The sequence below is a fragment of the Silurus meridionalis genome, chromosome 24, assembly GCF_014805685.1.
Source record: "Silurus meridionalis isolate SWU-2019-XX chromosome 24, ASM1480568v1, whole genome shotgun sequence".
In the NCBI taxonomy this organism is placed as follows: Eukaryota; Metazoa; Chordata; class Actinopteri; order Siluriformes; family Siluridae; genus Silurus; species Silurus meridionalis.
The window spans coordinates 14298828-14365415 of NC_060907.1; the positions used below are offsets into that span (position 1 = coordinate 14298828).

Sequence of the window (66588 nt, forward strand, 5' to 3'; positions counted from 1 at the left end):
TTTAAAGAAATGCATTTCATGCAATTCAAAGTTGAACTCATGAAGCTGTTCAATTCCAGAACTTGCAATAGATCTGAGGAAGGGTAAGTCTAGGTTTTCCTTGTGTAATCATAATTGAGGAGGTATCATAATCACCTCTCCCAAAGTCTGTCTGTTCAATATCTGCTCTAATGTCTGAAGTAAAGCAGAGCACCGACAAGATGAGTCAGGCTTCTTCTCCAATGGAAATGACCAATGATTACAAAGATATGTGAAAAGATTACATTCTAGATTCTGCACACACTTTTTCAGCATGCAAGCTACTTATAAAATGACTAAGTCAAAATGATCTACCCTCTAAAATGCATAAATAAATTTATATTTTTTTTATGTTATGCAATCTATCCACACTACCTTTGCAATCGACCGGTAGATCACAATCGACGTATTGGGCACCCCTGCTCTAAACCATTTATGTGAATGATAGGGATCTAAATTAGGAACTGTTACATATTGTATGTCCTTGGTTTTAATTAATTTGTTTTATTTGCAGAAGCATTGTCAAATGCCATTGAAAATGAGTGTAGGTCAAAACACATAAAAAGTTGAAAAACAAAGTTTTATTTATTATGATGGGATTTGTGTTGGGATGGTTAAGTTCACTCTTGTTAAGCACAATTTATATATATATATATATATATATATATATATATATATATATATATATATATATATATATATATATATATATATATATATATATACATATACACATACACTGTAAATCAGATATGTCTCAAGCTAGTTATGATTAATAAATATTTTCGAATGAATTACAGTTTATGACCCAAATCAGTAAATAGGGAAGTAATGTACAAATAATTCGTTACTGTACTTAAGGAGATTTTTCGGGTATTAGTACTTTACTTCACTATTTATTTTTGGACAACTTTTTACTTTCACTCATTACATTCTTTAAACAAATATCTGTACTTTCTGCTTCTTACATTTTCAAGACAGGCTCATTACTTTAGTTTTAATATATTTGGTGAAATGTCAATATTTTTTAACCTTGTGGTGGATGGGCTACATCAGAACAAAAAGATTCACACTGGGTGTCACTCCTGTCAAAAATAATCTTTAATCAAAGGATGACTAGAAAAACATAGGGCATTTCGAGAATAACATTAAAAAAAGATTAGGTCAGTGTATTCCTTCTCTCATTTTCTCAGTTATTTCTACAACTGCAATAACAATCTACAAATGTCCAGGATACATGACAATCCAGATATCTCACCACCAGCCAAATAATTGAGCATAATTACATAGGGATGGCATAATATAATCTATTTTTATACCATCAGTCATAGAAAAGATTGAAATCAAGTTGCATTAACCTGTAGACCTACCTTTACTTTTTAGAAGAGACATTTGAGATATGATGCCAAATCTTACAGACAGATGACATTTTATGACATTTCTGGCAGCAGGTGTACCTGAAGGAATCCTATTATGGAAGGGGAAATGTTTCCTGTGCCTCACCTTTACTTATTTGTGTGTGTGTGTGTGTGTGTGTGTGTGTGTGTGTGTGTGTGTGTGTGTGTGTGTAAGGGAGAGAGAGAAACATGCAGTAAGTGAGCTCTAAGATAAAATATACCTTTATTTGCCCCACAGTGGGGAAATTTCTCAATTGCTCAATTTCTCTGCTCTCCACCCTGTTTCAACTTCAGCTCTATAATGCTATTGGACTGTAGTTAATATCAACAGTCTGCTACACTGACTCAGGACTACAGTTTGCTTATGATCTTTATCACTGCACCCTGCAACATCGTATATCTGCAATAACTGGACATTCGGTGCAACCCAGATGAGGATGGGTTCCCTCTTGAGTCTGGTTCCTCTCAAGGTTTCTTCCTTATGCCATCTCGGGGAGTTTTTTCTTGACACAGTTGCCACCTGCTTGCTCATCAGGGACAAACTTACGCTTATAAAGAACATCTTTTTTCATTTTTATCACTACATTATCTGTGTAAAGCTGCTTTTAGATAAAACTTAATTGAATTGAATTGAATTGAATTGAATTAATGTAAACTAAAACATAGTTTCTGGCAGTTACTCAAAAGATATTCAACAATAATTGTTACTAATATAATACTTTATTACACCGACCATAGAGTTGGTCCCCCATACTTTGTTACTGTACATAAGTAGATTTATCTGGTTTTAGTATTTTACTTCACTATTTATTTTTGGACCACTTATTACTTTCACTCATTAAATTTTTTAAACAAATATCTGTACTTTCTGCTTCTTACATTTTCAAGACAGGCCCATTACTTTAGTTTTAATCTATTTGGTGAAATGTCAATATCGTTTCTTAGTTTTTAGCCCATCAATTTATTTCATTGCATTGCTTTTTCAATCTACCACTGGTGTATCGTTTCCTGGCTATCACACACCAAAGACATAGTATAGTTAACAAAGCTAACAATGAGCAAAGCAGAAGGCAATAAGAAATATGGCTAACGTGGATGAGATGTCATGATGTGATGTCTGATTGATATATAATACTCGTTATAGTAAGCCACAGTATGTCAGACAGTTGTTGGAGTCTACAACAGAACCTAAAGGTGGGCTCTACAACTCCCAATTTACTTAAGACTTAGTGAAACTGCTGTTCGACAAGCCGAGATTGTATGCTGGGGCAATGGAAAAAAAACAGCCTATAAGAATTCATTAGTAAAGAAAAACTGCACACATTGACCTCAATGGAAAGACCTCTTGTCAGAAATGAAAGTGGTCTTGGCTTTTTTTCTGCACAGCCTTGGTATTGTCTGTCTAAAATTATCCATGGGTTTTTTATTTGTACTTATTCCATTCAAAGGTTGTATCATTATTTTCAGGTTCCATATATTTGACCTGTAGGCCTTATGCTTCCATTTAGCTGACAATTTTATGAGTGCAAGTGAAAAGAGACATTTAAATTGAGTTAAGTTCAGGAAATGAACCATTTTAAAGAAATATATAATTTTCATATAAATATATATAAAAATGAATTATAATTTACTAGCTGCAACAAATCTCAAACTTGGGACAAGGCCATGTTTACCACTGTGTAGAATCCCTCAACAATCTGTAAATATCTGGAAAGCGCCGAAACCCGTTTTGGAAGAATAATGTTGTCCCATTTGGGTCTGATACAGGATTCTAGCTGTTCAACAGTCTTGAGTCTTTTTGTCATATTTTTCTTTCCATGATGCACCAAATGTTTTTGATTGGTAAAAGGTTCAGCACCCAAAACTCATTCTTCTACGAGTCCATGCTGCTGTAAAATATATTCCTCCTTATTTCATGAAAAATAAAATAAAAATCTAAAGTGCATTCTAAGTGTTTAATTTGGTACATGGTAGCTGTTCATGGGAACTTGCTTTGCAGCCTAAAGAGGTGTTGATGCATTTGAAGAAAACCATTGGGCTAAAAAACAAAACAGTCAAATTAGAGAGAGCAGAAATGTGGCATTTGAAAAAAAAAGTTTAACATGTTCAAAAAAGAAAACAACAAAGTTGTTAAAGTGGGATAAGTCTACCCTTAACCAATTTTACTAAGATCTGAGTCTAAAACAGTGTGCCATGAATCATTTGCAAAAAAACTTTAAAATGAAGAAATCTTCATGGGTAAAAAAATAGTTTGTTGTTATGGATCAAAGCAACTTTCGCAATAAAGAAAAGAAGGATGTCAGAAAAAATATATATTTTGGTAACTTTATTTTAACCAAGTAGACTGGTTGCCCATCAATGTTCATTCAATTAAATTCATTTTTATTTGTATATCGCTTTTAAAAATGGACATTGTCTCAAAATAGCTTTACACAAATAAGATGTTGGTAAGGTGGTAAGAAAAGATTAATAAGATGTTCTTTATAAGTGTAAGTTTGTCCCTAATGAGCAAGCCAGTGGCTAATCTGGCAAGGAAAAACTTCCTGAAATAACATAAGAAAGAAACCTTGAGAGGAACCAGATTCAAGAGGAAATCCAATCTCATCTGGGTGGCACAGAAGCAACGTTCAAAAGTGCTTTGACTCTCTAGCAATTAAAAAATATTCACTGGTACGATAGATTGTAAACCAAAGATAAATCAGCCTACAACTTTGTTAAGAGGTTTTTTGTTTGTTTGTTTGTTTTTAACTAGGCAAAATAAGAAAGTATTAAGTGTTTCAGGAAGAGGAGGGTCCACTCCCATCACATTAAGATAGCCAGGAATGCTGTTCGGACATCTAGGGGAAGTTGTGAGGTGTGATGAGGTCTCTGAGGTAAGAGGGTGCTGGTTCAACCTTACGTTAATCTTGAATTACCCCTGGTTTAACTTTTGCAACAGAGATGTTGCTGCATATCCTTCTTTGTAAACCAGACACAGTCACCAGGTTGTTAATACCAATGTTTGCTTCTCTGCTGGTTAGTTTGTCCTTGGTCATTTTAAGAAACTCTTTCAAAATACCAGTGTATGTGCTCCCAGACCTGGCCACCTGGCCCCCCAGACCTGGATGACATTTCAGGGGATCAGTATTTTATAACCCAGCACAACGTAAAACCTGGGCAGACATGTAGCAAAGTGACTTTTGAGTCTAGTCTTCAGAGTTAGCAGCACAAAAGTGGCTAATTTCCTCGTTTAGTTTTTTTTTTTCCACTTGTTTGTCTCAACAGCACAAGCTCTGGACTCTCACTCATACTTAATGAAAAAGACATGACCATTGGTTGTGTGTCTATATGGACCACTAGGTCAATGAGTGCTTTTATCTACACCTGGTCAAATCAAATCAAATCAAATCAAATTTTATTTGTCACATACACATACATACAGGGTACGACATGCAGTGAAATGCTTTTAACGACGGTCCGGCATGAGGGAATAAAAAAAAAAGGGTAAAAAAAAGGGGGATAAAAATATAAATATAATAACAAAATTTAAAGAAAAATATAGTAAGAAAAGGCAGATAAATAAAGATATCAGGAAACCTTGCAGAAGAAACACCTTGCATTGTAATACATCAATGGAATATTGTCTGGTGTGGTCATAGGTGGGCTGACTGCATGTGCAGATGAGAGCTCACTGTAAAGGATTGGCATGTTGACTTAACCATCCCGGTCAGTGAGGTGCCACTGCTAAACTTTCATTATTTGCACAGTAAGCAATGAAGGTTTTACATTTTGCAACTTTTAATAAGTTCACAATCAATGCAAAAGAGACAAGACCAGCAAAGACAAGATCAAGGTCAAAAACAGACAAGTCAGGGGAATCACATACAGAATAGAATAGGCAAAGCAATTCTGCCATCCTCAAATGAAATACATGAAGAAACTACAGTAAACTTTCTTTCAGCTTCTCCCATTAGGGGTCGCCACAGCGGATCCTCCGCATGTTTGATTTGGCACATGTTTTTATGCTGGATGCCCTTCCTAACGCAACCCTCCCCATTTATCCGAGATTGGGACCGGCGCTAAGAGTGCACTGGCTTGTGCAACCCTAATAGCTGGGGTTGGTTTTCTGACCGGGGATCGAACCCGGGCCACAGCGTTGAGAGCGCTACATCCTAACCACTAGACCACCAGGGAACCTATTTGTCTAATAACATAATAACAAAATAATAATTTAAATAAAATACAACCTACTCACCGGAGATGCATACTCATAATTTGCACCGCTCATCAGTTAGTGTTCTGGAAGTGGCGAACAAACTCTTTCCCGGGTTTAGACAAGCTAGCTAGCTTCAGGGTTGGCCGAACTCTTCTCACAATGTCTAGCTTTTCTTGAAAATGGACTTTTAAATATTTCTGAGACCAAATCAATTATCTTCCTCCGTAGGCATAAAAAAGTCTAACTCAGATGTATTAATATGTGCAGAGCATGTGTTTTGCAAGTCGAACTTGGCTGTAACAGTTTTCCTCTGACCAACCAATCAGAGGACGGAAAAATGCTGACGCTATTCTGGGCCAGCCTGCTGCCCTGTGAGGTGAATTTGAAATCGGATTGGTTAAATAAACAAATCCATTGCTAATATTCTCTAAGGTAAAAAAGGCCAGCAGAACTGACTTTGAAGGCCCTGGGCAGATTAGATTGACATGGCAACGCATAGAGACTGACAAAAAAATCTAACATCCACATATACGTACTGGAAGCAGTGCAGCCAAGAGAAACGCTATGAAATGAAGAGAATAGACTGTTGGGAATAAATAAATAAAATATCATGGAAGAAATATTAGAATTTAGTTTGTAAATGTAGGCCAGTGCTTCTGATAGTGTTTAGGCCAGCAGAGAAGGTTTTGCTGGCCCTGACGGCCCACCACTGAGTTATATAAACTGCTTTAGGAGCTTTGGTTAAACCTTAGAGTGAGTATGTGCTGGGTTAGCTGTAATTTATAGACTCAAATCAAACATGAATGAAAACAAACTGTATTAACATTCACATGTTCATTCCTGTAGAGCCAACTCACACATTTGAATCAGACAGACAGACAGACAGACAGACAGATAGATAGATAGATAGATAGATAGATAGATAGATAGATAGATAGATAGATAGATAGATAGATAGATAGATAGATAGATAGATAGATAGATAGATAGATAGATAGATAGATAGTATATTCAACCTGAATCCATTCCACTTTACATTTTAGTCACTCAGTTTTCTGTCTCCCCCTGGGTGTAAACTGTAATTACACACACTGCCAATTATGTTCCAGTGTTAGGAGGAGAGGGGTAGTGATGGGGGTATAATTTAAAGTGAAAAGCAGTGGTGGATGATGTACACCATTTCTGTACCTGAGTTAAAGTGCAAATACCCTTCTTACATATTACATCAGTAAAAGAGAAAGTACTCCTTTTACATTTCTGAATGTGAACTGTATTCTGATAAGGCACAGATTTTGGAACAAAGTTCTTAAGTACAATAAAAAAGTAAAATACTGTTACTGTTACTGTAGAAAAATGCTGAAAATAAGCTTGAGCTGTATTGAGCAGAACATAAGCAAACCCCGCCACCCCTTTCTTGCCTAATCCTACTAGAACTGTGACTATAAGCATTAAGCTGCTAAGAACCTTCCAACAAGTAAGGTAAGAACAGTAAGCAAAAATATACTGCCTAATCCACACAAATATTTCAGTGACCGCAAAATAAACGTTTTGACATAGATATATTCAGGTGTGTATTAATACAGGCCAAATGTTTTACTAAAAACTATATTTTTATTAGAAGGGGTTTTACATCTTTTTTTTAGGAACATACTTTATCAAGACTCTTCTGTTTTGGCAGCAAGGTGGTAGAATAAACATCCCCTGGGTGTCTGAAGAGCTGAGTCACTGGCTATCTTCAAATGAAAGGTGAAGATGTAAATCTTCCTGAAAATTTCCATGTTTGTTTTATTTATTTATGGTTTTCTGAGTGTTCTATGATTTCTCTCAAGAGAGTTTTAGGCTGACTGTATCCTAATTCTGCAACCTGTGTATGGTTTGGCATGTCCATGGTGCCCTTCAATGGTCTGTACAGTAGACTCCAGATCTATAATGACCCTGAACTGAAAAACCAAATAAAGAAAATTAATGCATGTTTTTATATGTATTTTGTGCAGAATTGTCTGCCTACCAACTTTTAAAGCATCACTGGTATTTGAGCGGTTTAGTTTGTTGTAATTATATATTGTAGTGTTTAATAAACAGTTGAAGCATGGCAGGGGAGAAAAAGTTGTTTTTTGCAGTTTTTCACAAAGTTTCTATAGTTGGTTATCAGGGCTGGTTTAAGATTTTATGTACATAGATAAGCCATGATTAATGCAGATTTGTTTGTATTAAAGCTTTTTTAATCTATATTATAAAAATAGAATACTTCATAAGACCAATTAAAAAAAACATTTGTAGTGAATTTTTGGCCTTATGTATGTTAATTTACTGTATATGTACCGTAATTCCCGGACTATAAAGCGCACCCTTATATAAGCCGCACCCACTGAATTTGACAAATATTTTTATTTTTAACATAAATAAGCTGCACCTGTCTATAAGCCGCAGTCTACACTAATGAACTTTACACAGGCTTTAACGAAAGACACGTTACACACGGTGTAACGGGTGAAATATGTTGCGCTTCTATTAGGAGCATAGCGGTATTTTGGGAAAGACCGGCACTGCATACTTCCGGTATTACTGCATCTGTGGGGACCGAGGATTATGTGCTTATTATTTTGTGATGCTCATTTCTACGTTTCTTTGACTAACCCATAACGCTGTTGCAAAGAAAAATAAAAAAGCACGAGTTTTGGAAACCTGTCTGTGCTGATATGATTTCTGTTGTAACTGGAGTTAGCGAGCTCTCCTTTCACCCAGACTCAACGCGTTACAACGGCTTGTATCTAAACAGTAGCTGACCAAGAAAGTCATTGTTCACTGTCTTCCTCCTTCCTTTCACAACTACAGTGGTACCTTGACCTACGAGTGCATTAATGTACTAGGTTTCCGAGGTATGAGGTCACTCGGTCGAATTTTTTTGCTTTGTAACGCGGGCATAAAATTGAGGTACGAGCTCGAGATGCTGCTGCTAGATGGCGAAGCGAAGCCAGAAAGCGAAGATTGTTTGAGGTGCATTTTTTGTTTCCGTTCGGAAATTTCATTGGTCTAATGTTATAGGGTTCAGTTTTTTGGCTTGAAGTTTGTGAAACCGGGAAAAACCCAGGAAATATCCATAAATTAGCCGCTTCATTGTTTAAGCCGCGGGGTTCAAAACGTGGGAAAAAAGTAGCGGCTTATAGTCCGAAAAATACGGTATTTAATACTTCGTAGGGTAGCTTTGGATTTAAAAACTGCCTCAAATCGGCATGGCATGGAGCTGATCAGGCTGTGACACTGCTGAGGTGGTATGAAGCCCAGGTTCTTTGACAGTGGCCTTCAGCTCATTAGCATTTTTTGGTCTCGTTTCTCAATTTCCTCTTGACAATAACATACATTCTCTATTGCGTTTAGGTCTGGTGAGTTTGCTGGCCAGTCAAGAACACCAACACCATGGTCATTTAATCTCCATAAAGCTGGTCAGCATGAGGGAAGCAGGAAGTGCTCCAAATCTTCCTGGTCGATGGCTGTGCTGACCTTGGACTTGATAAAACACAGTAGACCAACACCAGTAGATGACATGACTCCCCAAACCACCGCTGACTGTGCAAAATTTACACTGGACCTCAATCAACTTGGATTATGTGCCTCCCCTCCCTTCTTCCAGACTCTGGGACCTTGATTTCCAAATTAAATGCAAAATCTTCTTTCCTTTCATCTGAAAAGACGACTTTGGCCCACTGAGCAACAGTCCAGTTCCTTTGTCCTTTGCCCAGGTGAGACACCTCTGACATTGCCTCTGGTTCAGGAGTGGCTTGACACAAGGAATATGTCAGTTGTAGCTCATGGATACGTCTGTGCATGGTGGCTCTTGAAGCACTGACTCCAGCTGCAGTCCACTCTTTGTGAATCTCCCCAAATTCTTGAATGGGCTTCGTTTCACCTTTTTCTACAACATTTTTTTCTTCCATTCAACTTTCCATTAATGTGCTTGGATACAGTTCAATTAAATTCAATTCATTTTTATTAGTATAATGCTTTTAACAATGAACATTGTCTCAAAGCAGCTTTACACAGATAATGTGGTGATTAAAAGTAAATATGTTCTTTGTAAGTAAGTTTGTCCCTGATGAGCAACTGTGGCAAGGAAAAAACTCCCCGAGATGGCATAAGGAAGAAATCTTGAGAGGAACCAGACTCAAGAGGGAACCCATCCTCATCTGGGTTGCACCGAATGTCCATTTGAAGCACAATGTTGCGGGGTACAGTGATGGTGATCAGAAGCAAACTGTACTCCTGAGTCAGTGTGCATTACAGCACTCTGTGAACAGCAGCTTCTTTAGCGATGACCTTTTGTGTCTCACCCTCCATGTGCAGGGTGTCAATGATTGTCCTCTGGACAACTGTCAAGTCAGCAGTCTTCCCCCATGATTTTGTAGCCTGAACCAGACTGAGACACCATTTAAAGGCTCAGGAAACCTTTTGTAGGTGTTTGGATTTAATGAGCTGATTATAGTGTGACACCACAAGTTTTAAATATTGAACTTTTTTTGTCATTATCTGTAAGCCATAATCATCACAATTAAAAAAAATAAACACTTGAAATATATCAGTCTGTGTGTGATGAATTTATATAATATACAAGTTTCACTTTTTGTATTGAATTAAAATTAATCCACTTTTTATTGATATTCTAATTTATTGAGACGCACCTGTATATGTCCTAGAAATGTTTAGGTTCTTTGCATCACATATGTGTGACTGGTGCTCTCTACTGGATAAAACATAAAACAGCTATCAGCAATCAAACTGGCTCAATACAGACTACATAATTAAATGTTTTTTATTTGCTTATTTATTTTAATTATAATAATGCTGTTATGATGGTGGCATTACTATTATAATGTGTAATATTGTGTATGGTGTAAGTGTAATATTAAAATCCATAGAGTGACAAAAGCAAGAGGTTCTGCTTGCCGTAACCAAAAAATAAATAAAAGAAATCAAGAAATTGAGGAATCTTTTGTTTTGTGTTCTTTCTGTTAAAAAAATAATAATAAAATAAAATAAATAAATAATGCATTTAGGAATGAAAGGTAAAGCGATTTGTTTAAATCAGTATTTTTATTGTATTTTGCAGATGGCAAATTGACAACCAAAATTTTTAAAATGATTAGAAAATATACAGGTAGTCGACTTACGACCATGATTGGTTCTGACAGACGGGTCGTAACATGGTTGTAAGTTGCATAGGTCGTAAGTCGATGACTACCTGTAATACAACATTGTTTTGACAATTTTTGTTTCAAAATACACAGATATTTTGTTTATTTGTGAAGATTTAAGCATTTTGAATATGATTAATTTAATGCTGTATAATAATTAAATGATATATGCAGAAATGAAATAACCCCGCCATAAGGTTTGTACAAACCAGTGCATTCTTAAAATGGGGAGGTTTGTATTAGCAGGGCATCCTGTGTAAAACATGCCGTCAAATATGTGGATCACAAAACTAAATTCATACCGGATCAGTCGAGGCACTGGTTATCAACGACTGCCACAGGTATTGTTAGCCAACAGGGTACCGGTGGAAATTGAGCTACTTTTGGCAAAAGGAGGAGAAGCAGAGGGGGAAGATGTCTACAGAGACAGCAGGAAAAGGAGCAGTGTAGGAAAGTGGAGGTTTGGGTGGGCACTTTAATATTGGTACTATGACTGGTAAAGGGAGAGAGGTCGCTTATATGATGGAGAGGAGAAAGGTAGATATGTTGTGTGTTCAAGAGACCAATGAGACCAGGTGGAAAGGGAGTAAGGCTAAGAACATTGGATGGGGGTTTAAACTGTTCTATAATGGTGTGGATGGAAAGAGAAATGGTGTAGGGGTGATCCTGAAAGAAGAGTACAGTAAGAGTGTAGTGGAGGTGAAGAGAGTTTCTGATAGAGTGATGAACGTGAAGCTGGAAGTTGAAAAGGTAATGATAAATGTCATCAGTGGCTATGCTCCACAAGTGGGTTGTGAGATGGAGGATAAAGAAAGATTCTGGTGTTAGATGAAGTGGTGGACAGTGTATCATGAAATAAAAGATTGATGATTGGGGCAGACTTTAATGGGCATGTAGATGAAGGGAACAGATGTGATGAGGAGATGATGGGTAGGTATGGTTTTAAGGAGAGGAATGTGGAAGGGCAGATAGTGGTAGATTTTGCTAAAATGATGGAAATGGCAGTGGTGAACACTTACAGTATTTTAAGAAGAAGAAGGAGCATAGGGTGACATAAGAGTGGGTGAAGGTGCACATAGGTGAACTCTGTTCTATGTAGGAGATGCAACCTAAAGGAGACTGGAGACTGCAAGGTGTTGGCAGGGGATAGTTTAGTTTTAGATAGTTAACAGCATCGGATGGTGGTTTGTAGGGTGGCTTAAGATCTGAAGAAGAGGAGGAGAGTGAGGACTGAAAAAAGAATAAGATGGTTGAAACTGAAGGAGGAAGACTGTAGTGTGAGGTTCAGGGAAGAGGTCAGACAGTGGCTCAGAGGTGGTAAAGAGGTGCTGGATGATTGGGCAACTACTGCAGGAGTGATAATGGAGACAGCTAAAAAGGTACTTGGTGTGACATCTGGAAATAGAAAGAAACACAAAGAGACGTGGTGGTGGAATTAGAAAGTGCAGGAAAGCATAAGGAGAACGACGTTGGCGAAACAGAATTGGGATAGACAGAGTGATGTGAAAAGTAGGCAGGAGTACAAGGAGATGCGGTAGCAGGTGAAAAGGGATGTGGCAAAAGCCAAGGAAAAGGCATATGAGGAGCTGTATGAGAAGTTGGACACTAAGGAAGGAGAAAAGGATTTATACCTATTGGCCAGGCAGAGGGACAGAGCTGGGAAGGATGTGCTACAAGTTAGAGCAGTAAAGGATAGAGATGGAAATGTGTTGACTAGTGAGGAGAGTCTGTTGAGAAGATGGAGGGAGTATTTTAAGAAGCTGATTAATGAGGAAAATGAGAGAGAAAGGAGGTTGGATGATGTGAAAATGAAAGACTGGGGTCAGGTTTTAGACTCTGATAGTGAAAAAGGAAGTCACCAAATAAGGAAAAAAAGGAAGGACATAAGGTAATGATGATATTTGATTCTGAAAATACATTTTCAGACACCAAATACAAGAGCTGAAAAGTGATTTTGAGTTGTTCCCTGTGTCCCCTGTAGTTGACTAATGCTCTTTTCAATTTAGAAGCAGATACTGATGTGTAAAATTGCCATATAAATTGACATCATCTATAACTTATTATCTTTTTGAGCAATCTCAACTTTGATGATTGATAGTAAAGCTCAAAGTGTCTTCTTTTCAAAGATATTTAAATTGTGTATGTAGCCCACTTTTATCAGGAACCGTTAACATCTAAATTTAGGTTAATTTGAAAAAAAGCTTTTAGGGATTAAACTGTAAATTCCAAAAGCAGTGGTGAAGTCTAATAGGTTAATACATATTTTCTGTAAATCAACACTAAGGTCTGCAAAATGCTTGGCATAAAAATACGTCTTTGTGCCCCATACCACCCTCAGACCAACGGATTAGTGGAGAGGCACTTTACAGAGGTAAAAAATGCATCCTCAACAGTTAATATCCATAATACAGAAGAACATTTCTATTTGTTTTTAAATACATGATACCTGTTTAAAGTTTGGAAACACCTAGTCTTTCATTTTATTTTTCAGATCAATGCATGTTCCTTTTGCAACAAAAGAGGTGAACGACACAAACACAAAAGAATTGGACAGTGAATCGCTGAAAGCATGTTCTGTGGAAGGAGTCCAAATGTGAGATTTTTGTCTCTAACAGATGTATGTTAGGGTATTTAATTATAGCGGACTGTCTCACTTTCATAGTCAAACATGGAAGTGGAAACTTAATGGATTAGGGTTTGGAACATGTTAGGTTGGGGATACCAAGGTACATTTTCATATTTTAATACCATGCAATTCCATCTGGACTGCGGCTCATTGGAACCGACTTCACCGTACAACATGACGATAAGCCAAAGCGTACGGCCAAGCTCTGTAAGCATTTTTTTAGAGAGCAAACAGTTGGCTGGAATGTTATCTATCATGGCCTGTCTGGTTACCACACCTAAATCCTTTTGAACTGCTCTGGGATGAACTGGATCACACTAAAGAAATTTCCAACTTGTGAAAAACAACACTTTGGCAAGTTTTACAGAAGGCACGGTAAAGTATTTCAGCTGAAGGTTTTTTAGAAACTAATTATCCAGATGCAGAGAGGGTGGAAAGCTTCTTCATGCTAAGAAAAGATTTTTCAATGAAAAAACAATGGAACATTTTCATGGATAATTGAGACAAGAAAAAACAAATTCAGCAACAAAACAAAGACCCCAGTCAGAAATAAAAGACTTAGGTGCAGAATCCAAGGTTGTGATGTCAAAGAATCAGGCATTATTGCTGCAGAAACAAAGACAGTTCTTTCCAGGAAGTGTCCAAAGTCACAGCAAAAATACACTTTTTATATACTTTTCTTACAGTCTGCTGGGCTCTGCAGCGAAAGCTGGCCCATGTGGTCCAATCCAACATATGAAATCCACATGAAAGATGGAGATGGATGATCCGCTGTGGCGACCCCTAATGGGAGCAGCCGAAAGAAGAAGAAGAAGAATGTATTATGCATACTATATTATGCCTGGTAGGTGTACATCATTTATAAAGAATATAGAATATTGTATGGAAATTGGATAAAATAGTTGTCATTATTAAAATGTTTCCAAAGGTTGATGGTTCCTTTGATAATGACTGTGAACAGGAAATGGTGGCTATTGACATTTAGTGCCATAATAAAATTATGGACATTGTTGATATTGATGTGGAAAAAACCACACACCAGAATAAAAGAAGGCTAACAAATAGGGCCTAAAATAGCGGGCAAAAAAGTGTTGATCTTGTGGATTCAGATGGACGGTCTTAGTCTTAGTGAATATTATGAGGCTCTTGTATTTTACACAAGTTTTAAATTTGAAATTTCTTTCCACATGGAAACAGATATTATATACAGGTTTTATACACTATATTGCCAAAGGTTTGTGGACACCTGGTACCATAAGTAGGGTATGTGCATTTTGATTCCAAATGTGGAATTTGTGCTCATTCAGACACAAGGGTGTTAGTAAAGTCAGGTATGTAGGTGAGGTGAGGAGGCCTGTGGTGCAGTCATCATTCACATTCATCCCAAAGTTGTTCAGTAGGTTTGGCTTCCACCTGAACTCTTGCTAAGCATATCTTCACTACATAAGAGAAAAAATTTAATTTTTTGTCACACAAAGGCATACGAGATGAATGGGGAGGCAACAAGTCACATGTCCTTCTTTCAAAAATAGGGCTATATAAACTTTTTTATTGGGACATTGCCAGAACTGCTCCCAATCAAGAGCTTGAGAGTGAGGTGAGCTGAATTTAATGACAGAATTGTATACTTGCGCTAAATCTAAGATTTATCTAAGGTAATGCTATCCTTACTTATTAACATTTATATACTCATTATTTACCTGCCTCAGGTGATCAATTCCTATATGGCCCACACAGTAAAAACAAACAATCAGAGACAAGACAAAAAGTCACTTCCCATCGATTTATTTAAAATGATTTAAGGTAGGCATGGTTATTTCTCTTGTAAAGCTTTTTTAAATGGATTGTATTAAATGGTTTTGTAAATGATTTTTTTTTTAGTATAATCCAACAAAATACAATGTAATATGTAATGGAATCATCCTTGTATATACACTTTTTTTTCTCATATATATCTTTATATGTTTTATGTTTTATATAGTTTATACTCTTTATTTATCTGCCTTTTTTTTTCTTGGTTTATTTTTCACCCCATCCTATTCCCTCATGCCAGACCATCGTAAAAGCATTTGCATGTCGTACTCTGTATGTATGTGTTTGTGACAAATTTGATTTGATTTGATTTGAATATTGGGAGCTGTCTCTGATCCCGGTCACTGGACATTGGCTGTAAGATGACTGCTCTTTTTTTGCTGACCTTTGATAAGAATTTCAATACTACCAATAAAATATATGAATAATCACAATTTCTATAGGCAATATTTCCTTCTGAAAGAAGAAGCCTTCGTTTGGATCCCCTGGGAAATAATTCTGAACAAACTCCAACAATGTTTGGAGTCCACAAGGTAACTGCTGAATCCATATACACAGACCAGGCATAACAATTACATTGTAACATTGTCATCGATGAATGAATTACACTGAATATCTCTTCACTGTGACAATTGTTTGTGGGTGGGATATATTAGGCATAAAATGAAAATTTTTCCACAAAATTGTGATGGCTAGACAACTGAGTCAAAGCATCTCCAAAACTGCAGCTCTTGTGGGGTTTCCTGGTTTGCAGTGGTCGTATCTATCAAAAGTGGTCCAAAGAAGGAACAGTGGTGAACTGGCGACAGGCTCATAGGTGCCCAATTCTCGTTGGCTCCTTGATTAAAGACTGGCCTGTGTGGTCTGATCCATACCGTAGCTCAAATTGCTGAAGAAGTTCATGCTGTTAATGATCGATGGGTCATGACTGTTTCAGCAAAAGGGGGACCAATATGGGGGACCAATATGTGGCCTTCATCAGAAAACAAGGCTGCCAATTATCCAGGTGGACAGCCAGCACAGAGGAACACAGTTTGCAGAAAGATGTCACCTCATGTAGGATATTTGTCCTGAAAGTAATTTTATGTTTTTGTCATTTAATTTGTCGTTTCAGTCATTCTATGCCTACTTTATTATGCATGTAACGTATTTCAAAACGAAATTCTTTGGTTTCTATTGTATTAACAGTTTGGTGGTCTATATTTTAAATATCTTCCAAGCTTCTAATAAATCAGTTACAAACTTGCCATATTAGTATGTATAGAAACTACTAACATTTGCTAACAAGACTGAATCAGTGAATTAGTATTGAAGACAGATTGCCATGACCCTGCTAAATTAAACTGGTATTTTTGTTCAAGACTATGGTTTTAACTTATGTAATGCATTATTTAAATGATTAACACATGCATGCAATTATTGACAAATTGTATTGTTTTGAATGGTGACTAAATGACCTTACTAAGCTTTGGTAAAATGCTGTTAATATAAGGCAGTTCATGACAGTGTTCTGATCATTCTAAACCTCTTGTACATGGCACCTGTTTTAAAATAGAATATTCTGTATGTGGATCCCAGCCCAGATGTTTCAGATATTCACTTCATAATGTTTGCTTTGTTGTTACAGATTCAATGTGACGTGTGTGACTGTTGGTTCCATATGCAGTGGTGAGGAGCATGATCCTATCAAGTCTGACAGCTGTGGCAATATTTTGATTCTTATCCTTTCCCTTGTTATTATTAAATAAAGTTACCATTAAAACAAATAAGTTGTAAAAAAAATTTATTTTTATGATAAACATAATTTTTAGCACATATTAGAAATATATGAAAAACTTAAATTTATTGTATTTATTTCTTTACATGTATATTACAGTATACAATAGTATTAAATGGGATTTATGTTTTACATTTGTGTACTAAATTATTGTTAACAACTTATTGTTGTTAATTATATATATATATATATATATATATATATATATATATATATATATATATATATATATATATATATATATATATATATATATATATATATATATATATATATATATATATATATATATATATATATATATATATGTATATGTATATATATATATATATATATATATATATATATATATATATATATATATATATATATATATATATATATATATACAGTTAAAAGTTTGAAGCATCTGCAAAAGCATTTAAATAGCTTAGTTTTTTTAACTACTGAAAATGACCCTTTTCTGAACAGTTATCCATCTGTTGCTCTGCAGCACGACAGCAGACTGTTCTCCAAGCGCGTTCAAGGTAACGTGCACGGCGCTACTAGGCGCGTTCTCGCGCCAACATTGAATGGGAAGTGAACGATAATATTTGAATTTACGCTGTTTGCGTGGCGAACTTCTCTAGATGGTCTATCTTAAGCTGCATTTTTAGCAACAGCGCCCTCTAGGGTCAAAAGATACGAATGTCACAGAAACGTGTAACACCTGCACTGTTAATTCTGAGTAGTGAGCAGGTTGAGAAGAGCCTGGAGAGGTGGAGATATGCGCTGGAGAAAAGGGGAATGAAAGTCAGTAGGAGTAAGACAGAGCATATGTGTGTGAATGAGATAGAGGGCAGTGGAGTGGTGCAGTTGCAGGGAGAAGAGGTGGAGAAGGTGGAGGAGTTTAGGTACCTGGGGTCAACAGTGTAATGTAATGGAGAGTGTTTTAGAGAAGTAAAGAAAAGAGTGCAGACAGAGTGGAGTGGGTGGAGAAGAGTGATAGTTTATAGGACTGTGGTGAGACCTGCGATGTTGTATGGTTTAGAGACAGTGGCATTGAGTAAAAGACAGAAGGTGGAGCTGGAGGTAGCAGAGCTGAAGATGTTGAGATTTTCTTTGGGAGTGACGACGATAGACAGGATTAGAAATTAGTTTATTTGTGGGACAGTGCATGTAGGACGTTTTGGAGACAAGGTGAGGGAGGCGAGATTGAGATGGTTTGGAAATGTGCAGAGGAAGGACATGGGGTATATTGGTAGGAGAATGCTGAGGATGGAGCCACCATGAAGGAGGAATAAAGGAAGACCAAGGAGGAGGTTTATGGATGTGGTAAGGGAAGACATGCAGGTAGTTAGGTTGAAAGAGGCAGATGTAGAGTACAGGGGGTATGGAGATGGATTATCCGCTGTGGCAACCCCTAATGGTAGCAGCCGAAAGAATAAGAAGATGTAGGAAGTTTGGGAGACAAGGTGAGGGAGGATAGTTTGAGATGGTTTGGACATGTGCAGAGGAGGGACATTGGGTAGAAGAATGCTAAAGATGGAGCCGCCAGGAAGTAGAAAAAGAGGAAGGCCAAGGAGGAGATTTATGGATGTGGTGAGGGAAGACATGTAAATAGTTGGTTTGAAAGAGGACAGGGTTTTAAGGAGACGGATAATCCGCTGTGGGAGCATCCGAAAGAAGAAGAAAAAGAAGAAGAAAGAAGATGAAGAAGAAGAAGAAGAAGAAGAAAAAGAAGAAGAAGAAGATTCATGGGAAAAATATTTAATCGGTGATTCAAATAGAATTTCAAGAACGCCATGTACTCCTACTGTCCTGTAGATGGTGCCAAAGTTCAACTTTCAACTTTCAGATTACCGGAAATATAAAATGCGTTTGAAATCCTGCGCATGCGCATTGTAGACCAGCTCGGTCGTTTCCATTGTAACATTAGACAGGAACAGGAGGCAGATCAATTTGCTTCGGGTTGTATTCCGCGTTAAACTGGTTTGTATTCACCCTCATAGAGTGTAAGTGAAATGGCAAACCGAAACCTCAAACATGTAAACATTCAGAACAGCTCTCCATCCCCGAAGCCCCAAAATCCCACTCGCAGCACGGACTCTCCGTCCACCGAGCGCCCGCAGAAGATGGAGGGAGCGACGCCATCGCCGAAAGTCACAAGCCCTCAGCCAGAGCCAGAAGGTAGCAGCGAGCCTCGGGAAATGACTTTGGACCTGAAGAGCTTCAGGAAACCGGGAGAGAAAACGTTTACGCAGAGGTGCAGACTGTTTGTGGGCAATCTTCCGACTGATATTACCGAGGATGACTTCCGAAAGCTGTTCGCCAAATACGGCGAGGCCAACGAGGTGTTCATTAACCGGGACCGAGGATTCGGGTTCATTCGCCTGGTAAGCATATAACTGTTTATAACCCATATTACCATCTTTATCTCTTTTTGTTTAAAACATTTATCTAATAACTAATTTCCTGCACGAGCATACACCTGTTACAAAAACAAACAATGCATCAGAAGAGTTATATTCATATAACACGTCTATTCACGTTCATATCGCTGTAATAATGTGTTATAATAATCGCAGGCCTACATGGGCACCAAACTCTCTTTGTTTGTCCCTCATAACAACTTTAGTTTTTTTTTATTTTTAATATCATGTTGTATCTGTTTTCTAATCCCTGCTCATCTTTCATTTCTCCATCAACTACCATGTATTTATTTTATTTTTATTATTATTTTTTGATCACTGTTACAATGGGTTGTTTATGCAAATTGACTAGCAACGAGGAACACCTGGGAATCAATATAAATCCTGTATTCGGATTGTATTATTGGAATATAAATGCTAAAACAATCACTGTCCGGGAAAAGGATGGCCAGATTCGGACTTCTGATCAGAAGGTTGTGAGTTCAAATCCCATACACCACTTATCCGGCTCTTGAGCACGGCCCTTAAACATCAACACCTCATTTGGTGTAAAAATAAAGGAGGTCATTGTAGGTGACTCTGGACGATATAAAGGCAAAATGATCTAAATGTTTCTATTGTTCCGGCTTTTATACATCTTTTTATTAAAGATTTGTTTCTGGTCCGATATTCAACAGCTGTTCTTCGCTTATCCGAGTGCTCAAAGATCATAGATGGATACAACTTTATTGCCATTGCATAGGTACACAGCAACCAAATGCAGTTTAACATCCACCAGAGAATAATTATATATAAGATCTATAAGTCAAATTGAACGTTTAGAATATGTGCAAGACGTGTGCGACACATTATATATACAGAAATATGGCATATATGTATTTACATTAAATGTACAGTGGTGCAAAAGTTATACACAGTGTATGTTAAAATGGTATACAGATATAGAAGATAGTCTGCGAATTTACAATTATTTAAAGTTATAATTGTTCAAAAATGGGATTCTCTGGTGCTCTAGTGATTAGGATGCGGCGCTCTCACCGCTGAGGCCCGGGTTCGTTCCTCGGTCAGGGAACCAACCCCAGCCACTCTCAGTGCCGGTCCAAAGCCCGGATAAATTGGGGAGGGTTGCGTTAGGAAAACGGCGTAAAAACGTGTCAAATCAAACATGCGGATGATCCGCTGTGGCGACCCCTAATGGGAGAAGCCGAAAGAAAGGGTTTTTTTTTTATAGTTTTTAATTTTTAGTAGTTTTTTTATAATAGTTTTTTTTATAACAGTTATTCAGGGTAAGAGCTCTATATCTGAGTGTCATAAATTATCTCCAAATAACTATATGAAGAAAAGTTTGTGGACACTTGTGCTTTTTGCACATCCCATTCCACATTTAGTCCCCATTTGTTATTCAGATAACCTCCACTTTTCTGGCAAGATGTTCCACTAAATTTTGGACGGTGCTTGTGGAGATTTGTGCTTAGCCAACAAGAGTGAGAGAAAAGTCAGGTACTGATGTAGGATGGCAAAAGTACACACATCCTTCACTAAAGTAGAAGAACAGATACACACGTTAAAAAACCCCTCTAGTTAAAGCTGAAGTTCTGACTAAAATGTTTTTACTCTGAGATGTACTCAAGTAACAAGTAGCCACTACTACCTGTTTTTAGTCTCACGCTGGTGACTGGACCTCACATTATATTAATATCAATAACAATCATCACTTCTATGAGTTTCATCCATTTTGGATTAAGACTGTAAAATAACATAAAGGGTGGAAAAGTGGTTTTGGACGCAGCCCCTGTTGTATCTTACTGAGTTCATCTAGACATTGTCACTTTATAGATGTAATAGTGTACAGTATTTGCAGAAATTCAGACACAAAATAAATAATGTATCAAACTCATTTAATTAGCAATAATAATAAAAATGAACAGTGTTCTGCCCTGTAATTAATTAAAAAACATTTATACGGGTATTTACTTTGTTATTGGATGTACTGTAGCAGTCAGTACTTGATGAAAGTGAAGGTAAATTGTTAGTGAGAACAGTTTCGAATGATATTCCTAACGTTCCTGAACATTTCGGTCCTGCGAATTTGAACATAATCCTAACATAATCCTGCAGGTGATATATTTCCATGTAAGGTTTTTGAACTTGCTGCGTTGGTATTGCTTTCCCCTGTATGGTTTGGTCATGACCAGTTCTGTCCTTTATGGGTCACCAATTTAAAGCGGAAGCTGTACCTAATCAATTTTACATGTGAAATGTGTTCACAAGCCTGCATTTCATTTCAGAGAAATCCCAAAATGTTGAGGTGGCAGTCGACTGGTATGAGACCTAGTTTACTTGTGCAGCAGTCTGAGGAAACCCCATCAGCTGCAGCCCAATTCTGTCATTAGACAACATTTTGGAACTCTAAGTATATTGATGGAAATAATATCCTCCTGTAGTCTTGCAGCATTATGATTACTGTAAGATGTAGATCTGGGCCAGGATTATTGGACTAAGTTATGGCATAAGTTAGCGACATATTGTGGCAATAAATAAAACAATCTCCCACCTTATGCATCCAGCCAAACCCTACTGTATAGTTTTAATGCATGCACCAAAAAGTGTGTCTCTTCTTTGCGCCCTTAGATTTAAGGTTTGGAGTTAATGCGTTTGGGTGTAGTTGTCATTCACCTGTAGGAGTGTTCCAGGTTATAACTACACAAAGACCCAATAATGCTTACTGCTCGAACTCTGGTTTGCTCAACCAGCCAGTAGTTTGTGTATTCTGTGTTTCCTGCACTGCTCTAAAAACGGAATAGTTGGCATCTTTTTACTTTTGTGTTGGCATGATTGAGCTTATCCCCAACCTTTCAGCAATTTTTTTTTGAAGGTAGGGGTTGCCAGAAAACTTATTTTGCAGGGATTTTTTTAAAAGCTGGTCTCAACTAAACACAAAATTGCAGCTTTTGGAAATCTAAACGAACACAATCTTCCATTAGCAAAGTCAATAACATTACACATTTTGTGCTTTTTTTAAATAATTTAAAATCATTGATTAAAATTTTGTTTACCTTTCCCTTTGGATGAGTCGATGATTTGGTAAGAAAGTCAAAATATTCGAGATAAAATGAGAATGTGGCCTTTCTAAACAGATTGTGCTGATGTGTTTTTACGTGTTTGTTTAATAGCCGTTTTTCCTGCGTGTTTCATTTTTATCGGCCATTTGCTTTATTTGTCATTTATTATTTATTTTTCCAAAGGAAACAAGGACATTAGCAGAGATTGCAAAAGCAGAGCTGGATGGGACAGTGCTGAGGAACAGGCCAATTCGTATCCGCTTTGCCACACATGGAGCTGCCCTCACAGTTCGCAACCTTTCACCAGTTGTTACCAATGAGCTTCTGGAGCAGGCATTTTCACAGTTTGGACCAGTGGAGAGGGCAGTTGTGGTAGTAGATGATCGTGGCAGACCTACAGGTAAAGGTATTTTGGAGTTTGCCAATAAGCCTGCTGCCCGAAAGGCTCTTGACCGTTGTGCTGATGGAGCTCTTTTACTGACTACGTAAGTCCTTTAAGATTCAGATCATTCTTATTTGGTGGTGTCTATCAAAATGACTATCACTATGACGACCTTTCATTTTTCTTTCTGGTTTGGCCTTTCAGGTCTCCACGGCCAGTTATTGTTGAACCAACGGAGCAGTTTGATGATGAAGATGGTCTTTCAGAAAAACTATTGCAAAAGACAGCACAATATCATAAGTATGTTGTTGGTAATATGAACTATTCGATTTGTTCATATATCAAATGTTAGACTATGGAGCAAATGAGAACAAATAAGGATTTTATTTTCTATAAACCGTTCCTTCATCTACTGTGGACTGTAGGGAACGAGAGCAGCCTCCACGCTTTGCCCAGCCAGGCACCTTTGAATTTGAGTACTCTTCACGTTGGAAGGCGCTCGATGAGATGGAGAAACAGCAACGTGGTCAAGTGAGCAGGAATATCCAAGAGGCTAAGGAGAAACTGGAAGCTGAGATGGAGACTGCAAAACATGAGCACCAGCTCATGATGATGAGACAAGGTATTGTTGCAGTAGAATTTTGCCTCTTAAGTAACCGTTGTAATATACCACAGTAATGCATTTTGGTGGATTTCTGCACCAGATCTTATGCGTCGTCAAGAAGAGTTGCGGCGACTGGAGGAACTGAGAAACCAGGAGCTGCAGAAGCGCAAACAGATGGAGATGAGGTACAAATAACAAGCAATTCTAAATGTATTAAGTTACAGTGAAGCTATTCACTCCTTCACTCAAGTCATTATATGCAACGAATAACATTTAAGTGATAATCATTTATATATACAGTATCTCACAAAAGTGAGGAATTTCAATTTCACCATTTTAGTAGATCTTAGTAGTCAATGTGCAGCTTGTATAGAAGTGTAGATTTACTTTCCTCAGAAAATAACTCAACATAGAGCCATTATTGTCTAAATAGCTGGCAGCAAAAGTGGGTACCCCTAAGTGATAACAGCTGTGGATCATTTAACTGTGCAAAAGCCACATGTTTTATTCATCATGTTAATGTTTTCCTCTTACAGGACCATACAAATCTGAGTATCTTGTATTAAAACAGTTACAATGTGGTGCTTTAAGTACAATTCTCTCATACTGACCACTGGATGTTCAACATAGAACCTCATGGTAAAGAGTCTCTGAGGATTTGAAAATAAAATTGTTGCTTTTTGCAAAGATGCCTCGGCTATAAGAAGATCAGGAACACCCTGAAACTGAGTTACAGTACAGTGGTCAGGGTCATACAGAGCTTTTCCAAGACTGGTTCCGAACGGTTCAGACATTCTGAAGCAGTACATGATGCCCTCAATTCAGAAAATGAGCCGAATGGCAATTTTAAAACAAAATAATGATCCGAAACACGCCGCCAAAATGACAACTGCGTTGCTGAGGAAGCTAAAGGTGAATGTGATTGAATGACCAAGTATTTCTTCAGACCTGAATCTTATTGAGCACCTGTTGGGCATCCTCAAGCAGAAGGTGGAGAAGCACCATGTGTGTAACATCCAGTAGCTTTGTGATGTCATTATGGAGAAGTGGAAGAGGATCCCAGCAACAACCTGTGCAGCTGTGGTGAATTTCATGCCCAGGAGGATTAAGGCAGTGCTGGATAACAATAATGTTCACACAAAATATTGACACTTTCAACAGATTTGACATGTTTACTTAGGGTGGACTCACATTTGTTGGCAGCTATTTTGACAATAATGGCTGTATGTTAAGTTACTTTCAGCATACAGTAAATCTGTACTGATAAACAAGCTGCACATTGACTACTCTAAAATATACAATATATATGTTTCATTTCTATAGTATTGTCCCTTATATACTAAAGACAACATACTAAAATGGTTGCTGAAAAGTAGTGCACTGTCTTTCTGTCAGTTCTGGTTTATCACAATGATCCTGAATACTTTCTACATTTTCACCTGCTGATTTTTAGGCACGAGGAAGAGAGGCGGAGACGCGAAGAGGAAATGATGCGCCACAGGGACCCAGATGACATGAGACGACAGCCCGATGCTTTTAAACCTGCTTTTATGGATAGCGTGAGTAACAAACATGTTCAATTTTATCAAACAAAATGGTGTTCAGAGACCTGGCACATGTCATCTGCCATTGCAGTAGCACTTTAATGTGGCTAGGGTTTAAGATTATGGCAGTGTTAGAGATTAAGGGGTAATGCCTGTTAAACATTCTTCCCATATGTATCCTCATACTAACCTAAATGATCTACAGCTATAATAAATAATTGTGAAATATTTGAGTGCATCAAAGGCTCCAGCTAACAACCTGAGATTCTAACTCTGTAATGAAAACTTTACAAATGTGATGGTCTTACATTCTGTTACAAACATTTCTATACAAATGCTGCGGTATGCTTTAAAATTTAATCTGTCCATTACATCTGTAGTGCCTTCAAGTACAGTTTCAAAATGTTTCCTAGTATTGATGAGGCTTCTGCCTACAATCCTATTTTTATTCACCTTTTACACAAAATAAAGACTTTGCATGCTTTGCAGTGACTGTTGACACTTTGGTTGCCACCCAGAGCAATTATGTCTGGTTAGTAAATATATAATGGCTTTATTGACCATATAATTATTATGAACACGTATTTTGTGGTGTGAAAGGGAACATAGGAACGTATTAAGATGAGCTACTGTGTTGCTCACACTGCATCCAGTGTAAAAGAGTTAATAGTCTCTCCAAACATGAATTATTTATGACCTAGCTAACAGTAGTCTACTTAGCGATCAGTCGCACAAATTTGGTGTTCCTTAATGTTGAAAACTCCTATTAGCTCATATATTTTAAGTGTTTTTTTTTTTTTTTTTTTAAACTTGATAATGATGAGATTATGACCTCCTGCAAACAGAAACACATTTCACATATACATCATGGAAGGTGTTTGTCTTTAAAAAAAAAAAAATTTTCGAGTTGTAATGGTATTCACACTATGAAATTGCACAGTGTACACGGTTAAGGAGCTTTACTAATTAGAATATGAAACATTCTAGTGATGGCACTACATGAGTATTACATACAATGTTGGTGGCATCATTTTAGCAATGCTTTTATATGTGGAAGCATGTGAGGAAAATGTACATTCAGGGTCAAATAGCTTCCGTTTCTCATCATTTTTCAACAGTGTATGAGTTGGAGCAGTACAGCACACATAAAAAGAAAATCTTGAAACTAGGCATCCATCAAAACAGGTGCATTATTTATTGTTTTGTTTGAGTAGGTAGGTGTTAGTCTATGCTGCAACAGTCAGAAATCCTCAAAAGGTGTTTGATACCTTGGAGGGTAAGGATCTTGTATTTCATGTGTCTTATCATATTTGAAATACATGAAAATGTATTTTAGAAGGACTTTGCAATGCCTGCAGGTTTATAGACCACGTGTGTAAGTGAATTAGTGAATGAGGTACAATACATTTTTTTTGTTTGTATGCCACTACCATAATCCTATTAATGTTATTTTAATTAAATGTGCGATGGACATTCTTTTTTGAACTGCAAGATGTTTCTTAACCGTTTTATAGTATTGTGTAATTTTAATACAGTCTGGTTGCTACTCTGACAAATTTTGTATAATGTTATACTCAGTCCTGCAGAAGTTTATTGACTGAAAAATTTGAAAACCATTCAGATCATGTGTCTATATGGAGATGGAGAGAGTGTACATTTCTAACACGAGGTCAGCATCTGTAGCTCTGGATTTCCCCAAAACATGGGCATATACTATAAATAATGCTGACACTATTTAATTACTGCTTGAATCACTATGATGATTTATATTTTTTTTAGATGAAAATGTATTCGAAATAGCTTTGGTGTGACTCTTATATACTCGGGGTATCCATGACTACTTTTAAAGTTGTGATATTTTAATATGTTGTCAGTCATTGCTCAATATGAGGAAGAACTAAAATGTGTCATGCTTGTGTTTTATCAGATTTAGTCATTTTTCTTGCCACTTATTGTCATGATCAGTGTTGTGCTCGTTACTAAAAAGTAGTAACTAGTTACAGTTACTCGTTACTTCATTCAAAAAGTAACTCCGTTACTTTGTTGATTACTTACACCAAAAAGTAATGCGTTACTGTTAAAAGTAACTTTTTAGTTACTTTTTTAAAGAACCTTCTTTAATGTTCCCATTAATGCCCTTTTATGCGTTATGATCTATACAAACACAAAACTGACTTAAACACAAAGTAATTTTTAAACACTATTTTATTAAAGTCAGACCAGCACAAACTGAATATATCACAAGGATTTCTGAAATAAATAACAAAACAAGCTGAATAATATATTCACAATCAAAAACTAAAGTGGCTTCTGCTGTTGTGTTGAGCTCTTAAACATGTTCCTTTCACAGCTGAAGTATGAAAAACTATCAACAATGTAGAACAGAACAGAGGGTTAGCTCCTAGCTTCTAGCTCCTCAGGCATGGAGGCCCTGGAGGTGTTTCAACAGATTGGAGTTGCTGTTTATCGCAGTAAAAACGAGCTTCAAACCAGAAAGACACAGCTTACATTTGACTTGAAAGTTTTTGTCTTTATACTCAACTAAAGTGAAATAATGAGCATATTTCCACTTTGAGAAACTCGTCTTGCTCTCCCTCGACTCGCCATTACTGCCGCACAGACCTGAATAAACGGAGACAAAGTTATGTTATGGAGACGAATGATCCACTGTGGCAACCCCTAATGGGAGAAGACGATGGATGGATGGATGGATGGATGGATAGATGAATAGATGAATAGATGGATAGATGAATAGATGAATAGGTGGATAGATGGATAGATGAATAGGTGGATAGATGGATAGGTGGATAGATGGATAGATTAATAGGTGGATAGATGGATGGATAGGTGGATGGATGGATAGGTGGATGGATGGATGGATGAATAGGTGGATAGATGGATGGATAGGTGGATAGATGGATGGATAGGTGGATAGATGGATAGATGGATAGATAGATAGGTGGATGGATAGGTGAATAGATAGATAGATAGATAGATAGATAGATAGATAGATAGATAGATAGATAGATAGATAATTTGATAATTTGATGATTTCATTTTTCTCTTGCCAATGCGATATTTAGAAATCCGGGCAGCCAATGATATATGATGCTGATATGTTTGGCCGGTTTTCTTTTTTTCCTCCCCTTTATCTCATAAGTTATTTAATAAGATGTGATGCAGACATTTGTTTAAAAAATAAACATTTATTGAACAACATAAGCCTCTCCAATTACTGCACTTGTTAGCAGGTTTTGGTACCTGTGCCTACCTGTAGCCTAAACTACAGCTGGTTGACTAACAATACAGTCCCAAAAAGTAGCTCTCATTCTCTCTCCTAATGTTATTTTCATTCTCTTTCCAAAGTAGCATCTTATGAAATATGAGATTAAGTACAAATGGTAAGTCAGCCGTCGGGACATGTCAGAGGGTTTTTGAGCCTCGGTCATCTTTAGTATTTTTCCACATCGTTGGCCCTAGTCGGACTGCATAAGCTTTTTTTTTGTTTTTTGGCTAATTCAGGATGTTGAATCAGCAAAGGAGCTTGTCGGCAAGTAAGAGAACTCCGATTGGCTATTTAGCTTAGCAAATGAGCACACACGCTTGTTGTCATTCTTGTTTTTGTCATTCCAAATTAGCAGACATGATTGAAAAAAGCTACACGAATGCGTTAGTAATGATCACAGCAGGTGTAAACGCTGCTTACTTTATATATATTCACATTTCTAGCTCTGCTGCCACCTGCTGGTATTGGAGTGTTATGTTCTCCCACACAAGCATAAAATGTTCATGCACGGTTTGGTGTTACCAGATGCGCCTGCCTAATAACCTGGCTATTTTGCAGCACAATCGGCTGATGCCAATGAATTAAAAACTGCCAAAAATCGGCCCAGATCAATCAGCCGGCCGATCAATCGGTCGACCTCTAGTATTCCCACATTCCCTACAATTTTTTTCTGGTCTTTCATGCTTGCATTTATAGTATGTAGGTTAGGGTCTGATAGTGACATCCGGTTAAGGACCTGTTACAAAACAGGGATTTGTCTTATTTATAATCACAAAGTGTTAGTTCAAAGCCCTTTTAGTCAGTGACTGTATAGACTCTATATACTATAGAGAGTCAGGGTAAGAACAGATTGATTCATGTTATCTTTGCACCCTGAGAGATTGAAGGCCACAAGATGGTCAGAAGCGATGGATGTGGGCCCAGCGGGTAATGATGGGTTCTTTAGGGCTTTACATCTGAGGCAGGCAGCTACAGAAGGCCAGTGGATTGATTATAGCAGTGGGGTAGTGTTGGAGAATGTGGTAAGATTTAAAATTTGTGCATCTGCATTTTGATTTTCCTTAAGAGATTGGACAATGGAAGGGGGCATGAATGCGAAAAAAAGCAAGAAGTAGTTCGGCCTTCAATTAAAAAGCAAACTATTGTCATTCTGTGCTACGAGTTTAGTAAACATGACTGTATGATGAAAATGGTTTGAGGAACAGGGTTAAGTCAGACAGTAGAGAGGAACAGGAACTAGGGATAGGAGGGTTGATAGGGTACTAAAAGCCGGAAGGATAAAGAGTGGGGAGGTTTCAGTAAATGGGGGAAGTTATGAATAGATTGTGACATGCAGGATATGTGATGGGAAGCATTTACATTTATGAAAGCAGCACGTCTTAGTAAATGTTCGATTTGATTTTACTATCAATATTTTGAATCAATCCGTGTGTTTTCTGTAGGGTTAAGATCTATAATGTGACTGGGCCATTTCAAGCTTCTAAAGCCATTATTGGCATTTATAAAATATAAATTCCTCATCTTGAACTTTCGGCCATTAGCTAGTGGGTTTTGTACCAGAATTGCTTGATATTTGGAGTTTTTTGTTATTTCTCCATAATAATTTTAATTCCTGTGGGTCCACATTTTCTCCACTTTTTGATGATATTTTTTTTTGTGTGTGTTACTCAACCATGTACATGTTGCCTTTGAAATTGTATTGTATTCATTTTGCCTTCTTTTGATCGTTACCTTTCAGCAGTATGAGTCTGAATTGTTTGTCAGCTCCTTATGGACCATTAATTACAGTTAAACGCAAAAGTCGATTTTTATTTGGAGTTTATCGGAATTGTTTCATCAATGGCACATACGTAGGACTTTACTTTGGACATGATGCGTGGCATGAACATGACTACGTCCTCGTTATCATAGGTTTTGTGCGTTTATGCTACCATTGTGTTTTTGTTTTCAATTATTTTACTTGTTGGGATCAGAATATGGAAAGATGGAAAGGTTTCTGCTTCTGACACGATTTATCTTTATTTCTGACTTTACATCACAAAAATATGTAATTTCATTTAAATTGTTTGTTTCAGCGATTATTTTATCGAGCAACTGGTATCGGGGTTTAATAGATTTGATTGAAATTTTATCGTCAAACACAGAAATGGCGAAAAGTGTGAATTAGAGCTGCTGCTATCGATTATTTTAGTAATCGATTATTCTAACAATTATTTAGTTTGATTAATGAAGTAATCAGATAAGGAGTACTTTTGCTTTATTAAAGAGCATTACTAAATAAGAGAGAGAAAATAAGACGGGTCTTTTATAACGACCGAGTAATTTGTTTTTCTTTTTTGAAGATTTTGTATTGCTGAAATTGCATACAAGAAAATCGATGAAAACTAAAACCCATTTAGTGCATTTAATAGATCAAAAACATTAAAATGCAAATATGGCCACCTAGAGTAAGATCTGGGGAAATATTATTTTAGTGAAACTAAACTTGTTTTTTTTATTATTAAATTAGTATCGTGATGTGGCATTCTGACGTTGTTTAGATTGAACCTTTTCACAGTTTTCCTTTTTTTAACATCAAAAACCTGCTGCAGTCTGTCAATGGTCTGGAAAAATTATAAAGCATGATGACCTTGGTAGGATTTCTTTCCGTCCACTGAAAATCAGAACTGACTTCAAGAACTTGCACATGCTCATATTTAAAACATTTACACGAAGGTCATTTTGTCCGGTTCCTGTTTTTAATTCTGCATTATTAGGCTACTCTGTTTGGACATGACATCCTTTTCTGCATCATATTCAACAAATGTAATTTCATGATGTGGTGTGTGAGTTGATTTATCAGTGTGAATATACATTTTAACTGGTGTTTACAGTTTTTGACACGAAAATGTTTTAAAATGGATGAACATTTACGAACGGAAAAATGTGCTGGGGGGGAAAAAAAAACATACAGTGCTCAAGAACTTGTGTGGCTCGTGGTCCATGCCCTCATGCCTCGATTGAACGCATTGTGCATTCACAGTAGTAGCATAACTTAGGATGTCGAAGACTTTTTTCACAAGCATAAATGGTCTTCATACTGTACATTATAATGTCCCTTCACATGTACATCGTTCCTGGCATCTTTTTTTGTTGTTTTTGTTGTCACGTCACAGCTACTTTAACCACACTTAAATATAAAGATATGAGTGACTACTGGTACTGTTCATTTCGGACTGACGCCAATACAGCAACAACAGAGAACAGTAATGGGCAATAGTATGAGTGATGACTGAAAACAGTGACTGATAAGGTCATTATATAATTAACCAAGGACTGTTTATATATTAATAGCACAAAAGCAGACAACACGCTCAGTATACATGGTCATGTTCATATGACGTCATTCGAAACCGAGAACAAACCGGTAGTTGAGAAGACTACTCCATGTCAATGAGTTGAAATTTCAAGTTATGGCTGCATTTTTGTGGCTTTGCTGGTAGGAAAGTTGCTGCCTCACTTCGAACACGGCAACATGTTTCATTCATGAGCATGAAATTAGTTTTGAAGTGGTACCGGAAACCTTGCACTCGCAAACAAATAATACAAGATCTCACTGCAAGCATCTCAATCTTGTGACCTTCCAGAAAGAAACCATTACGTATTGTTGCCTTCAACCAAAACATTACCTTCTCTTAATTGCGGTGCCGATACTGCACTTGTTTAACTGATATAATGTTGTGTAAAAGAAAACAGAATCTCTCAATGTATCTGACCGAACATTCACTCATTGCATGTTATTAAGCGTGGCGATATTTCTGTTGTTGACCACACAATAATCGAATATGATTTTGAAAATGTGAGCACTGTACAATGATGTTTAATGCTTTCTACCGTACCATATATTTTCCACTTGTTTCCAGAAAATTGGGCACAAATGATCACCAGATATTTAATGGAATAGATTTAAACACTATTCGAAAATGGTCAGGCACTCTTATTTAACATGTATGCTGTTTTAAAATGCGTTTGATGTTCATAAATAATGTGATGCCTTCTTTTTTTTTTTTTTTTTTTTTCTTTTCTTGTCAAATTTCCAAGAGGCAGAAGATCTGCAGTGACTGCCATCTCTCATTCTCTCTGAATGTGTGTGTGTTGTGAATGTATGCATTATTAAAATAACAAGGCAGATTAGTTCTACCAATGCTTAATCATTGGTATGTAAATCCTGACCAACACACCAATACAATATGTACTTGTAGTTGTTGAACTTCCCTTTTCAAGACCATGGTTATTCTAAGACTGTGAACATTTCAGCAAGATCAATATTGGTGCCCACCACACCTTGCTTGGTAACCATGTCTTCATGTATTTAGCTGTGAGCACAGGAGCTTTGTCCTGCTGGAACAAGGGCTAGGCCTCTTAGATAATTATGTGCCTCTAATATTTGATTGGCAAAATATTTGCAAAGGCTAATCGTTGGTGTGATTGTCAGGTGTCCACATACTTTTGACCAAATACTGTATATAAAGAGCTTTATTTTTTTTTGCTAATGGACTTGATTGTGTGTGTGTGTGTGTGTGTGTGTGTGTGTGTGTGTGTGTGTGTGTGTGTGTGTGTGTGTGTGTACCTTTTCTATATATTTTTTGTTTGTTGTTCAGTTTTGTATTTTAATATTCATGCTTTGTTTCGTTGTTTGTAAGCTTCATGTGGAAGGCAGCAAATGTATGAACACTGCGTGTATTTCTAACCTCTTTCACAAAAGGTGGAAGACCAGCAGTTAGTCTTTCTCTCTCTCTCTCTCTCTCTCTCTCTCTCTCTCTCTCTCTCTCTCTCTCTCTCTCTCTCGCCCTCCCTCTATTTTCCTCTATTTCTCTCCCTGTTTCTCTCCCACTTTTATACCCCTTTGCATTTCATGACTATACTATTCTAAATTATTGAGCTCACACACACACACACTTTGTTAATCACACATCCTCACATATAGAATGCAACCACACAAACACTATATGGATAAAAGTATTCCAAAACCAGGAATTTGGACATTTTTGAACGCAGTACAAAGTTTACATGAGTTCGAAGACCAAGAGCTCTAGAGCTCTGACCACATACTAATGAACCTGAACCCCTCTGGGAGGAATTGGAACACTGACTGCACCACAGACCTCCTCACTCTACATCAGTACCTGACTTTACTCACATCCTTGTGGCTGATTGAGCACAACTCTTCAAAACACACTTCAAAATCTAGTGGAATATCTTCCCAGATGAGTGGAGGTTATTACAACTGCAACTAAATGTGGAATGGGATGTTCAAACAGCACATTTCAATTTTATGGTCAGGTGTCCACAAACTTTTGAATATGAATATATATGGAGATTCTGTAATTATGTAGTGACATCCCTCTGTAAATAGAAGGAAGGTCACCTCTTTACTCTGCATGCTATTTATAATTATATATATATATATATATATATATATATATATATATATATATATATATATATATATATATATATATATATATATGAGTGTGGGTGTGATATCACACAAGGATTTACTAAAATTATTAACACAAATTAGCCGTTATTTTTTGCAGAGATCAAGTAGCGCCATAAAATTGTTAATTTAAAATATTTTTGGTATAAATATTTCCTCAAGAGAAAATGAACCCTGCACATGATTTACATGTATAAGTGCGATGTCTCTAAGAACAACGAAGCTGTTGATGTTGATTCCTTGTGCCGTTTATTTTGGGCAACGGCACTTTTTCAAACTCGTTTAACATTGTTTTATTTAGTACATGTAATTTATCTTGTGTAATTTGTCTTGGCTTTATTACCTTAAAAAAATATATATTTTTAGCTAATGACCTAATTAGGAAATGTTCACAGTAGCTGTATCACTCTGTATAAATCTACTCAGGTGTAACGGTGTGTTAGTATGCATACTTTTTTATATAAGTATTTACATTTAGTAGGCATTGCATTAATTAGGAACTGTAAATAAATCGAATGGAACCTGAACGCACTTTCCAGCCAATCAGAATCAAGCAGTTAGACTAAGTTACAATAAATACATACAAATTTTGGGTGGAATAGCAGTGTGTTCACGTTTGGAAAAAGGTTTCATTTTAATGAGAAATAAAGGTATTGCATGAATTTTAAATGATTTTTTTTTTAAATAACCATGATCTCTTTTTATTTGTATTATTTTTTTGTCATAATTGCCTGTATGCATATTTGAGATGTGGGTGTGTTTGTGAGAGAGTGCTCTATTCATGGGAATTAGATTTGTGCTTGTATTTATGGACAAATGACCCACAACTTTAATATTTTCAACACAAGCATTCAGCATACCTTTTGTTTACTATCTGTTCTCTCACTGGTTTGTGATGTTTCTTCCTCCTGAACAATTTTGCCATTTAAATATATTTAGGTTTTTTGTGTTTTGTTTTGTTTTAAATACAGGGACAGAATGTATAGCAAAATCTAAAAAAAAAAAACAATTCATAATAATAATAAATTAATAGGGACCTACTAAGGAGGATTCCAGAAGAGCCTAAATCCTTCTTGGGATGTTGTCATTCAAGTTTGGCTTGGAGAATTGAATAGCTTGCATGACAGCGACATGCACGTTTCATGTTAAGACCTTTAGTCTTCATTACTAGTTGCCTGTTAGAGAATAGGTTCAAGAACCTGTACAGGTTTTAGTATCTTTTAATTGGAAAGCATTTCATATTCATATCAATATTACTAACAATATATGGAACTGGATAAAAAATTCCACATATCAGCCGCAGTATGGCATGGAACATGCTTGATTTCATCATAAAACCATTTAAATAATGTATTCTGTATGGGGACTTTATCTTCCCATTTACATGCTGCATGTTTGTATGATCCATAGGAGCATAATAAGGTATGATTACTTGCACCATAGGATGCATCTTGTCTGGTAATATCTTACTGTTTATTGGTTGTTAATAACCCCTAAATCCCCATCCCCCCCTTTTTGGTCCTCTTTTATGATGATTATTCCTGTTCATTTTGTTCACACTTTGGTGAGGTCAAGTGCAGGGTAACAGTTAGAAGAGTATTAGGGACAAATTCATATACCTTATTCATCTTGTTTCAAAAGCAAGGTCAGCTGTTCTTGCTCATCATTTAATAGCATCCTGTAATACACTGTTTTTCCACACATTTAGTTGTCTTTCCCTATTATTTTGTTTTGAGTGATATTTTTAATTAAATAGAATTTATTTTGCTAAAATGTAGGAAACATACATTAATAAAGTTAAAAGTCGGTAACATTATTAATGTATTTTCTTGTAGTTTGTTCTGTAAAGGTTTGACAGTTAATGAATAGTAATATGTATACAGCTTAATATAGTAGCTCAATCAGTTACCTAACTTTCTCTTAATCTTATTTTATAACGTTACAAAAAATGTAATGCAAAATATGTACCACAACCCTGACTTTTAGAACAAAAGTAGCAGACGATTAAATAGTTTACAATAACACTGTTAGTGAAAACTGTATGTTGTTGATGTCCTTAATGTAACATAAGTGAATAGCTCGAATTCTAATTGCTTTAAATTTACGCCGATATATTTAATGACTGTGAGCCTCATTTATCAACCTTTTAGGAAAGTTCCGTGCAATTGTATGCTTATAAGCCAAACCGAACCAAAAAATGTTCACTGGATTTATAGAATTTTCAGCAATACTGATTTTATTCATTCCTGCATGCCGATGGCGTTCACTCACTTGTAAATTACCCGTTGTGAGTGCGGCACATCCCATTTGCATTTGCCGATGTGCAAAAACACACCGCTTGTATCCCTACAATGACCTTAAAGTCAAAAACAGACTTTCTCGAGGTTGAAGCGAAAATACATGTAAAAAATTGTATTTAACAATGTAAAAATAACATTTTTAAAAAGGCCAAATTTGAGTGAAGTTAGAGAAATTATATTGATTTACAAGTCTAGGAAAAGCAGCAGCGTCATAGGAAGCTCGCCGATTGCACTGGGAATATATGGCACATTGTTACTTGAAGCATATCAGATGCTTATTAGCCATTTTGTGCTTTAATAGTGTTTCACAGCATTAAAAGGAAATCGCATGGAAAACAAAACTGACATTGAAAATATAGGTTTACACTTCTTTTCACATTTAATGTACTTTTTTTTTTTTTTTTGTTTGATAAATGAGGCTCAATATTAAAATCTATTCAAGGATGCTGTCCTGTGCGCTGATTTAAACTTCCACAGATGATCTTTTTTCTCACATGCGGCTTACGGCTTAATAACTTTTCTTCACTTTCAGAGAGAACAGGATATGAGAATGAGTGAAATGGGTGCCCGTGGAGCCGTTAATATGGGAGGTACGGTCATAAATCTCAGCCCAAGCTCGAACCAAATGTGCATATTATACCTTATACCACATATATCAGTTTTACTTGTGTAACATGTATGTAACATTTCCTTGTGTAACATTGATGTACATACATGCAGCCATAATGTGTCCTGTGATCTGAAGACCACTTGTCTTTAAGTGTATTAAAATTGGATGACTAGGGTATAACAACTTAAAGTTTGGACACATGCGTGTTTCCCTTTGTTTCTATGCAACAAACAAGGTCATTTTACCGATATACAGTGGTGTGAAAAAGTGTCCTGATTATTTTATTTTTTTGCATGTTTGTCACACTTTAATGTTTCAGATCATCAAAATAATTAAATATTAGTAAAAGAGAACACAAGTGAACACATGCAGTTTTTAAATGAAGGTTTTTATTATTGAGGGAAAACAAAATCCAAAACTACATGGCCCTGTGTGATAAAGTGTTTGCCCCTAAACCTAATAACTGGTTGGACCACTCTTAGCAGCAACAACTGCAATTAACCGTTTGCGATAACTTGAGCAATGAGTCTGTTACAGCGCTGTGGAGGAATTTTGGTCACTCATCTATGCAGAATTGTTGTAATTTGGCCACATTGGGGGGCTTTCGAGCATGAACCGCCTTTTTAAGATCATGTCACAGCAACTAAATAGGATTCAGGTCAGGACTTTGACTAGGCCACTCCAAAGTCTTTATTTTGTATTTGGTTAGCCATTCAGAGGTGGACTTGTTGATGTATTTTGGATCATTGTCCTGCTGCAGAACCCAAGTTCGCTTCAGCTTGAGGTCACGAACAGGTGGCCAGACATTTTCCTTCAGGATTTTTTGGTAAACAGCTGAATTCATGGTTCCATTTATCACAGCAAGTCTTCCAGGTCCTGAAGCAGCAAAACCGCCCCAGACCATCACACTACCACCACCATATTTTACTGTTGGTATGATGTTCTACTTTTACACCAGACGTAATGAGACACGCACCTTCCAAAAAGTTAAACTTTTTCTCTCAACAGTCCACAGAGTATTTTCCCAAAAGTCTTGGGGATCATTAAGATGTGTTTTTTTTTTTTTTTTTTTTTTACCAAAACGAGCCTTTATGTTCTTTTTGCTCAGCAGCGGTTTTCGTCTTTTTTGCCCAGTCTCTTTCTTATGGTGGAGTCATGAACACTGACCTGAGGCAAGTGAGGCCTGTACTTCTTTGGATGATGTTGTGGGTCTTTTGTGACCACTTGGACGAGTCGTCGTTGTGCTCTTGGGGTAATTTTGGTCTGCCGGCCATTCCTGGGAAGGTTCTCCACTGTTCCATGTTTTTGCCACTTGTGAACAATGGCTCACTGTGGTTTGCTGGTGTCCCAAAGCTTTAGAAATAGCTTTATAACCTTTTCCATTCTGATAGATTTCAATTTCTTTCTTTCTCATTTGTTTCTGCATTTCTTTGGATCTCGGCATTATGTCTAGCTTTTGAGGATCTTTTGTTCTACTTCACTTTGTCAGGCATATTTAAGAGATTTCTTGATTGTGAACAGGTGAGGCAGTAATCAGGCCTGGGTGTGGCTGGAGAAATTGAACTCAGGTGAGATAAACCACAGTTGTAACACTTTTTCACATGAGGCCATGTAGTTTTAGATTTTGCTTTCCCTCAATAATAAAAATCTTCATCTAAATCTTCTTTTACTAAAATTTAAATTAGTTTGATGATCTGAAACATTTAAGTGTGACAAACATGCAAAAAATAAGAAATAAGGAAGAGGAGAAAAAAAGTTTTTTAACCCACTATGTGTTTTAAAAAACTCAAACCCACTGTGTGTGTGTGTGTGTGTGTGTGTGTGTGTGTGTGTGTGTGTGTGTGTGTAAAAAAAAAAAAAATTATATATATATATATATATATATGTATAGTTGCATCTCAATAAATTAGAATATAATTGAAAAGTTGATTTATTTTATTCAACACAAAAAGTGAAACTGGTATATTAAATAGATTCATAACACAGACGGATATATTTCAAGTGTTTATTTTTTTTTAATTTTGATGATTATGGCTTACAGCTAATGAAAACCCAAATGTCAGTATCTTAAAACATTAGAATATGGTGAAAAAGTTTAATATTGGAAACTCGTGGTGTCACACTCTAATCAGCTCATTAAATCCAAACACCTACAAAAGGTTTCCTGAGCCTTTAAATGGTGTCTCAGTCTGGTTCAGGCTTCACAATCATGGGGGAAGACTGCTGACTTGACAGTTGTCCAGAAGACGATCATTGACACACATGGACATGCACATGGATGTGGGTCATCGCTAAAGAAGCTACTGTTCATAGAGTGCTGTATCCAAGCACATTAATGGAAAGTTGAATGGAAGGAAGAAAATGTGGTAGAAAAAGGTGAAACGAAGCCCATTAAAGAATTTGGGAAGATTCACAAATAGTGGACTGCAGCTGGAGTCAGTGCTTCAAGACCCACCATGCACAGACGTATCCATGGAATTCAACTGACGTATTTCCTTGTGTCAAGCCACTTCTGAACCAGAGACAACGTCAGAGGTGTCTCACCTGGGCAGAGGACAAAAAGGGCTGGACTGTTGCTCAGTGGGCCAAAGTCGTATTTTTTTCAGATGAAAGGAAATAAACTTTTGCATTTCATTTGAAAATCAAGGTCCCAGAATCTGGAAGAAGGGAGAAGAGGCACAGAATCCAAGTTGCTTGAGGTCTAGTGTAAAGTTTGCACAGTCAGCGGTGGTTTGGGGAGTCATGTCATCTACTGGTGTTGGTCCACTGTTTTTTTTAAGTCAGCACAGCCATCAACCAGGAAGTTTTAGAGCACTTCATGCTTCCCTTCTGCTGACCAGCTTTATGGAGATGCTGATTTCATTTTCCAGCAGGATTTGGCATCTGCCCACACTGCCAAAAGCACCAAAGGTTGGCTAAATGACCATGGTGTTGGTGTTCTTAACTGGCCAGCAAACTCACCAGACCTGAATCCGATAGAGAATATATATGTTATGTTCTTTGTCAAGAGGAAAATATGAAACAAGGGACAAAATAATGCAGGTGAGCTGAAGGCCACTGTCAAAGAAACCTGGGCTTCCATACCACCTCAGCAGTGTCACAGACTAATCACCTCCATGCAACGCCGAATTGAGGCAGTTAATAAAGCAAAAGGAGCCACTACCAAATATTGAGTACATATACAGTAAAAATAAACATATTTTCCACAAGGCCAACAATTCACTAAAAATGTTTTTCTGATTGGTCTTATAAAGTATTTTAATATAAAAATATAAAAAATATTTTTGAGAGTGAATTGGTGGGATTTTGTTAAATGTTAGCCAAAATGAAAAGAAATAAATACTTGAAATATATCTCTATAATATACGAGTTTCACTTATTGCATTGAATTACCATATAAATCAACTTTTTAATTATATTCAAATTTATTGAGATGCACCTGTATTTAGGGTTAGGGTTATGTCATTGGAAATAAAGTTTATATATATATATATATATATAAAATGACTGGTGACTGGGAAGACCATTCTATGATAGAAAACACCACAGCTCACTGTTTGCTCTATAAATAATGCTTACAGAGCTTGGGCATATGCTTTGGGTCATTGTCTTAGTTATCTTTGACTATAGGTGTGAGACAGTCTAATAACAGTTTCCATTCTGGTATTTGTCTTATACAAGAGCTTCTGTTAGAGCCAAAAATGTCAAGTTTGGACTCGCATATCTATAGAGCTTTCTATCATTCATTTACTGTCTAAGTTAATTCTAAGTTTGTTGCATGTAAACAAAAGGAACAAAACAAAAGGAATTTTTTGACAGCCACTGTACACCCTTTATAAAATAATTTGGCTCGGGAAATTGTAAATATCTGTAAATAGACTCTTCATCTTTGGAGCTTTATTTTTCATCTATTTTTCATTTTGCACCAGACCAGCATTTATTACCAGATTTTTGAACATTGACTAGTTGGCATTTTTTGTGGAACATGGAAATAAGTCAACTGATGCTTCTTTCAATTTTTACACAATTTTTTTGTTGGGTTTTGTTTCTTTCTTTCTCAGAACCTGATTTATATATTTTTTTCCTCTTTACCATTTTTTTTATACTTCTTTTTAATGTGTGGCAGTTTATGAATAGTGTGTACTTTTCTTGGAGGGCAGTTTAGATGTAGGAACATGGTACTGCAAAACACAAATAGCCTGCATTGCTCACATTAGTGCCAAGATGGCTGAAAACATGTCTTAGTTAATATTGGTCATGCATTGTCTTGTGTAGATGCTTTTAATCCTGCCGCTGCTGTTAGCGGTAACCAAGGCCCTGCCCAAATGATGGGTATGGGCATGTCAGGCCGGGGTGGAGCCATGGGGCCAGAGGGATCAGCAAATATGGGGGCACCCCTCATTCAAGATAACGGAAATATGGTAACGTATCAGTGCTATTGTTTACTATTGTTTTGTGAAATGACATCCTTAACTATAACTAATTCCACTTTCATCAGTCGACGAAAAAATGCTGAAAGAGGCAGTACAATACCAACAATTCTAATTATCCTATAAATGTTATGTACTCATGTAATGTGCAAAAATGAATGTATATGCATACATGAAAAGAACTTGGATAGTGCTGTTACTTTAACAGCAGTCATGTAATCAAATTCTTTAGAGAATCCTTATTGGTCCTTTAAAACCCTTTGCTATAATTTTTGTTCTGAAATAAGGTTTATATTACAGCTTATTCCGCTTGCTAAGTAAGGGGGAAAAATATACACATATATATATATATATATATATATATATATATAAGACTATAAATGCCAGATTTTATAGGACTGGCTTATACAACTAGGTACATGCCTGAAAATGTCTGAAAGGTAGTATTTTAACCCCCTTGATAGGGAAGAGGTAAAATGTCCTCAAGAATCCCAAATTGTTATCTGCTCTTAATAGCATATTGGGTTCAACAACTCTTCCATTAACAAATCTATCTATCTATCTATCTATCTATCTATCTATCTATCTATCTATCTATCTATCTATCTATCTATCTATCTATCTATCTATCTATCTATCTATCACATACATACATACATACATACATATATTGAGATGATCATTGGGCCAGTCGATGATCTTCCAATCAGAAGGTCAGAAAGCAAAACAAAGCGAGATTCTCTGTTAAGCAAACCTCACTTTGTATTTTCTTTTGGAATTCTGATTGAAAGGCCATGAGGTCAAATCCCAGCACTGCCAAGCTGCCACTGCTTGGCCCTTGAGTAAGATGATAATAAAACAATTGTAAGTCACTCTGAATAATATGCGAAATGCCATAAATGTAAATGCACAAAATGCAATCATTTTGGCCCATGCAAATACAAAGCCATGTTTTCATAAGGCCAGTTTTTCACCAGTCTTCATTTATGGTGCTAATACATTTCTAGGAAATACAGCATTTTTATATTCCAAATTTCAGCTTATGAGGAATGGTACTTGTTCAACTTTTGTTTTCAGTAAAGAAACCTTAAAAGCGTTTACTTTTTTTATTAGTTATACACCATCATGCAAACCTCTGTTGAATTATGACAAAAAAATGTATGCAAATTACCGTATTTTTCGGACTATAAGCCGCTACTTTTTTCCTACGTTTTGAATCCCGCGGCTTAAACAATAAAGCGGCTAATTTATGGATTTTTCCTGGGTTTTTCCCGGTTTCACAAGCTTTAAGATAAAAAACTGAGCCCCATAACATCAGACCAATAAAATTGCAGAATGGGTTCAGGTGGACCAATAAAACTCTTTATATTAAATCAGATGCGCTCCCACTGAATCGGACCGCACCACATCATAAATATGGATGAGGTTCCTCTGACGTTTGACCTGCCGCTCACTCGGACTGTCTACAAGAAATGCGAATCATTTGTCACGCTGAAAACAACCGGGCATGAAAAAAAACGCACTTCAGCTGTGTTCTGAGCTGCACGGCATCGGGAGAAAAGCTTCACCGATGGTGATTTTTAAACGCACGACGATGCCAAAAGAAAAACTCCCGAGAGAAATTGTTGTGAAAGGAATGAGGAAGACAGTGAACAATGACTTTCTTGCTAGGCTACTGTTTAGATACAAGCTGTGTAACAGGCACTGTCTTTCATTAAAGCCTGTGTAAAGTTCATTAGTTTCAATGTAGACCTATATTTGGGTGCGCTTAATAGTCCGGAAATTACGGTATATGCTATTCATCAGTTAAATGAAATTGACATATTTGCATACTGTTACATTTTCCTAAAATTGCCAATTTTGAATACATCAAAATATTGTTTCATTCAAAGTCTGTATAAGTGCAAAACACCAACAAATAGGAAAGTCACAGACCATATTTGGATTATTATTACTTTACTATTGCACTGCCTATTTTCACTTGCCACTATTTCTCGAATTTCTCTAACACATTTTATTATTATAATTATTGCACAAACTTGGACATGCAATCGACACATGGCATGAGCCATGACCTTCTAGTTTTATGTCAATAGGACCTAGAATTTAGTCACTCTTCATGAATTCTTTCTCTTGCTCTGAGACACACACTTGTAAAATATGACTTACTTCTACATTCAAAGTTGATTTGTTTTAATGGTTTGCAACATATCTACATAATAGAATTACTACATAAATTCTTGAATTAGCATAGGTTTTTGTTGTTATTCTATTGCAGTTGTTTATTATATATCGACTTTCATATCCAATGGTCATCCAACATTCCAGAAAAGTTCTACTGAATCCACCTCAATTTATTCAAAGTTTTTTGGGGGGAGGTTTTGTGTAGTTACAATGTTCATAGTAAAGTTATTTTGCTTTGTTGATTTTTCTGGCATGTTATTGACCTTTTCACTTTGTATTAGTATTTATTATATGATCATTTTACCTCTTCGAAGCATATCTGCAGTTTTGTCTCATACATTCTTCATTTCTATGCACACTAATTTGTATTTGTCTCTTTTTTGTTGGAACCTGGACGGGGCTGCTTTTCATCAACTGGGGGAATTCTACGTTGTGACATTCAAAACATTCACATACATTTTTCTGGTAATTTCTGGACTTGACGACAAAACTGGCCGATTCTTAATGGATTTTCTTTCACATAAAACCATTCATGTCCTTTCCTCTACTGTCATACTGTAGCGTAATGAAAGATTTTCTCAGGGAGCGCCTGCTCAGATGGGTTCTTCAATGGGTATTCGACCAGGTGTTGAATCCCCCCAGCAACAACAGTCACCTGTGATTGGTGGTGCAGGACCTGTGCCTCCAATGGGTGGTCCAGGTGGATTTGGGCGAGGAAGTCCTGTTGGGGGAAACTTTGACGGGCCCAACAGCAAGCGCCGTAGATACTAGGCTTTTGTTTTCTTTCGTAATAGTGAATTTTAATCTTTGACCCAGAACATCTAACCTCTTGTTTCTGAATATTCATTTAATGTTCTTCTCAGTGGTGCTGCTCTTAGACAACCATTCGTGTTGACTTTTGTCTCGAGTCTTTGAGGCATAGCATAAACTAGTTTTGATCATGGAAATGAAAACAACACTGTTTTGAGACTGACATTGCCTTAACTGTGCATATACCATAGTAAAGTCCGATTCTTGTCAAATAGAGTTTCTGAGGGAAGTGTCTGAATAAATTTGCTTGAATAAATGCCTTTGCTAAGCTAATGTATAGGTCAATTATGGCTATATTTTACGGTTTACCTGATTATATGGAACTTTATTATTTGATATGCAGTTTGTTTGTTTTTTTTGCCTACTCAGAACCTTTTATTTGACAAGACATGTTGGAACCTCTTTTGAGGGTTTCTGGCTTCTGTATGTGCACAAGGCAAGTGGTAAAATATACGATAAGGTGAGATCAAGAAATGGAACAAAATGAGAATCTGAGTTTGCAAAAAGTTCATTTGAGCTATTGTTACTTTTCTGTGGAAGCAAAGCAACATCACCTATACATGAATTATTGAGCGTCTTGTATACAGCATGCTTTAAACAGGAACGTGCCCTTTTCCAATCATGAGGTTCTAAGAATCTGTTGCCTATAACATCTTTAACTTTCATGCTATTAGATAAATGTTTTACTTTAGTTGTTGGGAAAGAGCATGTTGCTTGGGACATCCTCTTTGTACAACATCTGATTTACAGTGATTGTTTTTTAGACTACTACATGTAGAATGGATAGTAATAGTAGTGTATGTCATGTAGAATGTGCATGCCATTTAGCAGCCATTTTTGTTTTAGCGAATATTATGAAAATGCCGGGGTGTGATTTTTTTTATTTTATTTTTTTTTCCTCCTTTCACCTTCCTCAAATGGCAAATCTTAAATAAAAAAAACTTAAAAAAGTTAGTAATTGAAAAAAAGCCCATTATTTCAGTGTCCTCATTGTGCATGATGTGCATGTGTTCAGCGATCAGTTGTGTGTCAAAAAAACTCACGTTTAAAATGAGTGTCTAATGTCATCATTTGGTTATGCGTCACGCTTTTCTGCTAGGTTCGGCTCAGCAAATTGCATATAATCCTTTATGCCATGACCACTACGAGGCTGTGATATAACAAAAGGACCCATACTGAATTTGGTTTCCTTTCTTGGTTAAGTGAAAAAGCTCCAGTTGAGATCTTTTCTGTAACAAATGAAGAAAAAAAAACCATCTTGCATGGAAGACTGTTCACTGAATTTTCCCTTCTTTCATCGTTTTTTTATTTATTTATTTTTTATATCCTTTTAAAAAAAATTTAATCAATTTACTTATTTACAACTGGAATTGTTTTATCTCTATATGGTGTGATCTTTTGACATGTACAGATCGTGTAAATTCAAAATAGGTTCCTAATCACTTGGGCCATGTTTAGAGCTTGTGTGTGTGTGTGTGTGTGTGTGTGTGTGTGTGTGTGTGTGTGTGTGTGTGTGTGTGTGTGTGTGTGTGTGTGTGCGCGCACCAAAAAAAAACATTCACAAACACTCATGTTCCGTTGGACCACCTTTTTTCTTTGATCTTGGTCAATGTCACAACTTTTATTGTCCGTCCAGAGCTACATTTTTGCCAAGATCTTGTAATGATGATGAGAAAGTCGGACAAATATGTTCAGTTTTCATACAAGAGATTGGTGGCCAATCCATGTGCGAAATGATGTCTCGTGCTCCCTTCAACACTTTTTCACAATTTAAGCCCGAGGAATCTGTCGTCATCTTGAAATATGCCCATGCCATCAGTCAAGAAATAAATTGATGGAAAAATGTGGTCATTCACTATATTTAGGTAGTCAGCTGACCTAATTATTGCAGATCATAGCACTGCCTCCCGCAGGCTTACAGTGAGGAAAATAAGTATTTGAACACCCTGCTATTTTGCAAGTTCTAACACTTAGAAATCATGGAGGGGTCTGAAATTGTCATCGTAGGTGCATGTCCACTGTGAGAGACATAATCTAAAAATAAAAAAATCCAGAAATCACAATATATGATTTTTAAACTAATTATTTGTATGATACAGCTGCAAATAAGTATTTGAACACCTGTCTATCAGCTAGAATTCTGACCCTCAAAGACCTGTTAGTCTGCCTTTAAAATGTCCACCTCCACTACATTTATTATCCTAAATTAGATGCACCTGTTTGAGGTCGTTAGCTGCATAAAGACACCTGTCCACCCCATACAATCAGTAAGAATCCAACTACTAACATGGACAAGACCAAAGAGCTGTCCAAAGACACTAGAGACAAAATTGTACACCTCCACAAGGCTGGAAAGGGCTACAGGGAAATTGCCAAGCAGCTTGGTGAAACAAGGTCCACTGTTGGAGCAATCATTAGAAAATGGAAGAAGCTAAACATGACTGTCAATCTCCCTTGGACTGGGGCTCCATGCAAGATCTCACCTCGTGGGGTCTCAATGATCCTAAGGAAGGTGAGAAATCAGCCCAGAACTACACGGGAGGAGCTGGTCAATGACCTGAAAAGAGCTGGGACCACCGTTTCCAAGGTTACTGTTGGTAATACACTAAGACCTCATGGTTTGAAATCATGCATGGCACGGAAGGTTCCCCTGCTTAAACCAGCACATGTCCAGGCACGTCTTAAGTTTGCCAGTGACCATTTGGATGATCCAGAGGAGTCATGGGAGAAAGCCATGTGGTCAGATGAGACCAAAATAGAACTTTTGGGTCATAATTCCACTAAACGTGTTTGGAGGAAGAAGAATGATGAGTACCATCCCAAGAACACCATCCCTACTGTGAAGCATGGGGGTGGTAGCATAATGCTTTGGGGGTGTTTTTCTGCACATGTGACAGGGCGACTGCACTGTATTAAGGAGAGGATGACCGGGGCCATGTATTGCGAGATTTTGGGGAACAACCCCCTTCCCTCAGTTAGAGCATTGAAGATTGGTCGAGGCTGGGTCTTCCAACATGACAATGATCCGAAGCACACAGCCAGGATAACCAAGGAGTGGCTCTGTAAGAAGCATATCAAGGTTCTGGCATGGCCTAGCCAGTCTCCAGACCTAAACCCAATAGAGAATCTTTGGAGGGAGCTCAAATTCTGTTTTTCTCAGCGACAGGCCAGAAACCTGACTGATCTAGAGAAGATCTGTGTGGAGGAGTGGGCCAAAATCCCTCCTGCAGTGTGTGCAAACCTGGTGAAAACTACAGGAAACGCTTTGACCTCTGTAATTGCAAACAAAGGCTACTGTACAAAATATTAACATTGACTTTCTCAGGTGTTCAAATACTTATTTGCAGCTGTATCATACAAATAAATAGTTAAAAAAATCATACATTGTGATTTCTGGATTTTTTTATTTTTTAGATTATGTCTCTCACAGTGGACATGTACCTACGATGACAATTTCAGACCCCTCCATGATTTCTAAGTGGGAGAACTTGCAAAATAGCAGGGTGTTCAAATATTTATTTTCCTCACTGTATATGGGTGGCACTAGGCATGTTGGGTAGCGTTTTTTTGTTTTTTTGTTTTTTTTGGTAGATTTACATAAAGGGTACATAACAGTTGAGCTTTTACATATTGCCCTTGGTTCACATTTTGAGAACCAATCACGCAAGAAGAAGCCATTGGATGGCTGCTTATTGTGGGTTTAAACTTGTACTATTCTTTTAGTGTTACTTCAAACATGTACCTATCCAATTTCCCAGGATGCATATGAATGGTGACTTCAGAACAAAGCTTCTCTACATCTCTCTTCACCAGTGCATGTGTTTTTGTACCATTTACTTTTCAAAAGTCTCTGCTATTCTCTGTACTATCCCTATAATAATTACATTTTTTGCTCTTCTTTTAACTGTGTAATCAAATCCTTGATTTGCATTCTTGGTTAAACCATGCAAATAAAGGTCATTTTATTTATTTATTGTGGTTGGGGGGACTCAGTAATATATATTTTCAGACATTTTCTTGTTGGTAGTTGAATCATGAAAATACAAAGAAAATCAATGCTGGACATACACACTGGAAATCTTACTGCTATCATTTGTTTTGTTAAAAGCAGCATAAAATATGCATCGTCTCAATTGTATTTCTATACCAGGAGTCGCCAACCTGTCGCCAACCCCCCTACTGTGACTCTGCAACCATGACAAAATGACAAATAAAAAAAAAAATGTATTTATTTATTTTATTTACACAGTGAACAGTGTTTCAAAGCGAACAACCCTTATCTTGGCATTTGAGGTAACAGATACGAGTTTTAATATTTGTCAATCAAACCATACATCTCTTACTGTCTACTTCTTGTGCCTTGACCCCTGAGTAGCAGATATTGAGGTCCACATCCCTGTTTTTCTAAGCTAAATATGGATAATACTATGGATATTAAAAAAAAAGAAAAATCTCTGATGAAGACAGAGGGTTTTTTTTGTGCTATCATATTTATTCGCTTTTACTGTGGTAAAGAAAATGGCAAACAACAAAAAAGAATTTGAATTTCAAACGATATTTACAAATGAAGCACACAGCATTTGCTGAGATGGACCTAACTGGAGATGACCTAACATTTTAGAACTGCAACACAAAGCTGAGCAGAGCAAATTAGACCTCATACAGTGGATAAAGTCGGCAAACTCAACAACAGCTGATGGTTTTGCAGCAACTCAGAAGATGAGAAAAGCCGTTCACAGAAGGAGAATATATGAAAGAATTGTGCATTAAAATACTAGAGCATCCATTTCGTGATGCCACTCTCCCATTGCCATGCAACACTCTTGCCAGGGACAAAAAGGTATACATTGCTTACAACCAAATGCAATAGAGCACACTAGTGCCACCTAGTGTACAACTGTGCAACTACCTTACGTCTTCTTAAAAACAACAAATTGTGTTATATTCATAGGTCAAATATGTCTTGTGGCTCCAGGCAAATTATATTTGGTGTAAAAGTGGCCTAAAATGCTCTTTTGGTCAGAATGTTTGCAGGCCCCTGGTTTATTCTGAGCATTTCACCATGAAATTAAAATGCTTGAGGGGGAAAAAAAAACAGGAGTGCTAATAGGGCTGCTATCTTGGAATTGTAACTTGGAATCTTACATAATAATATTTTAAAACAGCTATGCTTATTTAATATAAAAAATTATTTTGAGTCTGTTTATTTCATTTGATAATTTTTTTTGTAGTGTGAATGAAATGTGACATACAGTGATATTGCATAAAGATCTGGAATATTCTAAAATCTGGTATCTCTTTATTCGCTTTGCCAATGTCAAAGGTATTCACCCAATGGTCATCATTGTATTGTCTGCCTTGAAAGTTATTTTTCCTTTTGCTTTTTAGGCTGCTATGCTCTTAATAATGCCATGGACAATTTTCTGAGAATGTTAGCAGAAGGCAGAACTCCTTACATGACAAATCTTCAGAACGAAAATCAATTATCCATCACATGTACCTATTGCAGTTTTTGTACCTTAGCTCTGGACTGAACAAAATAACCTGGGCAAAGTGGAATCAGCTACACACATATTCAGGCACAAGAATAGGAATGCTATTAAATGTTTTGTCCAATGGAAGGAATTCTGCATAAACCCCTCCCTTTGAAGAAGAAGGGTCTGTCAGAACTGTTCCAGAGCAGATCTATAGCCTAAAGTAGCTCCCAATCCTTTTTGCATGTCAACTGGTCTCATGCAGTTTTCCTATAAGATACACATTTCATGTTACTCCACAGGCCAGATTTTTTTCTATGAAGAAGATTGTGGTCTGCATGTTAATTTTGTTGGCTTAATCAAATGTGTACATCCTTGTTCTTTCTTAAAAAAATTAATAAATAAATAAAGGAAATAAGCTTAAGACCAAGCAGGTGAATTTACCAACAGTGTTTTGAATTCAGTGGTAGAAAAAAGTACAAGGTGAGGGCTCTTTGTAATAGAGATTTTCATCTCCAACCTTTACAATCCATATTGTCATGGACATGCTGGGAATATGCATCCTTCCAACTTTAAGCAACGTTTTCGGAAAGGCTTTAATGGGTAAGATGGTCCGATGTCCATCAACTTTAGGGCATATTGTCTATATTTAACAACAATAGCTAGTAAGCATCAATTTTTCCTCAGACAGTTTTGACCCCTCCTGCAAAGCCTACCGTTATCAGTAATGAAAAAAAACTATTACTACAAAATTTGTTTCCATATGTATAAAAGGAGGCATTCCAGTAGTGTTTGTTTCATGGTTTACGTGATTATTTTAATGAATTGTGAGTAGGTGAATAAGTGTGTGTGTGTGTGTGTGTGTGTGTATATATCTCAGAATCAGGTTTATTAGCCAAGTGTGTTGACACACACAATTTGGTTTCAGCTGTTAGTGACTCTCAAAAGTACAGACATAAATAAAACTATACATTCAGCTTAGACTATACGAGACAAAACAGACAAGACTATATATATATATATATATATATATATATATATATATATATATATATATATATATATACAGTACAGACCAAAAGTTTGGACACACCTTCTCATTCAAAGAGTTTTCTTTATTTTCATGACTATGAAAATTGTAGATTCACACTGAAGGCATCAAAACTATGAATTAACACATGTGGAATTATATATGGAATTATATACATAACAAAAAAGTGTGAAACAACTGAAAAGGTCATATTCTAGGTTCTTCAAAGTAGCCACCTTTTGCTTTGATTACTGCTTTGCACACTCTTGGCATTCTCTTGATGAGCTTCAAGAGGTAGTCACCTGAAATGGTCTTCCAACAGTCTTGAAGGAGTTCCCCGAGAGATGCTTGGCACTTGTTGGCCCTTTTGCCTTCACTCTGCGGTCCAGCTCACCCCTAAACCATCTCGATTGGGTTCAGGTCCGGTGACTGTGGAGGTCAGGTCATCTGGTGCAGCACCCCATCACTCTCCTTCTTGGTCAAATAGCCCTTGATGCCTTCAGTGTGAATCTACAATTTTCATAGTCAATACAATAAAGAAAACTCTTTTAATGAGAAGGTGTGTCCAAACTTTTGGTCTGTACTGTATGTATATGTATATATATACATATATATGTATGTATGTATGTATGTATATATATATATATATATATATATATATATATATAATATAAAACCATGGACCAAACAATACCAGAATTTATATGTATGGAATCAATAAATTTTATAGTGAATAGGTTTTTTGTTTTCATTAGTGATGGTAGGTTTGCATAGCTGATCATGAGGGTGTTGATCTTTTTAATTTGATAAAGGAATGTTCACCTTCTAATAATTATACATACAAACACAAAGGTCAGTTTTCATTTATTTTTTAAATTCATCCGCTAATTTTATGATCTAATTTTAAGAAAAGAAAGGATCTGCTCACAATCTAACACACATGTGCTTGTAGTGTTCTGGCCTGGCATTGCTGTTGTCTGGAGCAGGTTCACAAACTTCATTCCTTTTATAATACTATTGTATAAATGCAGAATTAATTGAAGTCTTCAGAAACATTCTTTCTGCTCCTTTGCAGAGAAATGCATCCAGTTTACTAAGTAACGCAGCAGAATAATGACTCAAAGCTCTCAACCCAACAAAGGACCTTTACAGGGGGGGAATGTGGATTTAAAACTAAGTCAAGCAAGACTCTTTCATTCACAATACCACGAGCTAATTTTGGGCATCTGGGACTTCCAGATGAACTTCCAGTGTGTTCATTTTAGTCATCTATCCTGCCCTGTGGTCTTTTTAAAAGACCAAACTCAGTAAACACCTATAGGAATATTGTGAAATCGCCATTTCCTTTGCACTAAAAAGTTTTCTTCTTTTGGTTAATTTCTCGTTGGGATGTGTGCACATCATAAAGGTAAGCTTTAGTTTAACGTCAAGTCGGCTTTTATTGTCTGGTCAGGCCTGTATAGTATAGTACAATGTGGAACAAGTTCCCCCAAGACAAAGGTGTTGAATGAAGCAATATTAATGAACACCATTTAAAAACTACATAATGTGCATGTGTACAGGCAACAAAAAACTGAGTCAATAAACACAGTGACGCAGCTACTGGATATGTCCTTAAAAATAATATAAAAAATGTTAAATGCATTTCAGGGACTACTGTATTAAAATATAAAATTATTTCAATGAATTATACCGTTTTTGACTTTGCTGGTTTGACTAAAATTGATCCTTTCTGCTATTAATTTACTTTGATATTTCTACAGTAGAAGAACGAAATAAAAATATATAAATATTATTTAATCAAAGCAACATTTTATTCTTTATTTTATTTTGGGATTTGCACCGATTACGCTGCATAAGGAGCCGATATAACAAAATGTCTTTAGTGGTCTATTTTGTGTGTTTTGACCATATTTAAATGACCTACAAAAATCTATAAATACGAAGATTACTCTACAGAACGTACCGAATAATCAGTATCCAGCGTTACCGTGAACAGAGCTCATTGAACAGTTGATAAAACACCACAAATAAATGTAGAGTGATGAGAGTAACACATGGTATGGATGATGCTTTATAGTCGTACAAATACATACACTGGGTTTTTGACTGGAAAACGTTTATAACATGATGCACTGTTTTTGCGCAGCTTCTAAACACTCTTTGGTGCAACTTTTAATAAACCTGGAAATTTTAAACAAATACATTTGTGGGATCAAGCCTCAGCATCTCCAAGCTGCTTCATCTAGGCCCTTTTGTAAGGCCCTTGTAAGGCACTTACCCTTAACTGCTCCATAGGGGTGCTGTGCCATGGCTGACCCTGCGTTCTGACCCAGCTACTGGACATGCTGTTATAAAAATAAATTAAAAAAAACGTGTGATTGAAAATTTCCTGTGAGATGAATAAAGAGATCTGTCTATATCTCTAAAAATATATATTTATATATTAAAAAAAAAACTTCTGAAAGCTAATGTTTTTTTTCTTTTTTCCTCCTGGTACATTATGTGGAATATTTATTTCCTATACTTCAATTTCTTGTATAAGAAATGCACTGTTTGTGTCTACATTCTTTTTTTCTTTCTTTTTTAGTGTAATAGTGTTTCATGAGAAGTTTTCCAAATATAATTATTACTATTTCCTGGAAGAGCATATTTTCCCAGCTTCTTGTCTTTTGCCTACTAGTAACTCACTACTTGTTTATGGCTAAATTTATTACCAATGGAACACAGGGAATAAACATAAACATTGCCGTGAGCAGGACTATATTGTATGATACTTGTAGACAGAGGAGTCTTAGCTCATGGGTTGCTGGGAGAATTCAAAACTTTAAAACAATGCTGTGGATGAAAGATCTGTCCTTCTCAAATAGACATATGAATACATTCAATCTTTCACTTGCAACCCTGTTTATTTATGCAATTTTAAAATTTTCTAATCGTATATCAGCAGCATAGTGCAAAAAAATTATGCAGATAAAGTTCAAGAGCATATCCAAATCATCCAATCATCAAAGTAAAAAGAAATGCGATCTTGATGTTGCGGACTGTAACGTGATTGTTGGTGGCAGATGGGGGTAGTTTGAGTATTTCAGTCACTTCTATCAACTTCTGTTTTTTTGCTTTCTTTTCTGCTCATCACGGTTGTAAAGAGTGATTAAGTAACCATAGTCTTTCCGTCTGGTCAGAACATTCTCATAGGGGCTGTAGCTTAATATATCCTTGTTATAGAATTAACTGTGTAAACACTTTAGTTCATTGTGTTGTAAAATCCCATGATCTCGAATAAATAAATAAATAAGCAGGTTGTCCCAATACTGAGGCTGAATATATAAAAGTGAGTCAACAACTATGTTGTTTTTTATTGGTGTTGTATTGGTAATACAAACAAGGTAAGATTTAAGCTACTATGTGCTTCATTGCTGCTCCACCAATTCACACTACACAGAATGACTTGTAAAGCATATGGCACAATAGCAGAAGTGACAACTTGCAGAAATGTACACTTTAGGATTACAGTAAGATTTACTGTGCACACATTTAAAACTCTACAGCAGGTTTAGATTAATGAATTAACCAGAGGGCTACTATTGTTACAGTTCTGGGTGATGTGTCAGGAACCTGCTGAAGAAATGTTGTATGGAGCTCTGGAAATAATATTTACCCCAGTCAAGACAAAATACTGCATGTATTCTTAATTCATAAAATGTAAAATGCAATGAATGAATTATTCTCAAATCTAAATCTAAAATAAAGCCTTGCCTTCTTTATTTCTAAAAGTTCTTCATTTGAATGCCATGACACATGCAGAAACTATAAAATAATCAGTCAGCTAGCCAAATACCAAAATCTAATCCAATATGGCCGCATTTTCAGTAATGTGCTATTGGATAGTTAAAATCTTATTCAAATCAGCTTGTGGAATTAAGTTGATTCCTTACTAAAACCCTGTGGTAACACCAAGTTGGGATTTTATCCCTCCCCCTCGATATAATCATGTACTTTTCTGTTCAGCCAAATATATGTTTATGTTGGCTGTGTCTGAATGGTTTGTTTGTTGCAGCTGAATCAGCTTTTATGCTAATTATTTTCTTAATGCAGCTAATAACGCAAAATAAATGTTATCACAGACTTTCTTCATTCTCTGTTTACATTCTCTTTAAATTGATTTGTGAAGTAACCAAAAAAATAAAGTAGATAGTACTCCTGTAATCAATATATGCACTTTTAAAAACAACTTGTTTTACCCAAACAAATTAGTAGAGCACAACTACATCTTGTACAATTTACCATAATCTAAATTCCAAATATTTTACATAAACCATGCTGACTGTCTCTCATGAAACAGTTTGATGGATTCTAGGTACTGTAATCTAATGCAATGACATTTAGAAGCTTCTGATTGGTCATTTGTCATTATTAGGAATTAATTACATGCAAAAAAAGGGTGTTGTAAAAGGACACCATAAGTTGTGTTTCGCCATTGATGCTATGTGAAAATCCAACTCGGGGGGGAAAAAAGCTCGACAATCCAGTTTCCTCTTTAGGATCATACGACATGTTGTTTTAGTAGCTGTTGAAAAGCCCTCACGTGAATCCTAAACTAAACTTAAAAGTGTGACTGAGTAAGGAAAGCCAAATATTTATAGTATAATTATATCAATTCTTTCAGGAGGAATGAGCAGAAAGTGGAGAACTACCCCAAGACCTTACCTTTTTAGGTGTAATTAGGTTATATGTGTACGCAATCGGTTTTTAATGTACAACCCCAATTCTAAAAAAAAGTTGGGAACATGTAAAAACAGAATGCATCGATTTGTAAATCTCATACATCTATATTTTGTGCTCAGTAAAACATAGAAAACATATCAAATGTTAAAACTGAAGAAATGCCCCGTTTTATGTTTATAATCTTCTGGATTGTTTTTGTGGCATTTGTGGATAACAAAAGTCAACTGTATTCACAGACAGTTATTACTTGGGGTGTTTCTGAGCCCATCAATTCAATTTTATCACTGAAGCATAATTGTTTCGCCCTACACACACATTTCTCCACATTCCCGGCACTGTACATTTTTATGGCATATAATAAATGCTTGAATGTACAGTGGTCTCCAGGAGATCTAGGTACTGGACCCTTTATAGACATATTTGTATAAAAACAACTAAATCAATAGGAGAAACTGTTTTGTTCTACCAGAAATGTTTTATTAGAACAACCTTTTTAATATAGCGCTAGTGTAGTGTGGAATATGTGACAAAATTGACATCACAGGATCATTTTTCATTTCACCGTTTTATGTTGTTGTTGTTGTTGTTGATGTTGTTTTATATATATATATAACTTGCGTTAATAAAATGTCAAATTACTGCCGTTCATTATGATGTGGGTTAAGGAGAATTTTCAAAATCTACAAACACCACATTCATAGAATGCTGTTCAGAAGGATTACAAGTTACAAGTGCAAGAATATGCCACACTGTTTAGACTTTTGTTTAGGCTTTAACAAGATGAGGAGCTGAACATAATCCTACATCAACACACACTTTTCTTAAGTGACCACCTCAGGATTTGAACTGCTTCAAAACTTGTACAGAGGAAAATTCACCTGCAAAAACTAAGAATACAGATGAGTTCAAAATATTTTGGTAATGGTTCATGATCTCTGTATAAATTTCCCACAATAAATCTTGCTAGACTTTATTATTTATTACATGCATTAAAAAGAAAAGCAGTGATTTTTTTTATTTGGAGATGAAAAAAAAATCCATAGTGTGAAAATGTATGGTTCTTTGAGCTTAAAATATTTATTGCACGTTTGGGGGGTTTATTTTATACATAGTTGTGTTCATTTATAGTATATTTTTAATGTCTTGTTTAATATACACCGAGCAGGCATAACATTAGGACCGCCACCCTTTTGATGCCAAAATAGTCCTCACCCATCAACCATTAACTTCTTCAGCAATTTAAAAATTTGAGCTACAGTAGCTCGATTGTTGAATCGGACTACACAGGCCAGCCTTCGCTCTCCACGAGCCTTGGCCGCCCATGACACTGTCGCCGGTTTACTACTGTTCCTTCCTTGGACCACTTTTAATAAATACTGACCACTGCAGACACCACAAGAAACACCACAAGAGCTGCAGTTTTTGAGACGCTCCGACCCAGTCGTCTAGACATCACAATTTGGCCCTTGTCAAACTCGCTCAAATCCTTACACTCGCCCATTTTTCCTGCTTCTAACACGTCAACTTTGAGAACTAATGTTCATTTACTGTCTGATAAATCCCACCCACTAACAGGTTCCATTATGAAGAGAGAATCAGTGTTATTCACTTCACCATGTCATAATGTAACCATGACATTGTTATGCCTGATCAGTGTATAGTACAATGTCTAGTAATAGATTTTCTAGTTTAAACTAATTATTTTTGTTTTCTTTTTCCTCAGACCACTGAAGATGCTTACAAAGTGAAACAATATGCAGCCATTATTATACACCTCTCTTGCTCTCTTCCACTTTTCAGTGTCTCTTGATCTATCTATCCTTTTTTTCTTTCTCTAATAAGTACAAATGTCTAATGACTGAACAGTTCAGAAAAAAGAAACCACAAGGTAAGTAATATTCCACTTATTATCACAATATATATTACTGTTCTGGAAATATATATATATATATATATATATATATATATATATATATATATATATATATATATATATATATATTTATATTTATTAATTTTTTTTTTTTTTGCATAGCTGTTTCAGAGCCCAGTAACACAATATGCAGAATTGGCTGTAACTAACTTGATTTCCACTAGGTGGTGCCATAGAAGTAGAAAAAAGAAACGCTAAACTGACATTGACGTGTGCGCGTGTATTAGTATGTCTTTTTTTTTTTTTTTTTCTTGAGAGAATAAAAGCATTGACTGAAACTAACCTTCACCATTTTTTGCACATTTAAAGAAAATGTATTAATTGTATTTGTCTGTACAACAAACAGGTCTTTAGGCAAATAAAAAGGAACTGGCAATCAAATCAAAAGTGTTGTGTCCTTTCTACTCTCATGCTCTATTTGTCAATGAACTGAAGTAACTGGTCACATGATTCTTTCGAAAAGAAGTATAAAGAGAAGATGAAATGCTGATCCTCTCTCTCTCTCTCTCTCTCTCTCTCTCTCTCTCTCTCTCTCTCTCTGGGTCATCAGGATGTGGAAATTAGAAACTGAATATGGACAGATGTGTAGACTGTCAAACGACTTGCCAGTTTGAATGTAAATGTAGAAGTGCCTCAGAAATTTGTTCAAAGCTCCTGACATATGCTATGTGGAAACAATAACATTTGTACAGCATCTTCAGGCACTCAAGCCCTTGTTTAGAATTCTTTAAGTAAGTACAAAGGTGTTTCTCCAAATTGTCACTCAGGCAAATGGAGCTCGAGTTGTGCAAGCTAATTATTTATCGGTTTTCAAAATAAATATTGTAGTCATTTATCACCAATGAGAATCCGCACAACTTTAGAAGCACTGGAAGTTCATAGCTACTTATGAATTGAAGTCTATTAATCAGTAAGACATCACATTGCACATTAGAGACTGTTTCAGATTAAAGATGTTCTACAGACACATGAATTTTTTAGAGCAGTTATGTAATAAGACAATAGGCTAAGTAACGGTTCAAAAGATGTACCACTTACGGAAATCAATATGTTCATGTACACAGAATGACGAACAGCGATCGCAAGCTAATTTGTTCTTTATATGTCGTAAATAACATTAATCATACTTGAAATTGATTTAACACAGATAAAATATGTCTGCACTGCCTTATGGGGATTTCCTACAGTCCTACAGTCACTCAGGCCTTTTGAGGGAGTGTTAATTCAGATGATTCTATCTATCATGCACTTCTATCTCTCTGAAAGTGTCGAAACTTTCCGAAAGTGAAACCCAGAAAAAAAAAAAACATAAAAGAACCCTTTAGAGCTGGGATTCTCAAAATGTTTGCAGCCAGAAAACTGCAAGAGATAAAAAAAAAGGATATATTTTTTGACCCGTTCAGTACATATTTATTTTATGAGCTATTCGAAGGTCATTATTAAATATGTAATACATTATTAGTTATTTTTATTTTTTGTCTCCACTAATAGAACGCACAGGGTCCAGGTTCACTGTATTTGTAGTTTACTGTAAGGTTTGAGTTATTGAGGTTTGGATTAGACCCATCCAATGCAAATGAGCTGTTAAGTCTATGTATAGCAGAAGCACTCTAATGATACTTTAATAGCGGTGGGTTGATTTATTTTTTTCCTACTGAAACCTGCTTGACCTTTTAGTAAGAACTAAAACAAACTAGACATTAACTTAATTGTTTAGACGAAACTTGTGTTTGTGTAGCTCCTATATTATACTTCATACACTATCCTAGCAAAAGTTTGCGGACACCTGGTCAGAGGTATATTATGTGCTTTTTTGAGCATCTCATTCCGCATTTAGTCCCAATTTGCTCTTATAGTTTCCTCCACTCCTCTGGGAAGATGTTCCACTAGATTTCAGAGATTTGTGTTCATTCACAAGGGTGTTAAAGTCAGGTACTGATGTAGGTGAAGTGAAGAGGCCTAGGATGCAGTCTGTGCTCCAGTTCATCCCAAAGGTGTTCAATAGTGTTGAGGTCAGTGCTCTATAGCTGAGATCTTCCACTCCAACCAATGCAAAGCATATCTGCATGAAGTTTGCTTTGTGCACAGGGGAATTGTAGTGCTGGAACAGGTTTGGTTCCTCTATTTTAAGTGAAGGGACAATTTTATGCTACTGCATTCAAAGACACCCTGTACAATTGTGTGCCACTTTACAACTTTGACTGTACAACAAACAAAGAGTTTGTAGCTAATGGTGTGCTTCAATATTTGACCTATACAAGAGAGGGCTCTAAGATGTCCACATATTTTTGGGAATATAGTGTGTAATAACTATTGATTATGTTAAACTTGTCAGATTAATAATACCCACTTTTCTCGCCACTAGGCATTTAGTTTCCCATATACTTTTTATCCTTCAAAGTGGAATTGAGGTCAGTGTGAGTGTGGTGTTCAGTCCTTATAATATCTATGCTTTTCCAATTTCTCTTTCATTATTGGGATCAGAAATTTAGAACGTGTAACAAATAAAGTAAGTGGGTCGTGATGACCTATTCGAATTTTGAAGATGCTTCAGGCGGTGAAGTTTTGAAACCCAAATTAGAAAAAGTTTGGCTTTATTGTTTTGACGTTTGGTTCTACACATTTAATAAAGTTTGTATAAATATACATTACAGGTATTTTCTCTTACTTGCTGCATGGTACACATGGTAGCAAGTGAAAATTTCCTTAGTATAGTCACATTTGTTTTGACCACAGTGCATAATTCCAATTGTAGATGCTTGCCAAAGAATGTGTTTCTGTTCTGTACTGCTTAATTTGCTCTCTGGAAAGCCTTTTTGTGCGCTCCTTCCAGATGCAAGTGAACAAGATAGATCTGATTACAAACTCAAACTGTGCAAACACAGCACTTAAATTTATGCTTTCATTCTGCTTTGTCTCTACTGTGCAATGAAAGGAATTATTTAGTAATTAAGATATTTATTTTTGCAGGTAAGCATTAGTATTGGCAGAATTTATTTCACAGCATGTGTCATTGAAAATATCTTTTATTTATTCAATAATATAACCAACTGTGGCTATTGGCCATGCAGCTGGTTCTAGAGTTCATCCTTTTGCTTAGTACTGATTATGCCAATCTATGCCAAGTCCTGTTGTAAAGACTTGAACCTTTTAATCGCTTGGCATCTTTTTGTACTGAAATGTTAATCTGCAGTTTGTGAATCAGGGCAGGTATCCAGTGAAGCCGAATAGCATAATAGGCAGCTTGGAACAATAAGATCACACAAACCCTGTTATGTTTATGGCCTATTATTGCTTGGCTATGAACTTTTTTTTTGGGACTGGTCAGAATGGAAAAAAGCTCACATTTTGAGAATAACAATAGGCACAAATATAAGTTATATATATAAATGTTATTAAGAATAAGTTGGAATCTGATGCAATGAATCTCAACAGGGAAATATTTTATAGTGTGAGGTTAATGTCTCTTCCCCTTCACATTATAATTTCACACCAAATATGAAGGCAACAAACTGATGTGTCTGATATTATGGCTGAAGTATAAGACCTTTTCTTTTTAATATATTAAACTATTGGGCCAGTATAGTGGGAAGTGTTGATGCTTTGCTACCCTGAACGTAAGAGTTTTTCTTCTCGTTGCTCGTCTATCCACCAATTTCATAAAAACCTAAGGTAATCTGTGGAACCATGTGATGAGCTGGCATATTAACTCTGCATTTACACTTTGCAGCTGATGTTTTGCAATATCTTCTTCCACCAAGATTAGGATTAGTGGAAGCAGTTAAAAAGATAAAAGATGAACAGATAAAATAATGAGTGCAGCAGAGTGGCAGACTACAAGAGGATTGGTTGTCCATACCAGGCCACCATGTCTACATGTATACATTCTCTGATACGTACAATAGGCTCATTTCCTTTTGTTTTCAAACCCATTTCAGCTAAAGCATGCTTCTATGAAATGGCGTCTGAACTGCCGACTTTTAGAAGATGTCAACTCTAATTACTACTGAAAGTATTTGTATATTTGGACGAGCCAATTACAAATGGTTGAGGTAGGCTGTGGAATGGAGGTTATGGTCAACTTTTGCATGATAAAAGTTTAAAAGTTGGATAGTTCAAAGATTTAAACATTGCCAGATTTTTCTATTTTTAAAATGTTCTATTGGCCTAATAAAGAATGTGACTAATAACAATATTAATAAAATCTATCTATTGCATAGAAAACAGCATTGTCTGTTTTTTCCTAACTCACTATAACGACCGTTTATCTTAAATATAATCTTTCAGTAATAAATGAAATGACAATTACACAAGATATTTAATAGATTTATCTTCCTTTATTAGCTGGATTCCTCAAGATCTTGGGCATATATATGTAATATATAGTAAAACTCATGCTTTTATTATTTATGTGATACTATGAGAGATGTTGCCAGATGAGGTCACCTTTAAAAAAAAATTCTGTTAAAGTTTTTATTTTTTAAATAAATAAATTATTTTAATGTTATTTGGTAATTCAGTACAATAAATAAGTATTAAACTTGTTACATTTAAGACTAAAATACAACCACGGTCTAAAATGTGTCCAGTTTTTATTGTTTAAATGCAAGTTTTTCTACCATTCACTTTTAAAATATAAAATGAAAAGGAAATAATAATAATAAAGTTACATTTTTATAGTTAGAAGGACTAAGAAAGTTGTCTCTGTGTTTGGGTCAAGCAGTAATGATTCTACTATATGAACAATACCTCAATGAGGAGCTAAATGTACTGCATGAGGATTGCTTTCACACTGCTGATGAATGCACCTCTTACTACAATAGCAGCAGATAAAGATGAAAGACCTCCTGCCTCATGTGTCATGAACAGACTTTAACATGGTACTACATGGAACTACACAATTAATTTGAAGAAGAATGTAAAAGCTGACCTCAAGGCTAATAACACATGGTATGTATATCAATTCTCAGTGCCAGCCTTATCTCCAAAACTCTTGTAACCTAATTTTGGACCTAGTTTTTATATTTTAGCTAATTGAATGTTCATGTTGTTCTTTTTTATTTCCTCAGCCCCACATCTGCTCTGTGCTCAATTTGCCTCAGTAAGATTTTAGCATTCCTGATTGATACCTTTTGTTTTTGATTTCATAATACATGTGACCTATATGAGCACAGTAATTTATGGTTATGAATATACTCATTCATTTCAGCTTTATTTGCATAGAGCTAACAAGGGGCATTGCCTCAAACCAGACTTTGTTCCTTTTAGGTTTATCCCTAATGAGTAAGTCAGTGAGATGAGGAATGAAACATTGAGAGGACCCAGAATCCTCACTTGGGTGGCACCGAATGTATATTCAACATAGTTTTATCATTGTTGAGGTGTACTGTTCAGTGATGGCGACTTAAATGCAGGACTGTTTATGAAAAATGCGGCCCTAAGCCATTGCAGACAATTTTATGTAAATTACAGTCCAAATCTATCCTTATTGTCCTTCACAGCTGCACAGTAACTCCATGGATTGAGTACACTCATTAGCCATAACTTTAGAACGCTGACAGGTGACATGAATGACAATTTAAGTGGTTACCAAAAGTGAATGAAGGACACCAACAACATGGCAACACTGTGGCTATCCAGGGTTCATTGATATGCGAGCAGAGCAAAGTCTGATTTTCCCAGTCCAATCTCACAAAAGAGCTATGGTAAAAAGCTCATGCTGAATCTGATGATAAAAAAAAAAAAAACTGAACACACAGTGTATCACTGCTTGCTGTCTATGGGGTTGTGTAGCTGCAGAGCAGTCAAAGTGACACCTGTACACCAATGAAAGCACCTATAATGAGCGCTTCAGCATCAAAATTGATTTATTACATTTTCTTTTACACCATGTAGACACCTGGGTTCATGGTTTACCTGAATAACAGATGGCAACAGGATGCACTATGGCAAGAAAGTAAACTGGTGAAGGCTGTGGGATGCTGGGAAATCTTGAGTCCTGGCATTCATGTGCATGTTACTTTGATACATGCCACCTACCTATTAATTGCTACATTGTTGTACAAACCTTTATTATAAACTTCACAGTTTTCACTTGGGCTTCAAACTCCCCTTGGACATCTCTGTTATGTCATGGCCAAAAATCATATCCATGAAGGTTTCATCTCACCATTTAAAAGATCTGCTGCTGTATGAAGTGCAATCATTTGTGTATGTTCCACCCATGTTACAAATAAAAAATGAGCTACATGTTAGGTGTCGCTGATATAAGAATCAATGTGGGTTGGTTCACCTAATAAACACACATTTTTAAATGTTTCCTGCTACATTTAAAAGAATCAATACATTATTAGGGGGTTTAAGCTGTAGATAGAGACCGCATTCACCATTTCACACTTTCTTTGCGAACATTATCATTTACACAATCTAGAAATTCATTAGAACTGTTAGCTCGTACATGACACTGCCAAAATCCATCCGTCTTTAGGACTAACTTTACCATTAATACAACAAATTTATCCTGTGCTAGTTGTTGCTTCCTGTTTTTGTACTACGAGAGCAAATAGCTGAACAAGTCTTTCCTAAAAACACCATGTGGCATCCATATTTCCCCTCCTGCCAGTCTTGCTAGAAAAAAAAATGATAATGATAGAGACGTACAGGATGGACAAAAACAAAGAACGCTCTTGCCACTAACCCAAGAACTCATTCCATTAACCAATCCAGTAAATTACAGAGTGGAGCGCATAGTGGAAAGCTGAGACTGCTGCTTGCGACTTCGTCTCTGACTATTTCTGTCCTTTGCCAGCGTGTTGTGGAGGGCGGGGACAGCTACTCAACTCCTTTCTTTTTATCAGTCTTTTCTATAATAAAAAAAGATGCAAAGATTTCCTTTTCAAGAGGGTTTTCCAGATTCCTTAAAGGATATTAACTAATAATTAAAGTCTCTCCACAACATTAACTGTGTTCATGTTGTGGTTTCAACAGTTGGATTATACACAAGCTATGGTGTCCTGAATTTAGGTATAAAGTATGATGTATATAGTCATTAGTATTATTATCATTATTATCATCATCACAACCTATTTTCATATAGTCGTCTTTCATCCATAAGTAGTTAAGCAATTGACTATAGTGAACATTAGATACAAAAAGAGGTTTTCATTATGTTTGCCTATTATAAAATAAATAAATGTTTGTCCACATACCTAAACTATATTCAGCACATTGAGAGAGGATTATGTTCACACAAATGCATACACATAATAATAAATATTTGTTTCAGGACATACACATACACAATAAATACATAAACTCGCCTCACTGGAGCTTGTTTTTCTATTTTATTAGAACCGATGGGCCAGTTGCTCCCTCATGAGACATCAAACAATTAGTGAAATGAAATCATATCTATTTATTGTTATAAAGAAAAGTCTTGTTGATGCCTCAAGCACAGTCTTTTTCATTACTTTCTAATTGAGTTTCGAGCTTACTATAGTTCATGTCCTACTTTTCCCCTCTTTAACACAAATCATTTTTTTATTATTATTTTTATTCTGACAAATAAATCAAAACAGGTTTGTACACACTAATAATACATTATTTTGATATGCTGGTACAGTGACTCATTGCCATTCAACTGCTCCTGGGTCCTCAGTTCAATTTAAGTTTTATATATAAGTTTCTTGCATGTTCTTCCAGATTCTGTCCCATGTTGTAAAAACATGCTGATATGTGGACTGACAACTGTAGATTGCCCCTAGATTAAAAATGTCTGTGTGTAAAATCGGTGTCCACGGGACTCTGTGAATGACTGGAATCCCACCCGATGTGTATACTGTAATATATAACCTATATATAATCTCTGGAACCATGACTAAGCTAAAACAGTTACTGAACAAAAATTTATAAATTTTTTTCCATTGAATAGACTATTGTAATGCATTACTAGGTGGATGTCCTGCATCATTAATAAACAAGCTACAGATTGTCCAGAACGCAGCAGCCAGAATTCTCACAAGGTCGAGAAAATATGACCATATAACCCCTTATCGTCCCTACACTGGCTACCTGTTAAGTTTAGAATCGACTACAAACTACTGCTTCTTACTTACAAAACACTAAATGGTTTATCTCTCAATTATCTGTCCACTCTTCGAACATGCTACAATCCATCATGTTCCCTGAGATCTCAAAACTCTGGACTTCTAGTAGTTCCAAGAATAGCAAAGGTGGTAGATCATTCTCACATTTAGCCCCTAAACTCTGGAATAGTCTTCCTGACAGTGTTTGGGGCTCAGACACACTCACCCAGTTTAAGTGCAGATTAAAAACTTTAATCTGTTTCGTTTTAGCGAGTCCTACACATAACACACATCACATCATAACCTTGTGCTCCAGAACATCTGATCAAATACACATCATCAACTTGTGCTGTTAATATCATGAACAGCAGATACACTAATTCCTCTCCACTGCTTCTCTTTCTCTACCCATCCCGAGGCATCCTGAGGTTGCTCCAGCCCCAGTTACGTCCCACCTTATGAAGATTGTGGACCTTTAAAGAAGTAGATGCCCGCAAACATCCCGATCCATCTAGAGACGTACCAGCGCCATTTGGATCCCACTTCATGTAGAGTTTGGACACTTGACCTCTTTGAGTGTTTAAAGGCTCTGGCATGGAGAAGCTGGTGTTGGATCTGTGATGATCTCAGATGTTGAGCTATTTTAAGAGTTGCTCAGTAGCTCCTAGTTTTATAACCACAAATGACTGTATAAGACTGTAGAAAGAACTTTACTCATCTTACACTCCAGTGCTCATGTTAGTTCTCTCTCTCCAGTGTTCTGTATGGCTTAAAGACTATAATAACACTCTTGATGTCACCCAAATGAGGATGGGTTCCCCTTTTAATCACACTCTTGATGTCACCCAAATGAGGATGGGTTCCCCTTTTAATCACACTCATGATGTCACCCAAATAAGGATCGGTTTCCCCTTTTGAGTCTGGTTCCTCTCAAGGTTTCTTCCTCATATCATCTAAGGAAGTTTTCCATTGCCACAGTCGCCACAGGCTGCTCATCAGTGATAAATACACATCGTTCACCTTAACTGTTAAATTCTGTAAAGCTGCTTTGAGACAATGTCTGTTGTGAAAAGCGCTATAGAAATAAACTTGACTATTTTAATTATTTTTTTATACCAAACAGTATGTTTTTTTTGTTCAAACAATGGAATATATTAATATATATCAAATGGTCTCATATTCTGGGTTCACCAAAGCTAAATTTTTTGACTGATCTAACCTCT

At 36.3% G+C, this 66588-nt stretch overlaps 1 protein-coding gene across 4 annotated transcripts; it reads left to right on the forward strand.

Moving 5' to 3' along the window:
- Positions 1-18898: 18898 nt before the first annotated feature.
- On the forward strand, positions 18899-57662 carry pspc1 (paraspeckle component 1). 4 transcript variants are annotated; one of them, XR_006924140.1, is made up of 10 exons: positions 18899-19389; positions 22671-22972; positions 23074-23169; positions 23295-23491; positions 23574-23658; positions 24927-25032; positions 36615-36672; positions 40968-41113; positions 57072-57236; positions 57384-57662. XR_006924140.1 is itself a non-coding variant. In XM_046837487.1 (9 exons), exons 1-9 carry the CDS (start codon positions 19018-19020, stop codon positions 57156-57158), a joined length of 1449 nt encoding a protein of 482 aa, XP_046693443.1. In that variant the 5' UTR covers positions 18899-19017; the 3' UTR covers positions 57159-57299. The 4 variants fall into 4 exon arrangements, 2 of the variants coding, with proteins under 2 accessions (XP_046693443.1, XP_046693442.1); XM_046837487.1 differs by lacking the exon at positions 57384-57662 and having other exon boundaries at positions 57072-57299; XM_046837486.1 differs by lacking the exons at positions 57072-57236; positions 57384-57662 and adding an exon at positions 43868-44966.
- Positions 57663-66588: the final 8926 nt, after the last annotated feature.

What these genes read in the sequence shown, in the direction of transcription:
- pspc1 (XM_046837486.1), top strand. Translation starts at nt 19,018, where the DNA reads ATGGCAAACCGAAACCTCAAACATGTAAACATTCAGAACAGCTCTCCA. An exon ending in GATTCGGGTTCATTCGCCTG is followed by an intron (nt 19,390 to 22,670) that starts GTAAGCATATAA and finishes ATTTTTCCAAAG; the next exon opens with GAAACAAGGACATTAGCAGA. An exon ending in TGGAGCCGTTAATATGGGAG is followed by an intron (nt 36,673 to 40,967) that starts GTACGGTCATAA and finishes TGTCTTGTGTAG; the next exon opens with ATGCTTTTAATCCTGCCGCT.